This window comes from Callithrix jacchus, chromosome X (genome assembly GCF_049354715.1).
Source record: "Callithrix jacchus isolate 240 chromosome X, calJac240_pri, whole genome shotgun sequence".
Lineage (NCBI taxonomy): Eukaryota > Metazoa > Chordata > Mammalia > Primates > Cebidae > Callithrix > Callithrix jacchus.
This window is the reverse complement of record NC_133524.1, coordinates 97,533,137-97,585,648: the sequence shown is the minus strand read 5'-3', so window position 1 is coordinate 97,585,648 and position 52,512 is coordinate 97,533,137. Positions and strand designations below refer to the sequence as shown.

Genomic DNA, 52,512 nt, shown 5'->3' with positions numbered 1-52,512 from the left:
AGGAAAAGATGAGGTAATTTCTACTAAGCACTAGCACCTGCCACAGTTAATTTAAGTGCCTACCTTGCAGCAGTTAATACTAGATTGTGTCCTGTCCAGGTAACAGGGCTGCATTCCTGCTCAAGGATGATTTATTGCTGCTGCTTATGTTTGTTCTGTTGTTTTTAGGACTGGAGCTGGTTGTTATTCACCAGCTAAGAGTAGAGATGAAGAAATTATGAACCGTTATCCTTATTCTGAGCCTTCCCCTCTTAACTCCCATCAGTTAAGGTTAGGAAGAGCAAGTTGCCATTATGCCTGTGAAGACTTCTTTAACGATCTTTGGTTTTTTTCTAGGTATATTATTAGTGTTTTATGCTGTATGTTCTTTAAGCAATAAATAAATTGTTCCTTTTAAATGATTGCCATCAATTTATTAAACCATCCCCTATGATGAGTGCACTCATATCCAAAAGGAAACAGAAAGATAAGCAATAAACTCTATATCTTAGGTCATTTGGGCTGCTGTAACAAAAATACCATGGACTGGGTAAATTATAAACAACAGAAATATATTGCTCATAGCTCTGGAGGCTGGGAAGTCTAAGATCAAGGTGCCAGCAGCTTTGGCATCTGGTAAGGGCTCTGTCTGCTTCCTAGATACTGTCTTCTGGGTGCATCCTCCCATGGCAGCGGTGCAAATGAACTCCCTCAGGCCTCTTTTAAAAGGGCACTAATTCCATTCATAAGGGTGGAGCCCTCATTACCTAATCACTTCCTAAAAGCCCTAACTCTTAATACTAATATGGTACAGATTATGTCTTAACATATGAATTTCGGGAGACACATTCAGACCATAGCACTCTGATTAGAAAATGGCAGAAGATGCTATCAGTCTTGGGGCATCTTTCCAGAGTTCTTAGGATGACTCTTAATGAACTAAGCAAATCAAATCCCAATGCTATATGATTAACATGAGATGACTTGCCCCAAATCCCAATGCCATATGGTTAATATGAGATGGAGGGGAGATATACAGAGAACTGATACAAATGGCAACTCTAATATTTGGGTTGAATTATGCTGTAGTAGAACAAACACAAGGTTGGAACTTGGCTTGGGCAAGTCCCTACACTTCTTAGTGCCTCTGTTTTCTCACTGGAAATCATGGGCGATAATGCTTATCACCAAGAGGCATCTGAGGGTTTTCTGGACGTAGCCCAGCTAGCCCCAGGTCTGATCCCAATTGACAAAGTCAGAGCTGCTTTAGGAAATACACTCCTAAATTCTCTGTGCCACTTTTAGTGCTCCTCCAAGTCAAAGTTAAGCCATGGGAAAGGAGAGGTCATATATGGGCAGGGCCAGTGAAGCTGGGATGGAGACAGCAGGCATGCTGGAGAAAATGCAAGAGAAAAATAGGACTAAGGGAGACAGGCATGTTAAAGGCAAATGAAATGTAGCCCAGATTAGGAGAGAAGTTCAAGGATCACTTGAAAACCAAGATGATATTTTTAAAATACTGTTTTTTTTTCTCAGAAGTCCATAACTTAAAAGTTGAGAATAAGGAGAAAGAATGGGGAAAAGGAGTTGAGTGTCAGAGGTAGAAGGTGGGGGAAGAGGAAGAGTTTGAAAAGAAGATAGGCCTTTTCAGATAAAGGCAGACAGGGAACTGATAGAAAGTTCCCTGGGGTCGGGCCGGGCACAGTGGCTCAAGCCTGTAATCCCAGCACTTTGGGAGGCCTAGAGGTGGGTGGATCACGAGGTCAAGAGATCGAGACCATCTTGGTCAACATGGTGAAACCCCATCTCTACTAAAAATACAAAAAATTAGCTGGGCATGGTGGCGCGCGCCTGTAGTCCCAGCTACTCAGGAGGCTGAGGCAGGAGAATTGCCTGAACCCAGGAGGCGGAGGTTGCAGTGAGCCGAGATCGCACCATTGCACTCCAGCCTGGGTAACAAGGCGAAACTCCGTCTCAAAAAAAAAAAAAAAAAAAAAAAAGAAAGTACCCTGGGGTCATGCTGGAGAGACAGACCAGTCAGTGTGGCACATGCGCTACAGCAGGCATCCAGGAGTGAGAGAGGTAGAAGAGCCCTCGTGCAGCCTCTCATACTGCAGCCTGAGAACAGCCAGAGCTCTGCTGAGAGGCAGGATGGTAGGGAAGACAACACAACAGGAAGGGGCAACGGCAAGCTAGTGTGTTTGCAGTACCCCTCCATCTCCTCTGCTGCCACTTCTCAATGTAACCCGGGGGGCTGCTTCACCACTGCCCTCCAGTCACCCAAGGCTATTGCCCTTCTGACTTTCCACCCCACCCCAGCATACACATGTACACATTGACTCTGACACCTCAGAAAGTTTTCCTTTGCTATAGCCCAGTAATTCTGACTTCTGTATGCTACAGACTTCGGCTATCCAATATGGTATCCACTAGGCACATGTGGTTTTTGAGTATCACGTGGCTAGCCTGAGTTGAGAAGTGCAATAAGTGTGAAACAAACACTGGATTGATTGATTGACTGATTTAGAGATGGAGTCTCACTCTGTTGCCCAGGCTGGAGTGCAGTGGCGCAATCTCGGCTCACTGCAACCTCTACCAACCAGGTTCAAGTGATTCTCCTGCCTCAGCCTACAAAGTAGCTGGGATTACAGGCACCTGCCACTGCACTTGGCTAATTTTTGTAGTTTTAGTAGAGACAGAATTTCTCCACATTGGTCAGGCTGGTCTCGAACTCCTGATCTCGGTGATGCACTTGCCTCAGCCTCCGAAAGTGCTGCGATTACAGGTATGAGCCACTGTGCCCGGTCTATAAACACTGGATTTCTATAAAGGAACTGCTCTATGCCTGCATCCTGATGACCTTATTACTATCCATGTAGGCCACACAGGCCACGGTCAACTGCAGGCTGACTCAGGTCCTGGCAGAACACCCTGTGATCCTCCTGGAACATGGAAAGACAGGCAGTCTTGTGAGAATTTGCTACAAGAACGTTTCTCAGTCATCTCCCTATCTTGAGGGAGGTTGCCATGAGGCAGCTTGTTACCTGCCTCCCTCATTCCAGTAAAGTATAGGCTTTCTGCCTGCTTCCCACACCAGAGGGTACAGCTGCAGGCCATAAAACTGCTTATCTGCAGTGTCATTGGCTACACAGTACCAGGGGGTCCTACCATTCATGTTGCCTGTCATCTGGCCCCTTTTGTTGTCCTATTATATTGTTCTGTGGGTAGAGGGATGCAGAGAGCTGATAGCATTGTTGATCTTGCTTTTGCTGTCTCTATAAGGAATAAACTGTCTGGATCCATCTGGATTTCTTGTTTTTGTTTGTTGTTGTTGTTGTTTTGTTTTCCCCAACTGGATGTGGCAGCTTGCTTGACATTTCCATAACTTAGTTAAAAATATATTTTAAAATCTCAATAATTGTTTTATACTGATTACATGTTGAAAGGGTAATATTGTGGATATATTGCGTTATTAAAATTAATTTCATCTATTTTTACTTTTGTAATATGGCTGCTATAAAATTTAAAATTAAATATGTGGCTTGCATTATTTTATACTGGACAGTGTTGCTATAGTTTGGTAAGAGGCTGAGGCAGGAGAATCGCTTGAACCTGGGAGGCGGAGGTTGCAGTGAGTCGAGGTTGCGCAACTGCACTCTAGCCTGGGCGATAGAGTGGGAAAGAGGGACTGACAGGGTTTTTTTAATTGACAGAATATATGTGTGTGTGTGTGTGTGTGTGTATACACACACATAATCTCAGAATAAAAGGTAGACCTTTAAACTGAATATATATAACTTTATGAAAACTCAATGCATTGTCCTGACTTTTCTTAAAATGCTTTGGGGTGGTGAAAAATCCTCAGATTGAGGAGGATGAAATTTAGAAACCATTTCTATATACAGCTCACCTCATAAGGTGCTAACTAGCTAATCTGGGAAGGGTTGGAGGGGCATTGAGAGGTGACTGATCCAGGTAACGGTGGCAGATGGGCCCAATGGGGAGTCTTTTTGTGTCCCATAGGTGTTGAACTCATCTGGTGGCCTTATGTTTTATAGTACTTTTGTGGCTTCTTGGTCTTACTCTCTCTTCCCACCCCTAAATAAGGGAAAGATATGAAATATCAGAGTCAGAGAGCATAACCAGAGGAACCAAATTAAACAAGTACAAATTTATTCTTTTCAAAGCAGAATCCAAAGGAAAGGGGGAAAGCACCACAGTGAGTGGCAATGATAGTTAACCAATTTGTTCCCAACCATGTTCCCTTTGTCCCCTAGACGTCCATGCCACCCTTGTCACCTCCCCCAAATCTTTTCCCCAGTTTTCATCCATGTGACCAGTTCTTACAGCCAGCAAGCAGTATAGCAGACTTCAGTAAGGCCTCAATACTGCCCTAGAGGACAGCAAGGACATTCAGCAGGCCCCCTCCCAAATGCAACTGCTGTGGGAGGAGATGGACTCTGGGAGCTGAGCCCTGGCCTTGAGTCTTTCCCTCTCCCACAGCCATTGGTGTTAAAAGAATAAGAAGTAGCTAAAGTGTTTCTTGTTCCCACGGGAGTCACCCAGCTGAATAACTAAGTCTCCACAGCCCTAGGACAAGGCCCCCAGTTTTTCTCCCAGAACTGTTCAAATTAAGGCAACTACTTTCTTGCTTATCTGTAATCTATGTGAAGGGAAATTGGATGGGATTCTTGGCCTTGAAATGGTGCCAGAGGCCATGACTCTGCCATTGAGAATTCGAGATCAAATGCTGGCTATGGAGCCCAAATCTCAAGCACACACCTCAGGAAGCACAGGTATTCCTTAAAATGAATCTGGAGGCAAAACATCTCCTAGGATTGGCCTCTTCCTGGCCTTAGGGTTTCTCATTTCTGTGTCCTGCCAACCCATTTCCTGGAGCACCAGAAACTCAAACAAATTTCTCTTTAGGGAAATATTTCTCAACTTTGGGCTTTGAAGAAAATGGGCACTTGAGAATCTTGATTCTAACCTTTCTAATCAGGAGGGAAGGGCACATGTCCTCCCTAGAGAAACAGCACAGCCTGATGTCCTCCAGCTAGTCAGCCTTCCACAACAAGGCCCAATCAATGTGAATCCACTCTGCTGTCACTGGAACCAGAGGTATCTTCTTAATGGCTTTTTGGCCTCTATCACATTCTGTCAAGAAGAAATCACCTCTCTGTCCCAACTATTCTCTTATACTATTTGACAACAACCCCAGCAAATGCTCACATTCCTTATCACTGATGCTAATCCCACAGTCAGAAGGATTTCTTTAGGCTACCAACCTAGCAACTCCCTTCACCATCCTTCTAGTGTAGGGCTATAAACTACACAGTGCCATGCACAATACCCTTAGGAGACGAATACACAACAGATGTCTAACAACATACAACACATTTTGCTAAATCCAACCCCAAGTTGGACTCATAGTACCCAAGGATCCATTTATCTTACAGTGGGAAAACTCCCCACACATGCTGCATTGACTGTCCCTGGACCCTTGAACAGGACCACAAAGTGTCAGTGACCCCTTAGTGAGAATTCAACTCTTGACCTGCTTTGGTCCATCTACAACGCAAATCCTACATAACAAGATCTACAACTTTTCTACCAGGCCTGGCCCACTGCAGTTGCCACAGGCCCTCAGCAGCCCAAGAGCTCTCAGGTGGAGTGGGGATAACAGAAAGGATTTTCCAGGACTTTCCTGGTAAAAGATTGTTCCATAATATGTGCCCTCCTAAAGCTTAGGTAGGCATATGCCTACAAGTCCTTGAGCCCTCTGTCCCACATTCCTGCCCACAATCTTGGCTCCTACAAATATGCTCCCACTCTGACTGATGCCCAGGTTCTGTGATTGATGCCCACCTACCTCCTGCTCACCATCTATCCATATACCCAGTTCTCCCACCCAGAGACCTCATGAACAGTAAGGCAGATGTTATGATGTGAAGTCTGACACCCTGGACCTGTGGCTTAGTAGGAGAGGAGGCAACCCTAAGCTTCTGGACCCAAGCCACTGCCCTGCCTCCCCTGCGGCAGATCTAGCTAGGTTCCTAGCAGTTCTACCCACTGGCCCACTGCTGGATTATAACACAACACCCCAACCGTCACTCCCTCCTGATTGTGGTAGCAACTGTTGCTTTCTTTAGCCCTGAGCCAGACTGTAAGAATTGGAAGGGGCCAGAGAATGTTCTCTGTGTCTTGGCTGGCAAAAGCCCAAAAAGGCCTATTTGTCCTTTTCTGCATGGGGTGGGCAGAGCTTGGATTTGCTCTATTTTGGCACTTGAACCGTTTAGGGGATCCCAGGAAAATTCACTCAAGGCCCAGGTCTCAAGGGAACAAGATTTGGAATAAGTGAAGAAAACAGTGACTCTTCCTGTTAGATTCTCTGTGGCCATGGGTTTTTGTTGCTTTGGTCTTGAGGGCAGCCCACCCCAAACATCAATGGAGAGAGATATCCTGGGGGAGCAGCCAGGACACATCTGTCTTTCCAACCAGAGGCTGGGGCCAACAAAGAGCAAGGCAGAACATTAATTCGTCAAGAGGTATTAGAATTTAATGTGTGAGTGAGGTCAGGAGAGCACTGATGTACAGTAGATATGTAGAATAGATATGTATGTATATAAACTTAGGCAAATGAAGTCAACTACAGGGCTCTAGGTTATAAAGCTCCTCTTGGTAGAAAGCTGCCTACGTAGGCTCTGAATCTCTTCAACATTCCCAAGCCCACGCCCCCACCCCTACTATCTATTCTGAACAGTTTCTGGATAAAGAGATCATGGTAAATGCTACCTAAGAAGAGTTAGTTCAGTTTGAGGATTGAATTCACCTTCCAGAATTAGAAAGAACAATTTTATGCACAGGAAGGCCTTGCTGTTGTCTGGGTGGAAAGTGGCCAGCTTCCTGATTTGTGGTCTGTGGCTCCTATGGAGGGACCACTACTCAGGGTGACCAGTTGCAAATGCCTTATGGTTAGTTGGGGGCAATCAGCCACCTCATCTGATTCAGCCTGAGAGCTTGAAGGGTCAAAGCCTGGAAGGGTGTTGGGCAGCAGTCATACGACTCCAGACTAGAGGTGAGCTTCCTCTTTCTCACCCAAGGAGAGCAAGTTTCCCTTGCTGAGCAAGCTGCCACTGCACCCCTAGGTCTGTGAGGACAGGCTCAGAGGAGCAAAGGGTGGCTTCAGCCAGGTTTCCAGAGGAACTCAGTGGGTCTCTCAAAATGCTGAGGCCTTTAAGAAATAGGAAGATGTGGGGCAAAAAAAAAAAACACCCTAAACCCATAAGTATATCTTTAATGCTTCCAAATATAATGTGGAAGAACCAGAATGAACTGTTCTCCCCTTAAAGAAGGTCTGTCAGGGACTGAGGCTAAAGAAAATGATGATATTTGAAGAGAAACCAATACCTAGGTAACATTAGGATGGCTAGAGATCTGTCCTGGAGCTGAAGTAATAGAACACATGCTGCCCAGACTTTTTCAGGGGTGCTTGGGGTGGGGAAGGTGTCTTGGGGATACCCTTTTGCCTCCATGAATTGCTCAAGAGAGTAGGGATAACTCCTGTGGATTCATAATGCTGGAATCTTGGGTAATTAGGCTTCTCTCTCTCCATAATTCCATGAAGAAGGGAGAGGGGCCAATGGGTACCACTTAACTCTGCAAGGCAGCTTCTTTGCTCCCCATCTTAATGACCAAGTGATATTTGCCTGGGCTGCAACAGAAAGGTACTTAAATGACTGACCTGAAACTTGAAGATTAAAGGGAACATTTCTAGAGTCAGAGGAATCATGCCTCCCCTTCCCCCATCACTCTCTGAAACCACCTCACATACCACCAGATCCCTGCTGCTGCCCAGAGACCAAATAATACTAGTTGAGGAATGTGGGGCCAGTGGAAACTGGAAAGGTTGGGTGAAGGCTGACGAAAGGCTTTGACCGGAACCAGGAGAGGAAAATGAACTATAGGATGAAGATCTGGCTCCATCAAGAGGCCAGCAGGGTGTTGGCAGTCACATCAGAACTTCGCACACTGGGGAAGGCATGACGGAGCTTCTCCATGATGTCCTCCAAGCACAGGCTGACATCCTGGCTCTTTGACCCCACATCATCTGGGTTAAAAAAGAGAGATTTGAGAATAGAACAAAAAGACTTCTTTATGAGGCCAAGGGGCTGGATAGAATTCTGCCAGCTTAAGGGCAGACCTGTCCACAGCATTTGCATCTTCCCAGCACAATACCTAGTACATAGGTTGTGCTCAGTGTACATTTATTTGTAGAATAAGCAAATTAATTAATCAATCAGTAAACTAGTCATCCCTGGCCCTAAGCACAAAGCCAAGAGGAGAAACCAGTCCCTCTGGTTTCCTGTGCAAAGCCTTGGGCAGGAAATCGAAGGCAGGACAAAGCCATGGAAAAAGGGGCTGGGAGGGGCCAGGGGAACTCACCTGCAGCCTCGGTGTCTGGAGTAGTCTGTCCCTTCTCTCGGGGGTGACTGCCTTCTGACTGCTGTGGAGAGGAAGCTAGGGACGAGCCTGCAGAGCCACTGCCATCTGATTCGGTGGGTGGCTAGCAAGAGTTAAGGCATGACTTAAGTGGCTTTGCCTTCCTGACCTTACTTTGACAGACTCCTGAGTTTAGAAGGGATCTGAGAGACTTCATTCCAGCCCTTTGCCCTTAGACTTTAAGAAGCTTTTGGTATTACCTAAAACAGTGGGTTCCACTTTTGGGAAACTTCTTAGAATATTCAATTACCCATTGCCTTCTTCCTTTAACAACGTGTCAAACGCTCCCAGTTCTTATAAGAAAGGCATTGTACCTAAAGGTCTCTTGCTGTCATTTCAGCTATAATTAAGCTATTTAGAATCCAATTCTCTCTGGAAATGTACAGTTTCACACCTGATCCTTGGTTCATGACATAGCATATGTTAGAAACCTCCAGGAATCCATAGAGGCCCTCCCTTGGAGGATCTGCAGAAGAGGCAGCAGAGTGGTATTTTTCATTACATATAATGACAATAATAGGTAATATTTATGAAGTGTGTACTAGATTCCCGGCATCATGTTAAATTCTATAAATGAATTATTTCCTTTTATGTTCACCACAATTCTATGAAGTTGGTACCATCCCCGTTGTACAGATGAGGAAACTGGGGCTTGGAGAGGTTCAGTAACTGTCCAACACCCCATAGTCAATTGGCAGAGCCAAATGCAAACCCAGAGCTGCCTGACTCCAGAGCTATACCACAGCCTACACACTGCCTCTCAGAGATGAAAGGTACAAAAAGCAAGAAACATCCTTTGGTAGCACAAATATTTCTCTTGCTAAACTTGTCCAAACCTGCTTCTTTCTAGCAAATACCATACTAGTAAAATCAATGTTTTAGATGATTTTTGAAGTCTGTTCTTTCAGTATGGGTTTCCAATGGGTTGTGAAGAAATAAGCCCTCAGAAGTCCTCTCTCTTCCCCAGGCCCCACAGTGGCCGGAGAGTGACACACAGGGTGGCATGGAAGGTAGGTGGAAGAGAGTCAGCTGGAGATGTGACCATACCAGTTTCTTCTTTCTCCCGCCCCCCACCAGCCTCAGGCCCAGTTCTCTTCAGGAAGCTACTTGAGAGCCACTGCCAAGGAGCTCTCTCTTGTGTCTTCTTCGCCACACCTCTCAGCTCCCCAGCCATCCTTCCCCCGGGCTCAGAGGCTGCCCTGGCTCTTTTACTGTCTCCAGCCTCACCTGCAGGAGCAGCTCCCTCAGGCGCTGCAGCTGGGACTCTAGCTGCTTGTTGTGGTCTTCGAGGATCTGCATCCGCGTCTCCAGGTGGCTCTTGTGTTGCCGAAGGATCCGGGCCTCAGCCAGAAGTTCCTCATTGCGGTGGTCTGGTGCTGCCTCAGCAGAGCCCTCAGCCAGAGTGGGTGCCTCAGTAGCCTCCTCATGCTGCCATTTCAGGCGCCTCAGCTCTCCCTGGAGAATCCTGCCATGGAGAGAGACACCAAGGCCTATAGCTCTAACAGGGCTCTGACTGTCCAGGTTTCAGATGTCCCCTCAGGCCTAGGTGTGAGCAATCCCTGTGCTCTCCCACCCCATTTCACTCCCACCCCCGCCCCCAACCCTGCCCCAGCTGTGCTCTTGCTTCAATGGCCACATCACTTCCTCTCCACCGCATAAGTTATTTACTCTGCCATTCTGAGACCTCAGAGCAGAGGAAGTTGACATTTTGCCTAATAAATGTCTCAGGGCTTTGATGTGCTGCTTTAGGGATTAAGTCCGACCTTAAAATCAGCCAGAAACACAGTCTGCAAATAAATGTGGCATTAGAGCCACTGACTCACCTACTCCATTTTTAAGATGTTGAGATTCCAAGGGAAAAGGTAACATAAACGAGAGACCCACCTGTCTTACCTCCTCTCTCTACAACCCTCCTCTTTGGCCCACTTTGAACACCCATGGTGGGTCATCAAACAAACAAGTTCCAAACAGGTGGTCTGCTGTTGGGGACATCACTTTTGACTTTGTTTTTTCTTTATTTGCAACAGAACAGTCACTCTCTGTCCAGTGTTTCCTAGGACCTGCAGGCTGCTGCTCAAAGGCAGTGTTTCTCGAATGATTCATGATAGAAATCCAGGGTTTTTTTTTCACTCTACTGTGGACCAATATGTGGCCCCAATGCACATGACTAGTACATAGCTCACACCACGTGCAACTCATCACACAAGTTCAACAACATTCAAACTGGTCTCTACCCTATTCAATGAGATGAGCCCACTAATTCTGTACTTGAATATCATAGCAATTCAAATTGCTGTAAAAGTCTCTAAAAGTTTATTCTCTGTTTGCTGTATTTATCTTGCCTTGGACTGGTGACGAACTAGTCACAAACTGGCTCTGGTCTGCACTTCACACTCTGAGTAGCACTGTTCTAAAGACTTGCTACTCCAGGTGTGGTCTGTGGAACAGCAGCATGGGCATCTGCTGGGAGCTGGTTAGAAATGCAGAAACTCAGGCCTCACCCAGACCTGTGACTTAAAATTTGTATTTTACTGAGCTTCCCAAGTGATTATCTTATAAACTAATGTTTGTGAAGCACTGCTCTAAGGTGTACTATGAATTCAACTTCATGCCCCACAAGTAGCTTGGACCCTCCTTAGGTTCCTGCTGCCACCTCTACTTTGTGGAAAGTCATGTCTTCCCTGTAATCTTCTTCACCTTCCCTCTTCCAGACCTCAAATGCTCTATGTAGTGTCAGCATCCTCTGGAATACTTTTACTAGGTGACGGATATTTCTTACCACTTCTAACACTGAAAAGTCTCTGAGGGCGGGAAGATGTCATACTCTTGCCTGTTTTCTCTATGCATTCTCTCTGCTTGCATCTCTTGTGTTCTTGGAAAAATTCAGGTTAAATTTTGGATTCAGACCAGGCGCGGTGGCTCACGCCTGTAATCCCAGCACTTTGGGAGGCCAAGGCAGGTGGATCACTTGTGGTCAGGAGTTCGAGACCAGCCTGGCCAACATGGTGAAACCCCATCTCTACTAAAAATACCAAAAAAAATTAGGCAGGCATGGCGGTGCATGCCTGTAGTCCCAGCTACTCGGGAGGCTGAGGCATGACAATTGTTTGATCCCAGGAGCCAGAGTGTTATATAGTGAGCCAAGATCATGCCGCTGCACTCCAGCCTAGGGAACAGATTGAGACTCTGTCTCAAAAGAAAATAATTAAAAGGATTCAAATAATTACAATAGCTAGTGTTTATTGAATCCTTACTATAATATAAGCCAGGCATTGAGCCAAACACATTATATGCCTGATCTCATTTGGACTTCACAAGTGACTCTAGGAGGCAGGTTTGATGATCATCATCCCCATTTTACAGATGAGGAAATAGATGATTACAGGATTTAAGTAACTTGTTCAAGGTCAGACAGCTAGGATGAAGTTCCAAGACTTAAATTCAATCTGTCTGCCTCAAGAACCCACACAGATTTCTGCTATCATCATACCCACCGGTTCTCATCTTCCAAGTGGGCCAGGATCTTTTCCAGCTCCCCCTTGCTTTCTGTGGCCACACTGCATGATGCCTGCTGTCCAAAGGCTGGCTCCCGGTCTGTGATGGGGCTGGAGTGCCGCAGCAGGTACTGGTCCTCATCTCTGCATGGGTGTGGGGAAAGCAGAGTAGGCAGCCAGTTGCTGAACAGAGAAACAGCTCAGGGCATAAGTTCTCAGCTCTAGGCTCAGGCCCCAGGAAATGCATGCTGGAAGATTCACTTCTAAGTCACATCAAGAGGGAAAGGACATATATTGAGGCTTGAGTGGTATGAAAGTATTCAAAGGAGGCAGAGGCTGTGGTTGGGGGTACTGAGAGAGTGTTTTCAGGATGTGGGTTTCTGGGTTCTACTTACAGGCCCCCAGGAAACAATGAGCAAATCATTTCCCTTTCTGTGCTATTCCCCTACTCTGCTCTCCTTTGTTTCCTCTTCCTCTAGAGGGATCTGAGTCCCAGTCCAGGCAGATTGATCCATGTAGCCAGCAGCTCCTAGGACCTCTGAGCAGGCTGGGGACCTTCCTAGAGATACAAGGCCCCTTCTCTGGGCCGTCACACCAGGGAGTTCCCTTGGCTATACTTCAGCTAAGTCCCTGACGTCTCCCAGGGTTATTGTAGCACTAGATAGGGCTTTTGCATCTTGAGCACAAGATAATGGCCCCTTTCTGCAACTTCAGATTCTTCGTTCCTCCAAGTTGTGTATAGAAGGATAGGATCTTGAAACAGGAAGGGACTTGGAAAGATGGCAGGGAGCTAGTACATCACTCATTTCCTAGGTCGATTGATAGAGGGAAGACTGCCTTTCTCACTGAATGCCGTGGCCAGAAAGCAGCCTTCCTTCCTTAGGGAGCTAAGGATCCTAACCACCACACACCCCCATTCCCTGGAGGATATACCCTTTCCAAACAGTGGCACACAGATCTCAAGGAGAGCTATTTCTGGCAAATAAGCAGCTGTGGAAACTCACATGCTGTCATCTGGGGACAGGCTGTCATTAAAGAAGGAGCAATTTTGACTTTCCATCTCAGCAAGCCTAGAAAGAAACAGCAGAGGCAAGGAGAGAAAAAGGATGTGGGGCCTGCTTCCATCTCAAGGACGCTAATCTCATAATAGGATCATTGGCTTTGAGAGCTACCCCGACTACCCCTAAGTATGGGGCCTTGTTGGCTGCTGATACCCAACTATGCACATCCCCTGGCCCTGACTCCATTCTCCTTGCCCCAACTGAAGATCCTTTCCCCTCGGACTTCCTACAACAGCCCTCACCCACCTCCCGCAAACCTGGTGGTACCTGCTGGCAAAATGCTCAATTCGGGAGTGTGTGTCAGCATGTGGCAACATTGGGGAAGAAGCCGGCCTAGAAGAAAGCAGCAAAGACTCAGAGGACCAAAGACTGGGTAGCCCGTTTCCTCCTCCCTCTCCTGCTCCCTGCATTATTGACATGGGCACGAGCTGACGGGAACAAAATACAAAGAATAGATTCCAGTTTACTTCTCAGGCCAGAGTCCAGGTCAGGCCCAAGCTGAACTGCCTTACCACTAGTGGAATTTATCCTGGAACCTTCTCCTAGCCCACCTGGGACTCAGCCCCTTCACAGCATATGTTCAGGCTCAGCGAGGCTGCCCACAGCCCCTGCTCAGCCACTGGTACTCACGTCTCGCTGTAGTCAGCCTCCAACACTGATTGTACAGGCAGATAACCTCGCTGAGGGTGTTTGCTGAAATAATGCTTGGAGCGAAATTTGTTCTTTAACGTTGTGGCAAAGTCCCTCATGTTCTCACTGGATGTGGTCTGAGGAGGAGACAGGGCAGAAAAACTTATCCTAATGCTTCCAGATATACTGGGCAGGTGTGGCTGCTCTTCTAGAGAAGACAGCATGCTAAGTAACCTACTCTTGCTCATCCCACCACACCCTGCTCCTAGAAGAAGGTCTGGGAGGATATATGCCAAACCCTGAACACTGGTTGCCTCTGGGAAGTTGAACTGGAGGTGTGGGGGCCAGGGTGAGGAGAGAGGAGGACTTTCATTTTACACTTAAAAAAATTGTTTTAATTGCCTCACTTCCTCTAAAAGCAAAAAATAAAATAAAATTGTAGAGACAAGGGTCTCACTGTGTTACCAAGGCCAGTCTTGAACTCCTGGGCTCAAGAAATCCCCCTACCTCAGCCTCTCAAAGTGTTGGGATTACAGATGTGAGCCACGGCACCCAGCCTTTGTCTTATACTTTAAACACTTTCATATAATTTGAATATTTTATAATGAGCATATGTTTGTTAATTTTTAAAATAGCTATTATATAAATTCTAAGGCTGTAGAAGATGAACAGGTGGCAGAGGATTATCAGTCTACCAGATCCAGCCAGTTTTCTGTGTATGGCTTTTCTAATGTTTTCTTTAAGATGATAATAAATGAAAAGTAAAGGGCATGGTCCTTGTTCCCACTGGGCCTCAGGTTTCTGTGCCAACAGGGTTTGAAGAGATGAAAGCTTGGACAGATGGATTGTGGGGAAACAGGTTGAAAATGGGAGAGAGAATAGGGGAGAGAGAGCAGTGGTGGGAGCCGGGGATATGAGGAGGGCTTTGAGACAATCTGCGGGGACAAAAAAGGATAAAGATGAGTAGGGAGCAGAGTCAATGCTGGAAGCTAAGCCTGGAGCTGTGGGTCTTAAGCACAGCACAGGAGCAACTCTGTGGCTGGAGTGCAGGGATGCTGACCGACCTGGCTAAGGCAGCTATGGAGGACAGAGTTACCAGGGAAAACTAACTGCAGTTTGGGGATCCAGGTAAAGGACATACCTTTCTTTTTTCCCACCAAGGGACTGAGTAATTAATTTGAGCATAAGCTTTGGTATTGACTAGCAGGGGTAGAAATAATGACAAAGCATCAGGGAAAGACTGAGTGACCCAGTACAGAGGCAATATAGGAAACTAGCCAGGAAAAACTCAAGTGACCGATGGAAGGCAAATCAGCTGGAACTGCCTTGCTCTCTCTGTTTTTATTTTTATTTTTTTATGAGACTTTTCTCTGCAGTAAAACAGTGAGTGTCCTTTAAGTGGCTGAGAGTGTCCTGGGCCAGCTGTGCCCAGGCCCAGTGAGGGAGAACCTCTGCTGGAAGAACAGAGGTCTGAATCCCCCAAACTGGTGAATCACCAGAGCTCCTTGGAGAATGCTCCTCACGGGAGAGCAGAAAACATTGAGCCAATGCTGGGCAAAGTGGATCAACACCCAGTGCCTGAGAGCTGCCTACCCCTCCCACCCAGCCTGGAGGCTTCATACCGGTGTGTAATACTCCATGATGGGGTAGTGCAGCTTATTGCCTTTGCTGGCTCTGCCTGTCAAGAAGCAGGTCTGGCAGATGTCGACGTTGAATTGTTTCAGACTCCGGTACCTTGGGAGAGAAGAGATGTAGTAGGAAAGAGAATCCAATGTACCACAGTGACCTCCCTGCTGTCCCCCTAACATCAAAATACACACACACTAGAAGGGGATGAGGCATGGAGCCTAACATGCCCAACCTCGTATACATAGCAGTGGCTGAGTTCTCAACAGATGAACAACTTTATTCTAGAGGCCATAAATCTCTATGAAATCACAAGGCCAGATTCCCAGGAAGTGTGGGAAACAGCATTGTCTCACCACCTTTGTTTAACGGAGACAGGAGGGAAGTGGGGTCAAATATCTCATTATATCAAATGGCCTTCTAAACAAGGATGGCCCAAACAGGTCCGGGATCCCAGGGACCATCACCTACCATGGAGAAATTACACTTCCAATATGAAGGAAATTAACCAGTCTTGGCTAAGTTGGCTAAAGGTTATTTTCCAAAGGTTGTTCATAATAATATACCTATTACTGCAGAATAAATAATAGCCCTTCAGATCTACTTCCAAAGCCTGGATGAACTGCCCAGACCTTGTAGTGCAGGACAGTGAAATGCCTAGACTTAGAGGAGTCATATGATATAATATCTAGTCTAGATCTACCACTAACTAGCTGTGCGCCTCATTTGCTCATCTTATGAAAAGCAAGGTGATTATAGGGAGAGTTGTGTGTTAGTGCTTTGCAAAGGTAAAAAGTTGAGTGTTTTATGATGAAAGTCAAATCCAGGATAGTGGCTGGGTGCAGTGGCTCACGCCTGTAATCCCAGCACTTTGGGAGGCTGAGGCGGGTGGATCACCTGAGGTTGGGAGTTTGAGACTAGCCTGACCAACATGGAGAAACCCTGTCTCTACTAACAATACAAAATTATCTGGGCATGGTGTCGCATGCCTGTAATCCCAGCTACTTGGGAGGCTGAGGCAGAAGAATTGCTTCAACCTGGGAGGTGGAGGTTGTGGTGAGCCAAGATCATACCATTGCACTTCATCCTGGGCAACAAGAGCGAAACTTTGTCTCAAACAAACAAACAAACAAAAATCCAGGATAGTGGTTACCTTTGTGGGGGAAGGAGGGGACTATAATCAAGGAGACCTCAAATATATTGCAATAATGTTTTATTCCTTAAGTTGGTCATGGGTATAAACTGTGGTGTGCTGAGGCCAGCTCATACCAGCTCACAACAGCTGGCTGTTAAAATTTCAGGGTTTTTCTAATACAATTAAATAAATTATATTACAAAAAAGATAATAAATACTCAAAACTCATTACTTCCTAATTACTTTGCTATTCTTTATGATCTTGAGGTTACTTACATCTACTGTATCTACATGGTGGACATATTATATAAATGGTGTACAACTGAGCATCTCCTTCTGACTCTGCTCAGAGACCTCCTGTAAATAGCCTGATATCATTCATAGTGGGAGTACATACATCACAGAAACTAGCAAATGCTACAGATCAGGTTTCCTTTTTTTCTTTTTAGGGAGTAGGTTGTGAAACATTTGCTGGCACACTATTAGTACATAGGTGTTCTTACAGTATCTTCTATACATTTTTGTAGGTCTGTAGTACTTTATAATACAGCTAAAACAAAAATATTTCCTCACTTCCCATTTAAAAATAATTACACATTCTGCAATAGAAAGGATTACAACAGTATATAATAATATACAATAGACTAGCTGTAATGATATGATAATTAGGTAATACTTTATTTTATAATATCTGAGTTATATGTCACATGACATATTTATTATTATCATCCCAGCAGGTATTGTTTTCCCTACCTGAACCCCTTGATGGGGCACTGCCTACAGATAGAGCACTTGGTCTGATGCTTCACTTGCTCAGCAATGGTGACCCGATGCAGAACAGCCAGCCACACCATAGACTGGGGCTCCAAGTTAACCCACTCCAGGAACTGGGATGCTTCAATGACTGGCTTCCCAGTGCTCTACGGAAACAAGAAAACCAATGGGAATGACTGAGGCCCAAAGTGTCTTATCCCTAGAATGGCAGTCCTCAGAGGAGCAGCAGAACCAGCAGGGGCTGGGTTGACCTGTTCTCCAGAGAGATTCACCTTCTGCCCTGTGCTAGCTGAGCTGGCACCCTTTCCAACAGGACTGTGATTCTAGAGCCCAGAGAACTCTGCTCCATTGTCCCATCCCAACAAAATTCCTTTCATCTGCATACTTCAGATCAAAAGCCTAACTTGTAGTCCTCCTTCCCTTCTTCCCACCCTACCTGCAATCTCCCATCCCTCCTCCACTCCCCAGTTCCATACTCACAAAACGGAAGCAACTACGGACACTGGGCTCCACGTTGCTGCCCCCAAAGGCTGCCACTTCACCCAGCTGACGGGGCACCTGAATGGCCTCATGAAGCAAGACACCGAGATGGCGCTGGTCACACTGGCTGCCTGAGTTGGCCACTTGGCTGAAGAGGTCTGCTGGCCCCACCGTCAAGAATAGCCAAGCCCGACACAGGAATGGCCGGAGAATGGTGTGAGGAGAAAGGGTAGAAAAGAAAAACAGGGAAAGAGCACAGCCTGAGCTAATGACTTTTGAAACTGGACTACGTAGAGTTCTATCCCTGACCTTCTAGAAGCCCGAGTTCTAAAAAGAGCATTCTCTGAGTTCAGAGAGAAAAACCAGGCAGACAAAAAGAGAAAATATCAGGGGGAGGGGGAGAAAGAGTGAGTGAGAGAGAGAAAAAGAAACAAAGAGAGATATATCAAGTGCACTGTGTGTTAAAAGCAGTACTAGACACAGATATGATAGTGTCTGGAAAACAAATTCTTCTAGAAGCAGGATGAGGGTATGGGCTCAGGGGCACCCGAACATGAGTCACAGTCAGGTTGTCATAACCTCTCTTGTTTATGTGGTCTGACACTGCAGTAATCTCTCAATTGTCCACACAAATGGAAGGAAACACTGGGCATGTATAATCCAAAAAGGGAAGCTAATTCAAAACATCTGATCATCTAAAAATTATCTCTAAGTGGTACTTAGAGATATACTTGTGCAATATACTATGATACTTATCTTTGTACATGGGTTTTTTAAGCCCTTCTAGGACCGTTCCCTTCCACATCCCAATCCAGCCTTAGCAAACCTCCTCAAGAGGTTATTCTCTGTCTGCTTCATACCTTGCCTAAGGCCTAGAAAATACAGAGAAATAGAAGGCAGAGAGCCTAGGTTCGAGTTCTTGGTCCATTACTGACTAGTTGTAGAATCATGGGTAAGTCATGAAGCTCTCTATGCTGCAGTTTCCTCACTTTTTAAAATTAGAGATAGAGTCTCACTGTGTTGTCTAGGCTGGTCTTGAACTTGTGGGCTCAAGCGATCCTCCCACCTCAGCTTCCCAAAGTGCTGGGATTACAGGCACGAGTCCCCATGCCCAGCCAGTTTCCTTACTTTTAAACTGATGATAAATAATTACTATTCATCCCATCACAAAGACATGTTGAGAGAAATACATATCATAGCCATGAACATGTTTGGAAAAGTTCTCTTCCCTGTAGAGTTTTTGCAGACTGCTGTCATCTGTCTCTCTTCTGTGATCTGATACAGGATATATTCTTGGCCATTTGGATTATTCTCCTCAGTGCTTTCTAAAAAATGCTTTCTGTATACTTCCATCTCCTCCTCTGGACTGTAAACCTTTGGAAGCAGGGACCATGTCTAATGTAACTTAGCACTCACCCCATTTAGCAGAGTGGTCAACACACATTAAGACTCAAAAACGAATCATGCTGCTTCTAAAAAGTTCAAAATGCTGAACATAAGATGGAGGATAGAGGGGAAAGCAAAGGTACTATAAGCCAGAGAGGCGAAGAACTACAGACAAATGTAGTGTCCACTTCCCAGATAATGGGGATTACTGTGTCCTGCCCATGTATAGAAGTCACTAGTGACATGGCTTGAGCTTCAGACTAGAAGAGGGCTAAACCTGGTAGGCCACAGGGAAATGAAACCAGAACATCAGGGCCCTGGGTACCTCAAGATGCCAATATAGATCCTGACTAAGTACTTCCATGAGATCAGAAGGAACGAAGCCCACTGGAGTAACACTGGGAATAGTAATAGGCCTTAGGCCCTTCTTGTCCTTTGACTGTCATGTGTTCTTTGCAATAGCATGAACCTAGAAGCATCATAAGGTAGCCCAAGTAGCCCTCTGCTGAGTCATAAGATGTACCATCTGCTTATCTTACACACTTCCTCCTCCCTGCAACACTTCTCCCTCCACCCAACACCACGCCACACTTTGGAGTTATACTCACACTGAAGTTTTTCCTTCACTTCTGTACCACACAAGCATGCAATGCCAGTCTTAAAAGACAGTGCCCGCATCTTTCCGCTGCGACCACTAGGTTTAAAAGAAGAGAGTAAGAACATGAATGTATATAAAGGGTTAACATCTTGGGAATCATTTCCCTCACAAAGTTGATCCCAGCAGGGCCCTGTTTCAACTATGCCCCAAGTTGAGCTGGGTCCAAGTCTACTATGGGAGCAACACCTTTCCACCAGGCCCACTTGAGATACCCCATTGAATTTTATCCTAGAGGCTTCCAGAGATGAAAGCCCTTACCTATCAAAAACATTGAGGAGCCAATTGAGGCTCATGTCCACACAGAGTGGCACATTGACCAGGATGCCTCTTTCCTCCTCCAGCCGCTCATATAAAGCAGTCAGGCAGTGAATGACCTCTACCACATCCATCACGTGCTCACTGGCCTGCAGATCATGCTCACTGAAGATTTCCAGGGCTGTGGTTAAAGTTACTAGGTCCACTGGGAAGGAAAGAAGGGAAAAAAATATAGCCAAAAGTACAGCCCCAGGGATTAAATAGAGAGATAAAGCCACCAGCATCACCAAATTTGATTCAATCTCCAGATCAACCATTTGCAAATATGATACAAGCTTGTCCTTTACTAAGACCCTCATCCAAGAGGGAGAAGGCAGCAAAATGTCCCTCAAATTAACCCAACATGTTTTTATACCCAATGTTCTCTGACATCAGTTTCAAAAAGATGGTGGGACATGAGTAAACTCATCTCCTATGTTGTACTAACTCCCAAGTGTTCAAATCTCATTTTAAGTTTCTCTGCCTTTACATGAGTTTCAACTGCAAATAGGTTTGTCTATGAATTTTGTTCTGAGAACCTAGACACCAGCAATGAAGGCTCAGGTATGGCTGGGGAAATGTGACATACATCAAGAGGACATCTTAATTACCCCCAAATGCTGGCTCAGCCTAGCTAGACATGCTTAAGCCAGGAAGTTTGAATGAACAGTGTCTCTGAGAAAGGCCAGAAGGCATATTATATCTGCAGCCACACTGTTCCCTAATCACTGATACTTGCTTCAACAGTTTTGCTGCTACATCTAATAACCCTAAGATGGCAAATCATGGGTTGGGGTATTTCCTGTCACAAAGTAATTGCTTGGTGATGCATACTGAACATGGGAAAAGGGTCAAGGAGGAGGTTAACTGTGGGGTTAATTTGGAAACACGTCTGGGATTTAGCGAGAGTAGAAGGGAATTGGGAAGAGCAGAAGTTGACAGCTAGCATATTGCAAGCTTTGGACAGTTTTCACCAAGCCAATCAACAACCCTGACCAAGGTGGGATGAAAATGAGAAACAGCAGACAAATGAGGAACAAGAGAGGGGTGGTGAACGCCATACGTAAGTGCAACAGGAGACGTACGGCGCAGGGCTTTCTGGACTCTGCGGAGCTTCATGGCAGTGCGATAAGCTGAGAACTTAATGTTGTTTAGATCGGCTGCAAAGAATGGAGAGAGACCCACTTAGATCAGAAAAATTCAAGTTAAAGCCACAATAAGATACCATTCTACACCCACCAGACTAGCAAAGAATAGAAGTCTGACAATAGCAAGTGTCAACAAGAATGTGGATGAATGAGAACTGCCAGTGAAAGTGTGAACTGACACAATCATCTTGGAATACAACTTGGTATTACCTAGTAAAATGGAACAGTCATATATCCTACCACCCAGCCAGCTATATATCCCAGAGCAGTGACTTGCAAATGCTTTTTGATCAAGACTTACAGTATCAAATTCATTTTATAGCATACATGCATATATGTAAAAATAACTAAATCAAACATTTCAGGAAGCAATTCCTTACTAGATTGGATAGAGTGAAAACAACAAAATTGTCATCAACTATGACTCTTGCTAAGGATCTGTTGCCTGTTAATATTTCCTGGTTTATTTCAATTTTTTAAAATGTTTGTCACAATACACTAAAATGATGTTATGACCTGCAGATTGAAAAACATGCCCCAGAGAAATCCTTGCACACATGCACTGGAAAACACATATTAGAACCTCCTCAGCAGTATCACGCTTATTAGCATCAAACAAGAAATGACCCACGTGTCTGTCAACAGCAGAATGGATAAAGAAACTGTGCTATATACAATGGAATATTCTACAGTGGAGAAAAAGAATGAACTGTAGTCACGTGCATCAGCATGGATAAAATGTGCAACATAAAATTGAGTTTCTCTTAGACAAAGATAAGGCATGCAAGAGTCACCCTCATCACAGCCTGGACAGTCTTTCAAAGCATCTGTAAGAATAACTCATTAATGCATTGATAAGATGGTCCAGGGGAGAATGTAGAGTCTCCAGTTGAGAAAGGTGCAGAGGGTAAAGGAAGGAAGGCTGTTGGAGAAACGATGAGGCACTCATTCCCTCTCCCACCTGCTTATTGACTGTGATTCTCTTCTATTCTTTTCTAAACTACTTTATTGAGGTATAGTTGATATACAAAAAAGCTGTACAGATTCAATGTCTACAAGTTGATGAGTCTGGAGTCAAGTATACATCTATGAATTCATCACCAAATCTATGCCATTAGTACATCCATCACTTCCAAAAAGTTCCGACTACCCTCTTTATTGTTTTTTTCTATAAGAACACTTAACATAAGATTTACCTTCTTAGCAAGTTTTTAAGCATGCAATCCAGTATTGTTCAGTGTAGGTACTAGGCTGCACAGGAGATCTCTAGGACTTATCCATCTTGCATAATTGAAACTTCTTTGTACTCTTAACCAATATTTCCCCATTTTCCCCTCCCCTCAGCCACTGGCAGCCACCATTTAACTCTTTGCTTCTATGAGTTTGACTATTTTAGATTCCTTGTATACATGAGATCATGTAGTATTTGCCTTTTGTGTCTGGCTTATTTCACTTAGCACAATGTCCTCCAGATTCATCCACATTGTTTCAAATGGCAGTATCTCCTTTCTAAAGGCTGAATAATATTCCATTACATGGATATGCCACATTTTCTTTATCCATTCATCTGTAGATGGACACTTTTGGACAAAGGCAGCTGTGTATATGCCCGCCCTACACAGAAGCCCACATTCTTACCTAGGGTTTGGTATAACTCTGTCATCTTGGGATGGTCCCAGCATGTGGTCTGAGCCTGGTGGCTACAAACAAAGGCATCAATAGCACCAGCATCTATACCACCCACCCACCCTCACACACAGGTGTGCACACCACTCAGTGACAGGTTGGATGCAAAAAGCTGCAGGATTCAAGGGTGAACCCAAGAGGCCAAAGCCCAAGGTTTCACCTTTACCCAGGTAGAATCTTGAGATCTTGAGATGAGTAGGAGAAAAACCGAACTGGATGAAGGAAGCCCAACAGAGTGACAAGGACAGGTAGCAAAAAGAAAGGAGAGGGAGGGGGTGGGCAGGTAACTGACCCGCTTCTGATTCAGATGGTCACTCACTTGATGTAGTAGGGAACTTTATTGGGTGAAATTGCTCTTTCCCAGGGAACCTGGACAGAGGCTGGTAAACGAGAAGAGAAAGAGAAAAAAAGCTGGCCACTAATGCTCTTCAGGCACCTAGCCACTCCCTCGCTCTATCCTCCCAAAATGGTGGTCAAGCCCAAAAAGGGATGTCTGAATTTCATTGTCAGCTCTTAACAGCCTCTGAGGGTGGGGAAAACACTTCTAACTAACACGCTTTTCTCCCCGATGTTAGGGCAAGGCAAGAAGAAGAGGTTGTCACCAATATCCCAATATACCAGAGATGTGGCAAGGACATGAACAGGAATACTTGGCCTTGGCCACCCTGACAATCTTCTCCCTGAACAGACTACCATTTCTACCCATCAGCTGCAGGCAGCTGGATTACTCCTATGGATATGAAGCAGACTCCTTTTCCTCTTAGGGCTGAAAGCCCTTCCCCTAGAAGGTGAGGCTTCTCGCTCCTGTAGGACTGTTGGGAATGGTATTGCCCATTTCTCTCTCTCTCATGAGGATCTCTGGAAACTCATGCCTCTCTCTGCCTGTGTCTTTATCTTTTGGATCTTCCAGCAATGGCTCAGGTTACATGGTCAACCTACTCACTTCAGTTTTGCTGGGTACAAGAATCCTCTGCCTGCAGGTATAGCTATATGCCAATGATTATAATAGCAACAACTTTAACCACAGTTAACATTTACTGAGCTCCTACTATGTGCCAAATACTATGCTCCTTGCTTTGTGTGCATATCTCATTTTCCTCTCTGTATATTCTCACCATCTCCACTGCTACCAGCCCCCCAGTCTGGGCCACTACAATCCCTCACCTGGATATTGCAATGTACCTCCAAACAGGCCTCCCTGTTCCCACTCTTGCTTTCTGTTGAAACATAAGGCAGATTATGCCATCCCTTTGCTCAAACCCTGCCAGTGGTTCTCCATTGTATTGAAAATAAAAAGTTCCTCCCATCATCTACAAGACCTTACATGCTCTGGCCTACCCTACTCCTCTGCTCTCTGCTCTCCTTGCTGTTACTCGGGCATATCCTTTCCTTAAGGGTGTGGCATACGCTGTTGCCTTTGCCTGGTATGTTCTTCCCTCTACTATCATCCACACAGTTCATCCCTTCACCTCCTTTACACCTCTGCTCAATTGCCACCTTCTCAGTGAGACCTCTGCTAACCACCCCGTTCAAAATTGCAACACCTCCCCGCTTAAGTCCAGTACTCCCTATCCACACCTTCCCTGCTTTATTTTTTCCCATAGCCCTTGTCACCAAGTAACCTTAGATATATTTTACTTATTTGTTTGTGGTCTGGTTTCCCCAGCTAGAATATAAGCTGTCTAAAGATTTCTGTGTGTTTTGTTAACTGATGCAGCCTCAGTGGCTAGAACAGTATCTAAGCCATAGAAGGCCCTCAATAAATATTATTGAAAAAATAAAGTCATTAATTCCCATAACCTGATAAGCTAGGTAAAATTTTTTCCTTCTTTTTAAAGTTAGGAAAATTGAGGCTCAGAAAGAGTAAGCTATTTTTTTGAGCTTGCACATCTCAAAAACATAGGTTGAGATGTTGTGCCTCAGACCCAGATCTCTAGACTTTTTTTTTTTTTGAGATGGAGTTTCACTCTTGTTGCCCAGGCTGTAACCTCTACCTCCCAGGTTGAAGCGATTCTCCTGCCTCAGCCTCCTGAGTAGCTGGGATTACAGGTGCTCACCACCACACCCAGCTAATTTTTGTATTTTTAATAGATGGAGTTTTGCCATCTTGGCCAGGCTGGTCTCGAACTCCTGACCTCAGGTGATCTGCCTGCCTCAGCCTCCCAAAGTGCTGGGATTACAGGTGTGAGGCACCACGTTTGGCCAACAGACTGTTCTTTTAACCGCTATACCACACTGTTTTATCCTTACTGCTTCTCAGATGTCAAGGTATACTGGGCTCCCACCAGGACCCCAGGGGATAACAATAGACTCTCCAGGAAGATGGCTGAGGTTCTGCTAAGTGGAGTCCAGTTTGGTTCACGTACAGGAGAGAAAGTGCTGTGACCCAGGCCCAAAGTCCCGATGGGCATCCTGGAGCTGCTTAAGCCTCTCACTAACTGACGCCTATGGAAAGAACAGGGTGAGGTCAGTAGATTCATTCCAGCTATTTAGAGTGGGATCCCCAGGTGCCTCCAGGAATCTTTATGAGCTCCCTCAGAGGCTGGCTTTTCTCTGGTTCCAGCCTCTCCCACCGTCACCCAACTCCTAGCCATCCCCCAGAACTCCCAAGGGTCACAGCAGAGCCATAGTCAGTCTTCCCCTGTCCCTGTCTACCCTGAGTGCCCAAATCCAGCAAGAATCCTCTTCATTTCAATCATTCCCTGCAGCTAAGAGGCTGAAAAGCCCATTCCCTAGCCCCACATTCTCCATTCCTCTTTTCCCATGCAGATCCCGTTTCAATACCCCTGAAGAAGTTTCCCCGAGGCCTAGTTATATGGAGGCACCTCCCCATGGTTCACTCCAGGCTGCTCTTCTACCTGTAGTTGTTTCCATCGGACGTTGATCTGTTCCAGGGCCTGGGAATTCTCCATTGACAAGTGCACATCAGAAATGGCCAGTTGGTGGGCCAGATCATTCACCAACTTTACTCCATCTTTCATGGGGGAGAATTCTTCTTTGAATAGCTGGAGAACCAGGACCCAAGTCCCACAGCAGACAGAGTGGGAAAGAAGAACCATTAGTCATTCACCTCTACTCTTCCTCTTCACCTACAGGTTTGGTTTCAACAACACAGCCTAGTGCTTGCCCATTAGGGCAATTAGACTAAGGTGTGAGTGGCCGCTATCCTTATCCTCTTCTTCTCCTCCTCTCAGAAAACATCAGGAAAAGAGAAGAAAGAAAAACAGAAGAGATTCCAGCCAAACCAACCCCAAATCTAGCAGTAAACTGACAGCAGCTCAGTTGTAGTCCAGGCCAACAATGGAGTCTCAGCAGCAGAAACATTGTCGGGGTCTGGGGAGAGTGTCAGGTCTTAGGATGGACTGTAGCCAGTGGAGGGGGGCTGCATACCTTAAGAGCCTGGATGTGCTCTGGGAGTGAATCAATGAAGAGATCCCCAATGGGCTCCCAAGTGGCTCGGACTCCCTCAGCTTGGGTCAGAGTAGTGCTTAGTTCCTCCATTGCCGCTTGGATCTCCAACAGCTGCTCCAGAGTGCGCTCAATGTGACGGTGCTGGTCCACACAGCGGGCTGTCAGCTTCTCCCATAGTTCACTGGCCACCGTCGCCTGCTTCCACACAAAGCGGCTGAGATTCTGGATCCGCTGTTTAGGGGAGGTATCTGCAGGAAGAGGCAGGAAGCCAGGTTGCGCCAGCCAGACAGGGTCAGCCCAGAGAAAGAGACAGAGACAGCCCTTTATAAAATGTGTGTGTGTGTGTGTACACATGTGGGCATGTTTGTGCATATGTTCATATACACACAAATACATATTTTTCCATGGTTAAGCTCTTTAAAACATTCACATTTTTTAAAAAGCTGTTTATTTTTAAATCATAAGCATATATAAGTAATAACACAGAGATTTCATGTGCCCTTTACCCAGTTTCCCCAAATGATAAATCTTGCAAAACTACAGTACAATATCACAATCAGAATATCGACATTGACATAATCTGCCAATTTTGTCACAGGTTCCCCAGTTTTACTTGTATTCATTTGTGCGCACATGTGTGTACGCGTGTGTTTAGTTCTATGTGATTTTATCACATGCGTTGGTTTACATATCCACCACCACAGCCAAGAGACCATATCGTTTTTTTCCACTTACTATATCATAAAGGATTTCCTCAGATTTTATGAGGCGAACCAGCTAGAACCCTGCTCATATGACCATGGAATGTGATTTTGCATTAGTTTCTGTTGCCCACTTCCATCCAAAGGGAGGCATTTTATGAAGGCCCAGCCCAGGAGAAGTTGGTATAAAGTCCCAGCTTTGCCACCTAGACTCTTAATCTGTAGATTTCTTCTTCTCTCAGATCTCTCCTCAGAAGATTCAGGGCCCCAGAGCCCTAGGCTAACTAGAATTGTGCTGCTCTCTCTAGAGCTTGTCCTATCTGAGTCCCATTGGGCATCAAGTTAAGTACTAGCCATCCCGTTGAGGGGCCAGAAGTAAACTGAGAGGGCATATGGCATTGACAAAGGTCTCAATTCATGAAGGGGCCTCTCAGGCTATTCACAATTTATCTCAGAGGGTTGAGGATTCTTTTTGGAGAAAAGGGCTTGCAGGACCACCACTCAGATGTAGTCACTATGAATCCCACCCTGCTGCCCTATTTGAATCTAGACCAGAGTGGCCCTCTCTGCCAAGGGAAGGGGCTAGAAGTCATCGGAGTCAGTATCAAACAGTCACAGTTGGCTAGGCGCAGTGGCTCATGTCTGTAATTCTAATACTTTGGGAGGCCAAGGAAGGCAGATCGCTTAAGCCCAAGAGTTCAAGACCAGCCTGACCAACATGGCGAGACCTGGTCTCTACAAAAAAATACAAAAATTAGCTGGGTGTTCATATAGTCCTAGCTACTCAGGAGGCTGAGGCAGGAGATCCCTTGGGCCTGGGAGGTCAAGGCTCCAGTAAGCCATGATCACACCACTGCACTCTAGCCTGGGTTACAGAGTGAGAGGCTGTCTCAATAACAAAGACAAAAACAACAACAAAAAACCCCAAAGAGTCATAGTCAATTTTCCTTTCAAAGGTAATCATCACCTAACTTTTTAGATTTTATAAAGGTTTATTATTCGCTTGTTTGCATGTCCCTCGATGTTGGAATAAAGCAGTATTTTTAAAAATTACTATTATTTTATTTTATTTATTTTCAGAGTCAGGGTCTTGTTCTGTTGCCCAGGCTGGAATGCAGTGAAGCAATCATAGCTCATTGCAGCCTTAAACTTCTAGGCTCAAATGATCGTCCCACCTCAACCTCTCAAGTAGCTGGGACTACAGGCACACACCACAAAACCTAGCTAATTTTTAAAAAATTTTTGTAGAGATGGGGGTCTCACTATGTTGCCCAGGCTGGTCTCAAAATCCTGGGCTCAAGTGATCCCAAGCCTCCCAAAGAGCTGGGATTACAGACGTAAGCCACTACACCCAGCTACCACTATGTTTTTAAAGGACATATTGGTACTTTTATTCACAGAGTCAATTCAATTCATTTGAGTGGTATTTTTTTTTCTTTTCCAAATCTCATTAAAAGGCCACACATGCTGCTCCAAAGAGCCACATACAGCTTTGGGCCACACAATTGTTGATCCCTGCCCCAGGCTATATTCTCTTGGCTTTTTCCTGCAGTAGGAATCTTGCTTCTCCCTATGTTTGAATGGACTCCTGGGGGAAACTATCTTCCTAGATAACAGATCAGAGAATGAGTTTGAGGAAGGCAGGAGGGTGTCTGTTCACCAGTACATAGCTCAAGAAGAAGTGGGAAAAACAGAAGACCACCTACCTTTGCTCTCAGAATGGGGCTCCTCTAATTCCTCAAATGGGTGTTGGGACAGGAAGGCCTGAGCTGACTCCAAAACAGAATAGATGTAGGGGCCCCGAGACTTGACTTCTTCCATAAAGGCCTATAAAGTTTAACAATATGGTCAAGAGGAAAGGAAAGTCTTTCAATCACTTTACATTCCATCCTGCAATTGACAATCTTTCTTCTCAGTGCGACTTGATTCTTTGGCATTATCAGGTATCTTTGGGCTAACCGGATAAAAAGATGAGCAATCCTCCTGATAGGCAGAAAAATAACTCTGACACTGGAAGGTCTGTTTCGTATGAAATTTGTCTGTTTATGCCACAGGGTAGAAAAAAATTGGGGATGTTGGTTCTCCAGAAGACTCAGAAAGCTTCCTGTAAGGGCCTTAAGGAAATCAAAACCAAGATAGGCAGAAATTATATTAAAATTATAATTAAATTTTTGGTTGAAATATATACAGAGTACACAAATTAAAAGTGTACATCTTGATGTAACCAATACTGAGATTAAGAACCAGAACTCTACCAGCATCCCCCATAACCCCTACTGGTCATTATCTCACATTCACACCCCACCCCTCCCTCCCTCCCCTCCCACAAAGGTAACCACGATCCTTACTTGTAAAACCACTGATTAGTTTTGCCTATTTTTTTTTTCTTTTTTGAGATGGAGCTTCGCTCTTGTTGCCCAGGCTGGAGTGCAATGGCATGATCTCAGCTCACTGCAACCTCCTCCTCCTGGGTTCAGGCAATTCTCCTGCCTCAGCCCCCTGAGTAGCTGGGATTACAGGCACACGCCACCATGCCAGATAATTTTTTGTATTTTTAGTAGAGACGGAGTTTCACCATGTTGACCAGGATGGTCTCGATCTCTTGATCTCGTGATCCACCCGCCTCGGCCTCCCAAAGTGCTAGGATTACAGGCGTGAGCCACCACGCCCGGCCACACTACATTTTTATACAATTGAGGTCCACTTGCACTTAGTTTTGTATCCTGTTTTTTCACTTAACATTATATGATGTTCATTTCCCCATGTTCTAATTAAAAATCATGGCAGTATTTTAAGGGAGGCCAGAATTTGATGAGAGGGGTAGAAAGAAAATATTTGACTTAGGCTGTGGCATGCTAGCCACAGACTAGTAAGACTGCATACAGCCTCCTATTCATTTATGTGTCTAAGCAGAGCTGGGTGTCTGTCAGGGTACTGCAGAAGGGATTCCTCCCCAGCTGAGAGGCTGCACACCATGGCTTCTCTGATTCTAACCTACCGCATGTGTCTCCTTCTCCTGTTGCACCAGGGCCACATCTCCTTGCAGGGGCAGCTGAGCTGACAATTCCTCATCCTTTTGGCTGAGCCAGTCAATAATCTCTTGAAGAGGGAGCTGAAGCTTTCCACTGTGGTCTGAGAAAGCCTCTAGGCGAGCGCTGCACACAATGGGTAAAACCAGTGATGTTCAGTCTTATTAAGTGGCAAAACATTTTTTTGCCAAACTAAGTTATGTGGAATCTTAATATAGAAAACAATTTTAAGAGGAGTTTTTCTGGTTCAAGTGGGAGGAGGCCTGGGGTCTTCCCTCTTACTCACACACAGAGGTTCCCAAAGCGCCTCCACATGGAGCACAGTACTAAAACCATGGTAGAACCATGGGTGTGGAGGCATCCCAAATTTGAATGGCTTAAAATATCACTTTGTGGATCTCAGTTACTTCAGTTGCATGCCAAATGTCAGGCTGGGAAGGGGAGAAAACTGAGCAAGGGCATTAGAGGTGACAGCTGTCTGGTTCCCCTCTTGCTCTGGTAGAACTCAAGTCATCCCAAACTGCTCATCCATAGAGGCTGTTCTGAACTGCCTTCTGAGCAGCAGAGGATTCAGTCAGTGGAAAGGGCAAGTTGGGTGGGTGAGTTAGTCATACACATGTGCAAGGATGCATACAAATATAACAGCCTGCGCGACCCAGAGGAACACTGGTTAGAGGTCTGAGATTTGGAAACAGAACAATCTGTACTGTATAATTATCTCTGTCTGCCCTCCCACCGCGCTGCCCTCTAAATGAACCATAGTAGGAAGCTGGAGGCTGGCCAAGGATGTGTGTAGCCATCAAGCCATTCCCCTTAGCTGACAGTAATACCTATCTTTATTCATTGCCACCCCCCACCACCATCACCACCTAGGCCAAGATCTTTAACTAAATTATTGCTTCAACTAATTCTTACAACAACCTTATCAGGTAGCCATTCCTTTTGCCCAGAAAGGGTAAATAGATTCCCAAAGGTCACACAGTTAAGTCACTGATAGAGCTATGATTTAAAAACAAGTTTACTTGACTCCAAAGCCTGCATTCTTTGAACACATTCACAATGCGTCACCCCTACCAAAGCCCACAAGAAGCCAGAAACATGGACTTTGATGATAGAAGGTGGAGAAGAAAAGTGGCAGGCAGGCACACGGCCATGGAAAACTGATCAACTGAGAAGGAGATTGCCTTTAGGCTCTTAGAGAGCTACCCTTAGTTTGGGGAGAAATACGTGGGCTGAAAACTTACGGGTAGAACATAAAAGGATGGGGAAGTGAACAGATGAGACCTACCAAGATGTAGGACAGCTATGAGAGGAAGAGGAGAAGGGAGCAATCATCCCCTTCATTTATACGTCAGCACTTTTAAGTTTAGAAAGCATTTCCACATCCGATTTGAGTCCCCATGAGGTAGTTAAAACAGGTATGATTCCTCCACTCATTTTTTTTCCCATATAAAAACAAAAACAAATGGAAGCTAACATTTCAAGAACTCAAGTTATTCAGGTTGTCTTTAAGTTATCTACTTAAAACTGAGGCTCAGCGAGATCGCGCCATTGCACTCCAGCCTGGGTAACAAGAGCGAAACTCCGTCTCAAAAAAACAAACAAACTGAGGCTCAGATCCAAGTCTCCTGACTTCTAAGCAAGGCTCTTTCCTTAGAGCCAGCGTAGGAAAGCAAAGAGAAGTGGGTGGGCTGAGGAAAGGGGGAGGCACCGGCTGAAAGGAGGACAGGCTGCAGCAGCAAAAGGCGCCCAGCACCATCCAAGCCAATTCCCTGTTTCTTACCGGAGGTTGTGAGACTTCTTTTTGATTTCATTCCAACACAGATTCATGGCTGGTGGTTCTAGGGGTCCAGAGGCACCAACAGACCCGTTCAACAGCTTTAGGCGTAGGCAGGGAACCCCAGCACCATCCTGAGGAGGTGCAGGGCTGGTGACAGCAGCTCTAACCTTGACAGAAACACAAACATCCTGTGATCCTTGGATTGTACCACACCCTGGTCTGCTCCAATCCAAGGGTGAGACAAGTATGAACAAGGGGAGAGAAGGGCTGCTGCCAGGGTTCAGAAACACCATTCTCTGTATGTGTGTATATTCAGGGACTGAGATGAAGGAAGAACCTGTGGCCCTGTTGTTCATTGCCTGGTCTTCTGTTGGTACTTGTCAGTTACATAGAAATGCTGCCTACTATTATTGTTACTCATTATTATAAATTTTGCCTGGACCACTGTCCAAATGGGGTCTTGGAATTACCTGCATTAGGTAAGAAGCTGCACAGAATTGCGCAAATTCTGGGCAACCATAGCATTCCAGGTGAGCTGCTGGTTCATACTTTAGGGTCCTACAGTTTACGCAACCTTCTAGAAAAGCAAGCTGAGGAGTTTCACCATAAAGATTTATAGAGGGAGTAGACTGGCAAGAGAGACCCATCAGTGGTCGAAGTCTTACTTCCCATATGAACCTTGGCTTTGATGTGTCTACCACCCTTCTCCACCCATACTACCCACCACAGTCAGAAGGCCTGGACACAGTTTTCAAGAGCTCTGCTCATAAAGATGAGCAAAGGACTCTGACCAGAGTCAGTGGCCAAGAGGACAAGCCATGGAGCCTGTCAAAGTGTAGTCTTGAGCTCCCAGGCACATAGCCTACCACTTGCTCTCCTGGGCACTGGTAAGGCTCTATGGGGGGAACTGTGAGGTTTGGGAGAATGGTGGTTATCCCAGATAGTCCTAAGTAAGGTAGCTACCTATACCACAGTGCCAGAACTGCCCAGCCAGGGTGCAGGAGCAGGTGGAGGGAAGGGGAATTGGAGGAGGAAATCAGCCTGGGCTGCTCCATCCCAGACTAGGGAGACCCACACCTACCTACTAGCTTGTCTACATGCTTGCCTTCATTTGGAAAGAAAACAGCCCTGCTAGTCAGTGGCTGAGACGCTTGTAGTCTCCCCTCACCCCTAAACCATACTTCCTCCCCACACAAGACTCTCCAGGCAATTTAGGAAACCAATCATCCCATTAAAACCATAGCTCCTAGCCACACTGGGAAAGGGAAGTGAGTAAGGAGTTAAGCTGTGGGAAAAGCTCAGTGCTCAGCCAGCCTGCAGCCCAGGAGCTGACCCTACCTGTGCTGCCTGGGGAGTCCGTTGCAGGATCTGGCAGCTCCATGATCATCCCTCACCAGGAATCCAGACCTAGTACCTGGTGAGCCGCAGACAGGCAGAAGTCCTGACAGACTCTGAGCAAGCCCTCTCAGTGAGGCAGGCGGGGCTGAGTCAGGTCAGGAGGCGGGGGCTGTCACCCTGTTTGTTTACTGACCCCCCAGGAATCTGGAGGGGGCGGCTATGTCAGGGCCTAGCTGGTAAATCAGAGCTTTGTCTCTGTGGAATTCCAGCATGCTTCCAACTGTGAGGGCCTGCCACACCGGGGCTGCGATGGTCCTCTCAGGCTGGCAAGGGTGGTGGGAGTGGGACTGGGCATTCCATGGTGTTGAGGAGGGGCATGCAGAGGGTAGCTTCTGTTGATTTATTTTCTTTTTCCATGGAAGACACAAAGTGCTCACGTTGCCTCTAGGCCCACCCCTCTCCTGAGGTGGAGCATAGGAGCAGATCACTTTGGTGACAAACTTCTGGTAAGCAGTTTCCTCAAGACATGACTAGAGGATGGGCTTGGAAAATAAGCCTTGTCTTCGACTAAGTAAGCCTCCTCAGAGACAGTAAGCAAGGTTGGTGGCGTATCTGGGGACAGAACCATGGAATGGCAGCATTGGGAAGCATGGGCAGCAGAATCCCTCAGAATGTGATTATCCTTGGGTGAGTGCAGAGGCCAGGAGATCCATCAGAGCCCACTGTGAAAATGGAGGGGTGCTCTGCCCTGCCTTTGAGAAGCAGAGAGGAGTGGAGGGAGAGCCACAGCCCTTAGACCTCTCACTGCACCCTGAGGCCAAAGGGAACTGGAGCTTTGTGGGCATCCCGTTGAACCTTCACAGGGGAGGGAAAAGGGTCATTGGGACCCAGCAGTTTCATGTAGGCAGCTGGTGCCAGGGAGGCTCCTGTGCCCTGCCTGTGCTACCCTGGATGGGGGCAGGAGGAAGGCCCTTTCCCATAAGCCACTGGCCTGAGGGGAAGGGCCCCTCCTGGAAGTGGCCACTCTTCTCCTTTTCCAGCAGACTTGTCTGGGGAAAGGTTAACATTCCCAAGCTGGGCCCCCACCCCTCAGCACTGAGGGAAAATACATCGTTTTTACCAAAAAGGGTTCTGTTCCCATTCTCATTTATCTCCCACAGAGTCTTCTGGGCTTTCCAACAGTTCTACATTGTTTCCATGCTGAGGCCCACCTACAGGAATAGTTGGAACAGCTGCCTGACTCTTTCTGGGGTTCTGGGGTGGAGCCAACCAGGGTGGCTAGGGGATGGCAAGGGATGGCAGGCCAAGAGCAGGGAGTGACTCTATCTCTGGGCTGTAGCTTCACTTCTGCTGGGTCCTCTGCACTGGGAATGCCCCAGAGTTAGAAACAGCTCCTTGTGATCCAGCTACAACTAAGCTGTCCTTGCTCTGAGAGGAGCACCCACGATTAGCTGGGTTCCACCCATGTTAGCTTTGCATTCCCTGCAGACTTCTTGGTTTCCTAAACCCCCACCCAGCTGCCATACTATTTTCCATCACCCTGCTCTTCCTCTCCTACTTCCCCGTATACTCTCAAGTCACACCTAGCAGAGCCTGACACACAATAGGCAAATGATTAATAGTAATGTTTCCTTCCCTTTCCCTGTCAGTTGCCTTCTACTTCTGGCTTTTGTAGGATATTTACTTCTTGCAGTCCACTCCCTGCAGGGCTCTCTGTCCCTCCCTTGAATCTTTGAGGAAAAGGCTGCAGGAAAGGAAGAGAAACTGGATTGTGGCAGAAGAGAGAAGTTGAGCCATGCCATTGGCAATCACAAGATGAAGCCCTCAGGTCCCCCTGCCTACGTGGTGGTGCTTGGAGGGGGTAGACAATGAATAGGGCAAGCCTTTTGGAAGGGCTGTTTTCTCAATCCCTAGACCCTGTGAAAGTCTCACTCTGGAGAAGGGGTACGTTAATGGGAGAGTCTACGTTGACCCTGGCTTTGAGAATATGTTCGAGGCAGTAATTTCTTTCTGGCCGCATGTGGGAAAATAGCTCAAGGGGACCTGACTCTGATGCCTCTCCAGACCTTAACTTTCCTTCATTACTGCCCCCCAAATGGGCTCCCCAGCATCCATATTCTCCATCTCCACTTCCTTTCTTCCTCCCTTCCTCCTCCCTGTATATTCAGTTGCTGCCTGCCCCCCTAGCAGTGACTCAGCACTGCAGCCCATCTGTGAGGCTCCAGGAGACATAGCACTTTCTCACACCCCCATAGCTTCTGGACCCCAAAGCATTAGAGGGCAATCCAAAGTATGCTTATGCATCTCCCTTCTCCAGTCAACTCTCCCTAGACCTGCCCCATTGTCAGGAAAGGAGCTGCCCTCTCCTATCTCACATACATCCTTTACCCACCTACCAACATACACAGGCGGGCACACACACCACCACCATTGCACTCCTAGGGGAGCAGAGAGAGAGGAGAGGCGGATATGAAGCTCAGGGGATTCTAAGTGGGGCTGAGCCCGGAGCTATGAAAACGGCTAGGAACTTGAGAGGAAAAGCCAACGGCAGGAGAGAGACACCTGCAGAATATGGAAGGCATGCCACAGAGAAGCCAAGGCAAAGGAAGGTTCTGCCTTGTCCTGGACCATGCTCTGAAGGATCATACTCTTGTAGGGCATTCCCGGACATGTAACTCTTAGAAGGTTAACATGGAACCAGCCCCCCTCATCCACAGTGGGCCCTCTGACCTGCCCAGCCCCACACTCTTCCTTTCCCTATGCACCCCATAAAAGACCTCATGAGTGATGAAGGATGGGCCCAATACATTCCTCATGCTATCCAAGGGGTTGCATGTATACAGAGAGTGCCCCTGAGCCTTAGGAAGCATGGGTACCCCAAGCACAAACAGATCTTGTGTCCACTATTTCTCCACAGGTCTTTCTTTTACAATCAGACTCTTACCTGAGGCTGGGGGCAGGTAGTTCGGAGGCTGCTGCTATGACGGAACTGGTCAGCTGCCTGCCAATCATGACATCGTGGGAGGGTGTAAGGGCATCCCTGCATGACCATAGGTTGCATAAAAACCAAGGCTCATGGAGGGTGAGGATAGGCAGTGCACCAACTATTGATCATTAAGCACCTGGAAAAACAATACAGAGATATTTCAAGTCAAGACCTAGAAAAGCCTATGAATCTAGCATCTACCCAGAGGTGCCTTGACCAGATATACAAGTAAGTATTCAAAGCTTACTGACCTACCCAGGCCAGCATGTACCATAAAAGACTTTATTTAATTATTGATCAAGGAAGTATTTGTTGTTTACCCACAGTGCTTTGTGCTAGAGACACAAAGATAACTGCTGAGATCTCAAAACCCAAGGGTGGAGGTGGGGAGATGGGTAGGAGAGGCAGTCATGTATGCTGATAATTATAATAAAATGCTTTCATAGCAAATGCTAAAATCATGGGTTTACCAAAAGACTAAGGGAGCACAGAGTGGGGAACAGTTAACTCTGAGAATGTGCACAGATTTCAGAAAGACCACACTTGAGATGAATCTCAAAGGATGAGATGTTTGTTTGTGCAGAGAAGAGGAGAAAAGGAGAATAGCATTCCCAGCAGATGGATCCACCTGTGCAAAAGTGGATGTCATAAAAAAGGCCTCACACATTCACAAGACGGCGTGATCAGTATGGCTGAAGTTTAAGAGGCACAGAGATGAAAGAGACATGGGGGCTTCCCCTGAGGAGTTCACATTAGAGAGGACAAATGTGGAGAAAATAATGGCCATAAAGTATTATTTGAGGTCATAATAGAAGTGTTTATGGGATGAAGTGAAGAGACTGATGAGGGAATGGTGAGTTATATTTGGTCATGTCAAGAAAAGTCTCTCTAAAGGAAATGTGCTTGAGGTCAGTCATGAAAGAGAAATTAGGCAGTGAAGGTTAAAAAAAATACAAACATGAAAATAAAATGTATAGTGTGTTTCAAGTGACCACAGTACAAGGTAGGTGCCTTGTTGTGAGTAGCAGAAGATGAGGATGTGGCCAGATTGCACCATGCCTTGAATGACAAGCAGAGGACTGTAGGCTTTATCTTGCAGACAATGGGGAGGCACTACAGATTTTAAGCAGGGAGTGACTAATGAGATTTGCATTTTATTCCATTTTTATTTTATTTATTTTTAGACAGAGTTTTGCTCTTGTTGCCCAGGCTGGAGTACAGTGGCACAATCTCAGCTCACTGCAACCTCTGCTTCCTGGGTTCAAGTGATTCTCCTGCCTCAGCCTCCCAAGTAACTGGGATTACAGGTGCCTGCCACCACATCCTGCTACTTTTTTGTATTTTTAGTAGAGACGGGGTTTCACCATGTCGGCCAGGCTGGTCTCGAACTCCTGACCTCAGGTGATCCACCCACCTCGGTCTCCCAATGTGCTGGGATTACAGGCGTGAGTCACCGCACCTGACCAAGATTTGCATTTTAGAAAGAGCCCTCTGCCTTTCTTGTGGAGTAATTCTCCAAAAGGAAGAACCTTTTGAGAAGTTGTTATAATACAGGCAGGCAGTTGCAGTGAGGATGAAGCAGACAGCATGACTCTGAGGTACATTGAAGAAGTAAAATATATTGGGCTTGGTGATCAATTGGATGTGAACAATAAGGGAGGAGAAGGAGTCAAAGGTTTCTAATTTGGGAGCTGAGTGGATAATGTGGCCAACAGCAAGAAAGGGAAGACAGGAGAAAGAGTAAATTTGCTGGGGTAGGGGATAAGGGCAGTGTTACATAATAAGCTATGCTTTAGATGTCAAGAGCTACACTTGTAAAGGAGAAATATGGAGACAAATTTTAGGTATACAAACCAATTGACGGTTTAGAGAATGTACACAAATGTGATGAAAATGGGTGGCAAAGATGATGCTTGCAAATAATAAGGGTGATCTCTTTTGGTGTGGGGCAAAGACACACAAACCCTGATTCAAAGGGCCAGAAATGAGCATCTTTTATTCACGATGATGATAATTAAATAGCCACCATTTTTAGACTCTATTCCAGTGGTTCACAACATTTTAGATATACGGGCCCCTTCTTAAGACTAAAAAAAAAAAAAAAAAAAAATCTCACTTCACCCACTCTCACCCACAATAGTAGCTGTACTTTGAGAACTTACCAAGTGAGAAAAACATTTATGCATCTAAAGATATGTGGACTCCTTGCATTAAGTATCCATCACTCCTCCTCAGGAGACCATAGTCCCAAGACTAGAGACTATTACAAGTCGCAAGGGCACAAGAGGTTGTGGTCTAAAGGGTACTCTGCTGTAGTCAATGTCCTTAGAGATTATACAGCTATATAGCCACTCATCCCCAAAGAATGACTGAAAAGATGGCTCCTCTGTGATCAAACACCACAAAAGAATTAGTCAGTTACATTAAAAAATGAAGTATTGCTATGGATGTGTTATAAGCATAAAGGCTACAAGAGGCTTGCTTTCAGACCTCTTTTTATGTTAACATTTTTATTTTCGCTGATTATACAAGTAATACGTGTTCTTTATCGAAAAACTGGGAAATACAAAATATAATAGGGATGAAAATAAAAATAATCTGTAATATTACCACCCAGAGATAGATAATCATTACTAACATGTATAAAGCCTTATAGTTTTTCTTTGAATGAAAAATATATACATACACTTTTAAAATAAAATCACCATCATATACTATCATTTCGTATCCTGCTTTTTTCACTTGCCATTATATCATGGTCATTTTAGAATGTCATTAACTATTCCTTTAAAACATGATTTTTTGGGGGGACAGGATCTCTCACTTTGTCACCCAGACTAGAGTGCACTGGCGTGATCTTGGCTCACTGTAACCTCCCAGACTCAAGCAATCTTTCTGCCTCAGTGCCCCCAAGTAGCTGGGACTAGGTGTGTACCACCATGCCTGGCTAATTTTTTGTATTTTTGGTAGAGATGGGGTTTTGCCATGTTGCCAGGCTGGTCTCAAACTCCTGAGCTCAAGTGATCCGCCTGCCTCAGCCTCCCAAAGTGCTGATATTACAGGTTTGAGCCACCAGCCCAGCCTAAAACATGGTTTTTGGCAGCCACACAGGAAGTACAGCACTGTGATTGAGGCCATGGGCCCTGGCATCAGACAGACCTACAGTCAAATCCACACTATTCAACCTATTAGCAGTGTGGTCCAGGACAAGTTAGCCTCTCTGAGCCTCAATGTCCTCATCTGTAAAATGGAGATAAATAATGATAGCATCCTCACAGAATTATTCTAATGATTAAAGTTAATAATTTAAATAACTTAGCAACAATGCTCAACTCAATAAGTGTTAGCTATAACCATTGTATAGTATTCCACTGAACAGATACACCGTAATTTAACAATTAGACATATGTTTATAGTTCTTCTTTTATAAATCAAAGTGCAATAAACAACCTTGTGCATATTTGTGATTCTTTCCATGGCATAATTGCCTAGAAGGGGGAATTCCTGGATCAAAGTGTTTATGATACATATTTCTAAATTGCCCTAGAAAAAGTTATGTCATTTTATACTACCACTAGCAGTGTATGAGAGTGTCAGTTTCCCAGCACACCTGCCACACTAACAGTATGTATTCTTATTTTATTTGCCACCTTTGTGAGTGAAAATGGCATTTTGAGGATTCCTTTGTATTTCCTTAATTGCTAAGGATATTTAGCTTTTCCTCCACACTTTTAGCGGTCATTTGTATCTCTTCTTTCATCAGCTATCTCTTCTCTCTGCTTTTGAGATTCATTTCTCTCCAGACTAACCTCCTTCTTTCTTATTCCTCTACTGACCTGATGGCTTCACACAACAAAACTAATAAACCCAGAAGTCTGAGAATTCAGACCTTCTAATCCCAACACAGGCAGAAAAGGAATAGGTTTCTTCTGGTCCTAAAATGACTATCCTCTGCCCCCCTTTTCAGACTTAGCCCCTGACTGTGACCTCAAGTCATATTGCCTCTCTAGGACCTAGTTTGCTAATGTGTCAAATATTAATGTTTAAGGGCTGCTAAGCACCATGTACTATCATTCCCGGTATTCGTATAACATGGCTTTTTAGTCTGTTGTGCTGTTTCATGATCCTAGTAAAGTTGTCCCTGCCACAATTAAGATCCTACTTTATAGATGAAGATGCTGAGACACAGAGAACCAGGGCCTCCTGATTCCTGGGCGAGGACTCTTTCATATACACATTCTTCTGCCTCTATCCAGCTCCATTCTATCCCAAATCACCATCTGCACATACTGATTCTTTTCCTATTCCTCTTTTTAATTTGCAAAGGCTATGAGGGATTAAAGATGAATCAGACTTGGTCCCCAACTGGTCAAATGTAGGAAACAAGATATATAAACAAAAAAAGTATAATTTTTGGGAGGAAAATTATTCATACCCCACATGAGTGCTGTGGTTTGAATATTTGTCCCCAATGTGACAGTATTAAGAGCTGGAGCCTTTAAGAGGTGATGAGGGCTTTGCCTTCATGAATGGATTAATCCACTCATGGATTAATGAATAAGTTATCATGGGAGGAGAATTCATGGCTTTATGAAAATAGGAAGAGAGATCTGAGGTAGCACACTAAGCCCTCTAGCCATGTGATACTCCGTGCCATCTTGGGATAATTCCGAGGGTTTCTACCAGCAAGAAGACTCTCACCAGATGCAGCCCCTCGACCTTCGACTTTCCAGCTTCCATAATGTAAGAAATAAATTCCTTTTCTTATAAATTACTCAGTTTCAGGTATTCTCTTATAAGCAACAGAAAATGGACTAAGACAGCAGGACACAGAAATCATGCTATAAGAGGTGACAGAGGAGGAAGTGTTCATTTCTAGTTGGAGGGATTTAGGATGTATTTATGGAAAAGAAGCTTTTGAGCTAAGGTGAAAGAGGAGATTTTGACATATGCAGGTGTGGAGGATGCTTTCTGGGTGGTAATAACTGTTCTGTGCCCTCCCCTAGGGATCCTGCTGGATACCAACTATGGCTTTTTGCCACTACGAATACTCTTTCCTGGTTCTAAAAGCCGCACACAGGCTGTTTCAGGAGGGCTCAGAGAGAAGGCATTGTTTCTCTTGAGCAGAGATAAAAAGCTTTAAAAACACGGGAGAAATATTAGGATTTCAGCATGAAAGCAAGACTGTTGGCTCATGGAGGACAAAGCCCACACCGGATATTTATTTATATCCCACATATTTTTAACCCAGTGCTAGGCACCTAAAAATGAGAGATGTCTAGGAACGTATGCTACCTAAATTTGTGTGGAATAATGTACAATGTTAGCATCTGAAACAAGTACAATAATAAGTACAACGTCCACATTTGAAATAAGGCTTGAAATGGCAAAAAATTACAACAATTTAAACGTCTTTCACTAGGGGACTAATTAAATAATGATGTAGCCATACAATGGAATTCTATACAGCTACTTTAAAAAGAGTTAAGAACTTTATGTGCCAATTCTTATGATATACTTTAAGTAAAAAGAAACGAGAAAAATCAAGCTGGTAGTTCATCTATGTTTGTATACTAAAAATATGTGCTTACAGAGGCAATAAAATATCTTTGGAAGTATACAAGAAAGCCTGTTACCATTGGAGAAGGGAACTGAGCAGGAAAATTCTCCCCATCTCTTTGGAATTTCTATTTCTGCCCTTTTTGCAAGTGAGAAATATACCTACAAAAGTACATAAAGCATATACGTAAAGTATGTGAAATTATTATAAAGTAAATTCTCCATACAATCACTTCCCAGGTTGAGAAATAGAATTATTACCCACACCACATAAGCCCCATGTTACCAATAGGAGATAAAATTTTTTACTAAATATCATTTTGTACTTTTTCAATTTTGACCCATGTGAACACATTACCTATTTAATAACAGCTAACTCTTTGCCCCTTTCACTCCCCACCAAAATGCAAGGAGGTCATCAACTATTTTACGGAAAGATTGGTGTGGCAGCTTTTCCACACCCACATTTAAGTTGTTGCAATTTTTTGCCATTTCAAGCCTTATTTCAAATGCGAACATTGTATTTATTATCGTATTTGTTTCAAATGCTAATATTGTATGTTATTCAACACGAATTTAAGTAGCATACATTTGTAGACATCTCCAGTTTTTAGGTGCCTAGCACTGGGTTAAAAATATATGGGATATAAATAAATATCAGGTGTGGGTTTTGTCCTCCATGAGCCAACAATCTGGCTTTTATGCTGAAATCCTAGTGTTTCTCCCGTGTTTTTAAAGCTTTTTATCTCTGCTCAAGAGAAAAAAAAGTATTCTGTGTTTTATATCTATTAACTAAGCAATCTACATATATTAACCCATTTATTCCTTACGACAACCCTATAAAGTAGTTATATTGCTATCCTCATTGTGTGGATGAGGAAATTGAGGCCCAGAGATGGTAAGTGGCTTGTTCAGGGTCATATTGTGAATACATCATGAAGAGCTGGGATTTGTACCCAGGAAGTTGTGTCACAGAATACAAGTTATTTACCATTATGTTGTTCTGCCTCTGTAAATTCTAGAATCCAGGCTCTGAGGCATTGTAATCACTGATACCTGGCAAGTGGAGACAATTTTTGGCTATGGACCACCACGTGGGAGCCCAAGGATTGACTCAGTTATGCCGCTACCCAGGCAAAGACACAAGCAATTAAAAACAGACAGGATGCAGTGAGTCTAGGGTCTGGGGCAGCACCAGGCTGGCAAACCATGAAAAGCACTTAAGTGACCTTTATAGGACATCTGAGAAGTGAAATTCTGATCGTTTCCTGTTTTGAGCTCAGAGCCTCTCCAATGCCTAGAGCTCAATAAATATTTTTTGAATAAATAAATAAGCTCTTTCCACCTAGAAACTGGAGAAATCTAAGAACCTATGTTACAGAAAGACCTGCAGAAGTGGACAAAGATGTCTGCTGTAGTATTGTTTGCAATAGCAAAAATCTGCAATTCACTCAAATGTCCACCAACAGGGGACTGGTGAGTAGACTATGTCTGAGACATATCACAGCAGGATTGTCTGGGGCTCTGAACCAGGACGCTGTGGTTTGCATCCTGGCCACTTATCAGTACATATATGGACAAGCTCCCCAAACTTACTGTGTTTCAGTTCCCACATCTGTAAAACAGGGATAACAAAAAGACCCATCTCTTAGCTTTTTTGCAAAGAGTTAATTCATAGTTTCTGGCATTTAGTAAACATTCAAATGTTATCCATTATGATAGCCACTCACAAGGCAGAATATTATGTAGCTATTAAAAATAAAGACACAGATCTATATGCACTAATTTGGACAGATTTCAAAGATATATATTTTAGGCCAAAGAAAACAAATGTCAGAATAGCATGTTTAGTGGAACTCCAATTTTGTAAAAACATTTTTAAAAAATCTACTGTGTGTATGTGCAGAAAGGAAGGCTGGACATCTGTTGTTCATTGACATTACTTTTAGAGAGTTGTATGAAGGGAATTCTCCTTTTTGCTTTATATTCTTTCCTTTTTTTTTTTCAGACCGAGTCTCTCTCCCTTGCCCAGGCTGGAGTGCAGTGGTGTGATCTCAGCTCACTGCAATCTCCCCCTCCCAGGTTTAAGCAATTCTCTTGCCTCAGTCTCCTGAGTAGTTCGGATTACAGGCATGCGCCACCACACCCAGCTAATTTTTGTATTTTTAGCATAGATGAGCTTTTGCCATGTTGGTCAGGCTGGTCTCGAACTCCTGACCTCAGGTCATCTGCCCTCCTCGGCCTCCCAAAGTGCTGGGATTACAGGCATGAGCCACTGCACCCGGACTGCTTTAAAAAAAAAAAATAGCAAACATTTATTATTCTTGGGAGAAAAAATTCAAGAGATAGGGAAGACTTCTAAGATGAAGAGGTTCTGTAAAGAACAGGGCAGTGGGTAGGAGACCCCCTTCCCATGGGCTACAGATTCCTCTCCCTAATCCAATGTAACACTGTGTAACTGCCTCTCCTCTCACACCACTGCTTTTCTACCCAACAGTATGGCAGTAAAAGAAGAGAAACACATTTCACTGGTAACATACTTTGTTATAGTTCCTAAAATAGTTCCTGCAATGCAGCCAAAATACCAAGGTTCTGCTTCAGATGTACCTCATTTAATGACTAAATCATAGAAACTCAGATTTTCAAGCTAGAAAGGACCTTTGAGATCATCTAAGCCAATCCCCTCACTTACAAATGAAAACAAGGAAATGTATTCCTGAGACGTTTAGCTGTCAAGCAATTTTGAGAAATAAAATTTATTGTCCAATTTAAAAATCAGAGCTGCATCCCCATGGGGGAAAATTGTAAGAGCCCATTAATGCAATAAATCTGAAACCTTTATACACTGCTGGTAGAAGTATAAGTTAGTAAACTATTTTGCATAGTGATTTGACAGTATCTCCCAAAGGTGACAATGCACATACCCTCTAAGGGGACAATTCAGATATTTACTCAATAGAAATTGTCACCTAAGAATAGCTACACAAGAATTATCACAGTACCTCTGTGATTGCTCAAAACTAGAAATAGCCTAAATGTCCATCAACAGCAGAATGGATAAACTGTGGTACAGTCATTAGATGAGTATACAATAGTGAAAAAAATGAGTAAACTAGGGCCCCATCTGATGCATTTCACAAATATAACATTGAAAAGAAAAAATACGTTTCAAGCTAGGTGCAGTGGCTCATGGCTGAAAACCCAACACTTTGGGAGGCTGAGGCAAGAGGACTACATGAGGCCAGGAGTTTGAGACCAGCCTGGACAACATAGCAGGACCCTGTCTCTATGAAGGAAAAAAAAATTAGCTGGTCATAGTTGTGCCACCTGGGGGACTGTGAGGCTGGAAGATTGCTCGAACCCAGGAGTTCGAGACTGCAGTGAGCTATGATCACACCACTTCACTCCAGCCTGGGAAACAGTGCAAGATCTTGTCTCTTGGGGGAAAAAAAGAAAAGAAAAGAAAAATCAAGTTGCAGAAGAATACATATAATACACCACTGATATAAACTTTAAAAACATATAAAGTAGTAGTATACAGTGTTTAAAAATATGTATGCAGGTAGTAAAAGTATAAATCAATACCTGGGAATAATAAACACCAACTCCAGGATAGTGGTTACTTTGAAAGGAAATAGAGAACTTTAATCATGGAGAATAGACAGAAGGTTTCAACTCTACTGGTAATGTTTCTTTATTAAGCTGGGCAGTGAATAGCCTGATTTTCACCATTTTATTTTAATACCTTTTTGAATGTTCAAAGGTATTTTATAACACATTGTTTAAAAGAATGCAACAAAGCCCATGCTGAAAAGAAAGTTGACAATTTTTGCATTTAACAAAATACTAGAAAAAAATGTATTAAATGTAAATGTTGCATTTAAAAATCAAAGGATTATTCCTTAAATCTGTTTCATTTTCCTTGGACTAGTTTCACAAGAGGGAACCTGCTAGAGAAGCAGCAGTTGGGCACAGTGGGCTGGGGAATCAGGAGATAATCCCAGATTCTCATCTATGGGAAGGAAAACAATATGATCAACAGCTTGGGTTTTTCATGTTTAGAAATGCATTGTCAAACTAGATTATTTTACAAGTGTTATCCATGTGACAATTTTTTCTAGTTTTTTTGTTTTAGTATTTTTTTCTTCTTTTTCTTTTTTTGGAGCAGCAATTCCTCAAAATGTAAGAGGCAAAAGTGTTTTCCATATAGAAAAGTGTTCCCTGGTCAAACTAGTCTGGGATGTACTGGGTTAAACAAAATTAAACAGATTCCTTTACAGCAGTACTTCTCAGAGTCTTTAATATGCATTATACACTGTGACTCTCCAAAATGAGAATTCGGTTAAGAAGCATTTCCAAAAAAGTACTGAACCGCAGAATACATGTACACACACACACATACACACACACACACACCACTTATTTTAAAACAGAATCTATTAACATTCTCCTAGGATGGTGCACTATAGAACATTGGTTTGGTAAATGCTATCCTAGAAGGATTTATCTCACTTGCTATTTTTGTTGCTGATGCATGTTTAGAATCTTTCGTAAGGGAGGAATGTCATTTCATAGTATAATTTCCACTGAATGGGTTTCCTCTGAGTGTGTATCCCTGAGAAGTTTAGAAGGCTATCTTAGCCTTAATTAGTGAGACCCCATCCTAGTTGGCATGGTGGCAGATCCAACATCAGAAACCTGTGAGCATCTATAGTTAGAAGGGCTGAATCCCAAATGTGCTCTCCGCATCTGGCTCGGGGCTTTTGCTAAATTCACTGCTTCAAGCTATGCTCCCCTCCTTTCTGGCAGAGTTGAAGGGTAATTCGACCTGGAGCACAGAACTACTTAGCTAAGGCTGAATGCCTAGAAGTACAAATCTCACAGAAAGAGGAGCTCTTTCCATGTGCCTTCATCCCCCAGCACCGGTTTACAGAAAGCAAGACTATAGGGCAGAGGCCTGCCCACCCAGAGACAGAGGGGCTTGGTCTTCTTTCAGAGACAAGACAAAATACTGCCACTTCAACGCTGCCTTTTCACGGAGGTTTCCTTACAAGGCCCTGAGATTCTCTGGGATCATGTCCCCACGCAAACCTTAGAAGGAAAATCTCCTGAGACTTGTGGTTCCCACCAGCCTTTTAAAAGGTGATTTACCTAAGGGCTTTTCATCTAGAAACAAGGATTCCTTTGGAAAAGTCAGGAGTTAAGATGAACTAGACATAGAGCTTTTTTAAGGCTTTTGTTCTTTTGACAATCAAAAAGAAAACGTTTTTAAAAAGTCTGTTCTTTTCCAGACAGCATGCACCATGCTTTCAACGGAAGCAGGCAGCAGCTGCTGCTGACGTCCTCCTCTACCCCACTCCACCCCACCCCAGCCTTGCCACCTGCTTAGACCCAACACCCGTGAGGCCTGGCTCGACCTGCCTACTAAAGGAAGGAAAAATCGGTCTCAGGCCCACTTACTAGGCTGGGACACTTGGCCTGATGCTGGGAAAGGCAGTGAGAGCAGAAGGTGATGGGATGTTAGACTCCAGGAGAAACAAGCCCTATTTGAAACCACTCCAAGCTATGCTTTCAAGAGTGGAAAGATGCCTCCTGATTACAGGGTGTAGAAAGGAAACCAGGGAAGAAAACAAGGGGGAAAAAATGTAACAGGAAAAACAGTAGAGCCAGGAAGTAAATACAGAGATGAGACGAGACCTTCAGTTCCAGGCTCTTAGGTCAGAGCCTGGTTTACTTCGGGGAAGAACTCCTGTGTCCTGTCTGCTGGCCAGAATACTCATTTGTTCAGGGAACCTGCTCCAAGGTCCCATGTTTCCTCCCTCCTCCCCTTGTTAGCGAATGCTTTCCACACACCTTTCCTTCCCTCCTGCCAAGAAATATACTCTCGGACAAAAAGCATGCCACTGAGAACCTAAAATAAATAAACAAATGCCCCTCTCTTCTCAAAGAAGCAAACTGTGTACCTCCTTCTTATTCATTTTTAGACCTTAGTTGTTCAAATTGGCTTGAGTTTCTATTCTTGGGCATCTTTTTTTTTTTCTTTATGAATCTAAATGGTGACTACTTTATTGGGGGCATTTTTTAATGCAAGTTTTCCAGACAGGCAAGCAGGCACACATGCACACACACACACACACGCGCGCGCGCGCGCGTGCACACACACACATTCTCACACTCATCTTCCCCCCCCCCCACCCCACCGCACCACACCACACAGTATCTCTGGAGCTTCCCCTTCCTCAGTCATTTCCCCTCAGCCAGCTGAACAAGGGCAAGGCTTGGAAATAATTTTTCTGTGGCCTACCTTCTGATTCCGTCCGGTCTAAGAAGCAGGCGGCAGCTGTAAGCTGGGAGGCCGGGGCCGGGCAGCCTCTGTGAATCAGCAAAGAAGTCCCTGAGACAGGGATGCCGACAGCTGCTGTATGCACACTCTCCCTCTGTCTCTCCCACCTCCCTGTCTTCCTTCTCCTTCTTCTCCTCCTCCCCTCTCAGAGCTGCTCTGTGTTGCTATGCAATCATATCACCAGGACTAACAGCATCATTCCGACCTCAGGCAAAAATACCCTTGACTGGGCAAATTCAGGAAGAGCAAGGACAGTTTTGTAAAACTACCAGAGATGTGGTGGCTCTTGGAGATTCATTAAAAGCAGCGGAGGAAAGCGGAAGAGCCTGAGAGGCAGAGGGGGAGATGGGGAGAGGGAGAAAGGAGGAAAGGGGGATAAAGGGAGAGGGGGAGAGGAGGAGAGGGGAAGAGGGAGGAGAGGGAAAAGGAGGAGAGGGGGAGAGGAGAAAAGGAGGAGAGGGGGAGAGGAGAAAAGGAGGAGAGGGGGAGAGGCTTCCACTGGGGAGGAGGAAACAAAAGAGCGCTGGAGATCAATCAAGCTGCTTAGCTGAGCGAGCAGCCTCGACCCCAACTTACACTGATCTAGCCCACAGACAAAACCAACTTCAGAGCCAGCAGCTGGCAGGGGGCCCCTCAGTAGCCAGTCCAGGATTCTGTTTCTGTGTTGAGGTTTGAAACGCTGTGCTCTAGAATCATCACTGATACTCAAGGTACAGTCTTGGGCTCAGGACACTCTGCCAGTCACCCATAAGTCTCATCTTTACCCCCTTTTAGAGCTTACATGTAGAAAAAGCCTCAACGAATGGGGGAAACAAAATGGATCTTGAATAATTTGGGAAATACAGTTCCTCCATGACTCCCCTCAATGACTACCCCAGGCACTTCCCTGCTTTTGTCCATACCAGCCCTTACTGTTTTAACCATCACCCCTGTTAAAGAGAAGAGGTTATGAGCGCCAAACACCCTGAGAGACCTGGAAGAAGCCACTAGCAGAATAGAGAAGATGACATCCGTTTACCGAGTGCCCAGTACACAGTAGATTACTTAATAAATATATGTTGAATGAGTAAATTGAACGAATAGGTGGATGAATAGCAGTCAGAAAGCCCCCATCCTCATCCTCCTACACAAACATACTAAGACTTAAAGCCCCAGCAGCCCCAGGCCACGGCAAAGGATAAAAGCAGCTTTCTTCTTTCCTCCCTCCATCTCTGGGAACAGGGTGTATATGAGAGAGAAAGAAAGATTGGTTGGGAGTGGGTTGCCTAACTTCACTGACTTGCCTCTAAAAACTTTATAAGCTCTGAAGGCATTGGAACTTAGAAAATACTTCCTAGGACTAGTATTTACATAGGATCTAGGACTAGTGTTTACCAAGTGTCTAAAGGACCCAGAATTATTGTTTTTCTAGCGTTGCATTTTAGAAATATTATGTGATCTTTTTATGAAATATTTTTATCATTTACTTTTAATTGACAAATAATTATATATATTTATGGGCTCCAGTGTGATGTTTTGATCTATGTATATGATGTAGAAAAATTCAGCCCAGCTAATTAACAGATTCATCATCCCACCAACTTATCATTTTTTTGTAGCGAGAACATTACAAATCTATTCTTTTAGCAATTTTGATACATATAATACATCAATGACTGTGGTCATCATCATGATCATTACTATTATTGAAAACCTTCAGCTAGAAAATAGTGTGTATATGTGTGTATGTTTTCTTTTGAAGTTAAATTTTAAAAACTTAAGTTGCTAGCTTCATTAAAAGGCTAGAAATATGGCCTGATCTCATCTTCAAAATAAGCAACATACGAACCAGTTGCCCCCGTCATCAAGCTTTTGGAGCTGTATAAGTAGCCCTTTCTATCTGGTCCAAACAACAGAGGGCAGGCCCCTATGCAGGTGCAGATAAGGCCTTTGATTTCTGAAGGGGCTTTTGAAAACACATCAGCTTCTCAACCTATACATCTGCAACAGAACATTTCTCTGCCTTTTTTTTTTTTTTTTTTTTTTTTTTTTTTTTGATACGGAGTCTTGCTCTGTCACCAGGCTGGAGTGCAGTGGTACGATCTCAGCTCACTGCAAGCTCCGCCTCCTGGGTTCAAGTGATTCTCGTGCCTCAGCCTCTCGAGTAGCTGGGATTCTAGGCACGCGCCACCACACCCAGCTAATTTTTGTATTTTTAGTAGAGACAGGGTTTCACCATGTTGGTCAGGATGGTCTCGATCTCCTGAACTTGTGATCTGCCCACCTCGGCCTCCCAAAGTGCTGGGATTACAGGTGTGAGCCACCACGGCAGCCTGTTTCTCTGCTACCTAGCCTAGCCCAGCCCTGACCCTGTGTCTTGGCCTCCATCTTAGCCCTGGAAGTTTACAGGGTTTGTCAATATGATCCAGAACCAGGGCTCTCAGAGTCCTTTACAACAGACTTGGAATGAGTAGGAGCGGGGAGCTGGCTAGAAGAAAGACCAGATGAAACATTCTGAGAAATAGTTTGGGATGGCACACACAGAACAACTGTGACAGACATATACCAAACACACAGGAACCTGACTCACTGCTCACCCTCGGCACCAGCTCACCACATGCCAACGAGCACATAGGCTAGGCTCAACTATTTCTTGGAGGAGGGAAAAGAACAATAAAAGTAGGTCAGGCCACAAGATTTAACTTTAGTTTCACCTTGGTAACTGGTAGAAGGATGTTCAAGGTTAGCCCTGGTATCACTGTGCAGGACTTTGCTAGGGTATTGCAGGTAGGGAGAAAGCATGTGTAAAAGCACAAAAGTTAGAGCACACAGCTTGCTAAGGAACTTCAAGTCCTAGTTAAGTATGATTAACTTAAGACAGGGATGTGGGTGGGAAAGGGGAGAAGGTGGCAGGAGATGAAGCTATGGAAACACATGGGATCGGCCCATGTGGGCGCTGGAGTATCATGCTAAGGATCATTTCAAATGTTAAGGCAGGCAAGTGGCATGATCAGGTTTATGTTTTAGAAATATCGCTCTAGTAGTTTTCATTCAAAGAACTGTTACTGAGTGTCTATTACACTCCAGATTCTGTGCTAGACCCCAGGGGCACAGAGAAGACTTGAAGACTGCCTTCAAGTTGCTCATAGCCTAATGGGTGAGACAGTTAATTAAACACAAATACCATAGAGTGATAAGTGAAATGAAGGATGAATCTGAGGGGAGAAACGCTGGAAGCCTGGGTGCCTGGTAGGAAGCAGTTGCAGTACTTATCCAATAAGAGCCTGAAGTAGGGCAGGTGATAGTGAGGGTGGAGAAAATAGACAACTTGGTTCTATATTGGAAGAGTTGGCCTCATCCCCAAGTGGCTCTTCTTCATATTGGCCTTTCCTTGTATTGATTCTTCTTAGTCTAACTACTTGCTGTGCTTCTAAGGGAGAAATAAACTGTATTTTTGTCCTTTGTGGGTGGGAGAAGTGGTGTAGCTTACTCTCATTGCTGTTTTGCCATTCCACAGCCTTATTTACTGGTCCCTGACCATGTTTACCAAAACAACTACTTCGGTTCATCTCTGCCCTTACCAGACACCCAACCCCAACCACCTACCTCAGCAAATAACTTCTATTCTCTTGCTTTACTGAAAAGGTGGATGCTCTCCCTGCAAACTTCTCTATCCCAGAATGCCTTCCAGTCTTTCCCTCCCATCACCTACTGACAAAATGAAATCATTTATTACCTCTCTAAGGTCAACACCTCTGGGAACTTCTTTATACATTGTTCTCCCTCTTGCTTTCATCTTCAATCTTTTGCTTGCCTCCCTTTCCCTGCTGTGGAAAAACATGTGAGAAACAGGAAGTTTGTTGGCTCCTGTGAGCTGGGAAGTGGGAAGAATGTTTCCTCACTATTGAAAGCCCCACCTCCTTGGGCTGGGCACAGTGGCTTACATCTGTAATCCCAACACTTTGGAGGGCCGAGGCAGAATTTCTTGAGCTCAGGAGTTTGAGACAGCCTGGGCAATATAGTGAGACCTTGTATCTGAATAAAGTTTTTAAAAAGAAAGTCCCATCCCATGTACATACACACAACCAGGTTAAGACTACCTTATGGACAAACTGGAGCAAGTTTAGAGGGAAGCAGCAGCATCAGGGCAAAGAATACTCAGGTTTCAGAAAGGTTGGAGAGCAAAAAATATCCCCCAGAAAATGCAGAATAATAAATCTTTTCCAGCTATTATTTGCAGAGTATCTCCCGCCATATTATTTGATTTACATAGCAGAGATTGCTTCCAATGAATTGAGATTCCATGCAGAAAAACCAAAAAGGTTAGTAGAAGAACAGATAGAGGCAAATGTCTCGGGACAAACAAGATTAGTATGAATTGGGATGAGAGAATGAGTTAGACAGTAGAAGGGAGGGATTTTCACCATGTATGACAAGACGCAGGAGGCTGTGAGATAAGTTGGAAGAACAGGTTAAGTTGGAGGAACAGGTTAAAAATGTAGGGTCACAATGTTGAAAAGGCTAGAATTTGTC

The 52,512-nt window shown here is 44.7% G+C and overlaps 1 protein-coding gene across 7 annotated transcripts; it reads right to left on the bottom strand.

The window, feature by feature from the left end:
• Positions 1 to 4,130: 4,130 nt before the first annotated feature.
• DRP2 (dystrophin related protein 2) lies at positions 4,131 to 48,700 on the bottom strand. Of its 7 annotated transcripts, none has more exons than XM_078364282.1 (25): positions 48,577 to 48,700; positions 47,962 to 48,029; positions 45,243 to 45,279; positions 36,057 to 36,234; positions 31,778 to 31,941; positions 29,964 to 30,120; positions 28,672 to 28,792; positions 26,244 to 26,512; positions 25,712 to 25,858; positions 25,220 to 25,298; positions 23,173 to 23,233; positions 22,806 to 22,867; positions 21,105 to 21,179; positions 19,984 to 20,185; positions 19,676 to 19,761; positions 17,682 to 17,839; positions 17,181 to 17,347; positions 15,289 to 15,400; positions 13,667 to 13,803; positions 13,304 to 13,369; positions 12,980 to 13,045; positions 11,976 to 12,119; positions 9,709 to 9,946; positions 8,425 to 8,545; positions 4,131 to 8,089 (listed from the first exon to the last, which is right to left on the bottom strand). In XM_078364282.1, exons 4-25 carry the CDS (start codon positions 36,171 to 36,173, stop codon positions 7,965 to 7,967), a joined length of 2,874 nt encoding a protein of 957 aa, XP_078220408.1. In that variant the 5' UTR covers positions 36,174 to 36,234; positions 45,243 to 45,279; positions 47,962 to 48,029; positions 48,577 to 48,700; the 3' UTR covers positions 4,131 to 7,964. The 7 variants fall into 7 exon arrangements, with proteins under 7 accessions (XP_078220408.1, XP_035143825.1, XP_035143824.1 ...); XM_035287934.3 differs by lacking the exon at positions 48,577 to 48,700 and adding an exon at positions 48,270 to 48,446; XM_035287933.3 differs by lacking the exon at positions 45,243 to 45,279.
• Positions 48,701 to 52,512: the final 3,812 nt, after the last annotated feature.

What these genes read in the sequence shown, in the direction of transcription:
- DRP2 (XM_078364282.1), bottom strand. Translation starts at nt 36,173, where the DNA reads ATGCAACCTATGGTCATGCAGGGATGCCCTTACACCCTCCCACGATGT. An exon ending in GAGGCTGACTACAGCGAGAC is followed by an intron (nt 13,370 to 13,666) that starts GTGAGTACCAGT and finishes GCTTTCTTCTAG; the next exon opens with GCCGGCTTCTTCCCCAATGT. An exon ending in ATTGAGCATTTTGCCAGCAG is followed by an intron (nt 13,046 to 13,303) that starts GTACCACCAGGT and finishes GTTTCTTTCTAG; the next exon opens with GCTTGCTGAGATGGAAAGTC.